Source organism: Peromyscus leucopus, chromosome 6 (genome assembly GCF_004664715.2).
Source record: "Peromyscus leucopus breed LL Stock chromosome 6, UCI_PerLeu_2.1, whole genome shotgun sequence".
Taxonomy (NCBI): Eukaryota; Metazoa; Chordata; class Mammalia; order Rodentia; family Cricetidae; genus Peromyscus; species Peromyscus leucopus.
In genome coordinates, this window is record NC_051068.1 from 103,384,205 (window position 1) to 103,456,129 (window position 71,925).

General features: G+C 43.6%; 2 protein-coding genes across 2 annotated transcripts; both read right to left on the bottom strand.

Moving 5' to 3' along the window:
• Window positions 1-9,044: 9,044 nt before the first annotated feature.
• Ostc (oligosaccharyltransferase complex non-catalytic subunit) lies at window positions 9,045-21,584 on the bottom strand. Its single transcript, XM_028856830.2, has 4 exons — window positions 21,373-21,584; window positions 18,724-18,817; window positions 16,570-16,767; window positions 9,045-9,609 (listed from the first exon to the last, which is right to left on the bottom strand). The coding sequence occupies exons 1-4, from the start codon at window positions 21,509-21,511 to the stop codon at window positions 9,591-9,593; spliced, it is 450 nt and encodes a 149-aa protein (XP_028712663.1). The 5' UTR covers window positions 21,512-21,584; the 3' UTR covers window positions 9,045-9,590.
• A 23,327-nt stretch (window positions 21,585-44,911) lies between these two features.
• Window positions 44,912-48,564, bottom strand: Rpl34 (ribosomal protein L34). Its single transcript, XM_028856842.2, has 5 exons — window positions 48,536-48,564; window positions 47,264-47,337; window positions 47,082-47,181; window positions 46,697-46,800; window positions 44,912-45,039 (listed from the first exon to the last, which is right to left on the bottom strand). The coding sequence occupies exons 2-5, from the start codon at window positions 47,326-47,328 to the stop codon at window positions 44,955-44,957; spliced, it is 354 nt and encodes a 117-aa protein (XP_028712675.1). The 5' UTR covers window positions 47,329-47,337; window positions 48,536-48,564; the 3' UTR covers window positions 44,912-44,954.
• Between the last annotated feature and the right edge of the window lie 23,361 nt (window positions 48,565-71,925).

Below are 71,925 nucleotides of genomic sequence, written 5' to 3' on the forward strand. Positions count from 1 at the left end.
CAAAGATGAGTAAGCCCCAAATGATAAAATACAGTAAGAGGTACTGTGTGTAAATGTGCAGATGTAGCTAAAAGTAAGCTATGAGAAATATTGTAAAAACTTAAATAAAAAACAGAATCAGACACTGAGCTCTCCATCCCAGTCTTTTTAAAAATCAGTACTGAAGCTGGCATGGCAGCACATGCCTTTGATCTCAGCACTGGGGAGGCAGAGCCAAGTGAATCTCTCTGGTCTACACAGCAAGTTCCAGGCCAGCCAGGGCTATATAAACAGGTCCAATCTCAAAAAGAAAAAAAAAAAAAAGCAATACATAAAAATAAGACTCAGTACTGAAAGATCCCTAGTCCTTTGTGCAAAGGGAAGGCCACCACCATTGGTTAAGAGCAGAGACTCCGGATATAGACTATGCCTGCAGTGTGGACCCTACTATCTCGAAGCCTGTCTGAGCCTCCTTTCCTCAACTGTGAAGCAGGCTAAGAGGCTATTGCAGAACAGTTCTGGGAGAGTGCTGTGATTGACACATGAGAAGGGCGGGGAGCAATGTCTAGGGCCCAACTTGCTCTCAGTAAACTCTAGCCGTTCTATTACCAGTCCTGCCTTGCCATTGTGCTGGGTAGTCTCATGTCAACTTGACACAAGTTAAAGTCACCTGAGAGGTGGAAGCCTCAATCAAGAAAATTCCTCCGTAGGACTGGGCTGTAGACAAGCCTATATGGCATTTCCTTAATTAGTGATTGATGTGGGAGGGCCCAGCCCATTATGCAGTGGTTCTCAACTTGTGGGTTGCAACCCCTTTGGGGAGTTGAACAACCTTTTCACAAGGGTCACCTAAGTCCATCAGAAAACACAGATGTTTACATTACGATTCACAGCAGTAGCAAAATTATAGTTATGGAAATAGCAATAAAATAGTTTTATGGTTGGGGGTCACCACGACATGAGGAACTGTGTGTGTTAAAGGGTCACAGCATCAGGAAGGTTGAGAACCATGGTCATTATGAGTGGTGTCATCCCAGGGCTGGTGGCCCTGGGCTCTGTAAGAAAGCAGACTGAGCAGGGTGATGGTGGTGCATGCCCTTAAACCCAGCACTGGGGAGGCAGAAGCATGTGGATCTCTGTGAGTTCAAGGCCAGCCTGGTCTACAAAAGGAGTTCCAGGACAGCCAGGGCTACACAGAGAAATTCTGTTTCAAACCCCCCCCAAAAAAAAAGGGGGGGGGAAGAAAGGAGAAAGGGAGGAAGGGAGGGAGGGAAAGAGGGAGAGAGAGAGAGGAAGAGAGAAGAAGGAGGAGGAGGAGGAGGAGGAGGAGAAGGAGGAGGAGGAGGAGAAGCAGAGTGAGCAAGCCATGAGGAGCAAGCCAGTAAACAGCACTCCTCCATGACCTCTGCATCAGCTCCTGCTTCCAGGTTCCTGCCCTGTTTGAGTTCCTGCCCTGACTTCCTTCGATGACGAACAGTGCTATGGAAATGTGAGCCAAATGAACCCTTTCCTCCCCAAGTTTCTGTGATCCTGGTGTTTCATCTCAGCAATAGAAATCCTAACTAAGACAGAGATCAAAGCTTTCCAGCGATAAAGCCTTTGAAAGAGAAGAACTGGGCATTTAGTGTGTTGAAAGTCTCACCTTGTAAAGGAAGACGGTGACTTTGCTCTCTGTTCACCCTGTGCTGCAGAAGCATGCCCTGCTTTGCATGCATGCTCAGAGGAAGAGGGCCAGCATGAGTCTGAATGAGGGAAACAATCAGCCTTCTTGAGGAAACTGGCTTATTCAAGTTTTACTTTAGTTACAAGGGTATGTGACATTTCCACAGAGGACCCTGGGGGGCCGGGGAGAAAGAAAAGGCAAGCCTCCCTTTAAAGATATTCGGTCTTTGTCTTCTTCTCAAAATACCGACCAGATGCAGTGCTCAACGTGACATGAAGCCTTAGGTCCAGACACGATGGATGTGTGGAAACAAACCGCACGGGTACTTTCTACCTCTGGACACCCAGTGAAGAGACCCAGACACCACGGGAAACATGATGTGTCCAAGTTTAGGAACAAGGACTGGCTGTTAGTCCTGACCTAGCTTTGAGGGGAACCTTCGGGGTTTGACCTGGTTTTCATTTGATTGTTGAAACACCGTGAGATGGTGTCAGAGGCTCCAGTGCAGCTCTCGGGGCACTTATTAGAAATCCTAAACAGAAACATAGCCCACACCTTATAACTGAATGTGGCTATCTATGAACACTAATAACCAATACCGGAGAGCCACAGGGAATACTGGGAAAAGCAGAGAAAATGAAGTTTGATGATCATTAAATCCCTGTTTGGAAGTATTATATAAGATACCTGTGGAATGGGTTATTAGTGTCCATTTAAGATAACATCTGTACATATTATAAATTTACATGTGATTTCAAAATGTTTTGGATTTCCATGGCTCCTGTGTCCTGCTTACGATCATAATAGTAATAAGATGTATGTTCCAGTTCCTAAATTCTACAGATCAGAAGAATGAGCTTCATCTCCTAGGCTATCCTGGAATGCAAGGGCCACTGAATCAGATTGACAGTTATCACTGGGCTATAGTTCTATCACGAGACATTTCTCTTGTGTGGTGAATGTGTCACTGAAATCCTTCCCACACATAAAATCAATCATTGACGTGGGCCTGAGAACATAATTACATAAATATGAACCCACGGAAGGATCATGCCTAGGCCAAAGTCTAATGTGAACAGTAAGCAATCAGTAACCGTCTCTTTGAATTAACAAACCATTGATGCTCCCAGAGGACTCAAGTCCTATTCGGATGTCAAGAGCCCCATCTGCTGGTCAAATGGGACTGAGCTGCAGCATCTGAGAAAACAGATGCATCAGAAGAGTAGGAAAGATGAAGAGGACTATCAAATAGGTAGGGAGATGTAGAGATCACCTGAGCCAAGACACTGATTTTACACGTGAGCAAGCTTACTACAATGCTTACACATTCCCAGCCCAAAGAATGCAGAAGATCAATTTATCAACAGGCAGGAAGCAGAAGATACTAGACCTGGTTAAAAAAAGAAAGGCTAGATTAAAAAAAAAACAAAAACAAAAACTCCAGCACTGGCAGCGCCACTACCATCCGTCATTTTCTACTGAACGGAAGTCATACACCAGCGTCCTGTCACAGTCCTAACAAAGCCTGGAGAATATCGACTGTAATACAGATAACGAATCTGAAATTTTGTAGGATGAGAGAAAGTGTCCACTTACTGAAGATTCCAGTTGAAAATTGCTAATTATTGCACACGCCTTTAATCCCAGTACTCGGGAGAGGGAGACAAAGGCAGGCAGATCTCTGTGAATTCCAGGCCAGCCTGGTCTACAAAGAGAGTTCTAGGACAGCCAGGGCTATTGCATAGAGAAACCCTGGTTCAAACAGCCAATAATAGTAAGTAATAATAATAGATATCTCCTTAAAGCAAAGGCTGATAAGAAGTTTGGACAAGGAGGTACAGGAAGGATCCAACGGTGTTTCCAATATGGCTAATGCTTGTGTCTCTGGTTTAACATGCCCCTTCCTCACAGTGAGTCAGATACTTCACCATGCAGAGGGAGGGAATCTACTGAAAGCACCAAGCCAGGGAACAGCTGGAATCCTGCGGAAACCAGAGGAAAAGGAGGGACGCTGTGCTGTTTTCAGTACTGTGTACCAACAGTGCTTCTCTCACTACGCCGGGATGGGGAGGAGAAAGGAGACGATGTATAGTGAAGGTCTTTGAAAGCTGGAAAGGACTAGTAAACTAGTGCTCGTGAACCAACACGAGCTGGACGCAGAAATGGTGGCTTACCAACAGTTAGCAATGGAACTGAACAACAAAGCCTTTTTTTCAGGAATAAGTAAATTTTCCCAGATAAGCTCATTTGAAGAATAGCATGAATTCACTTGCCCGACAAGATTGTTCTGGGCTGTGTCCTCTCCATTCAGGAACTGAGCAACCCGTTTGTTTGTTTGTTTGTTTGTTTGTTTGTTTGTTTCCAAGATGGTCTCACTATGTAGCTCTGGCTGTCCTAGAACTCCCTGTGTAGCCCAGGCTGGCCTCGAACTCACACAGATCCACCTGCCTCTGCCTCCCGAGTGCTGGGATTAAAGGTGTGCACCACCACTGCCCAGAGGGCAGCCCCTTCTTTAGCTCATCTCTCTTCTCAAATTCCACCGAATCCATCTAGAAGAAAGCTGACCTCCATGCTCTCTGCCAGATCTCCTCTACTGGACAGTGAGTTCATTCTGAGCCGTTCTCGACGTTAGTGAAGGTAGACAGACTTAGCAAAGCATCCACCCTACTTCCAGGGCCCTACTTCCAGCCTCCAGGGTCATGTTCCTCCCTGTCTTCAGAGCTTGAGTTCCCTCAAGGTCTTTCCATGTCCCTAATGGTCTTCTGAAAAACTTTCCCATATTTTCCATCTCTATCTCAAGATCCTGCCACTTTCCAGAAACCTCTTGATCCCAAAGCCAAAGTAATAATTCCATCCGTTATCTCTCACTATACAAAAATCCAACCCTAAACCTAGAAGCGGCTGAAAACAAGTTTATCCCTAGCTCCCAAGTCCTGCAAACCAGCCGGACTCCACTAGGCAGTCCTCCCTTGGGTATTCTCACACAGCTACAGTTGGAAGACAGCTGGGTGTGGGCACCCGGGACCAGCAGCTGATGGAGTGGTCAGTCCCAAGTTCAGCTGGTGTTGACAGGAGCGGCTACTTATGGCTTCTCGTGTGGTTTGGGATTCTTCTGATCTTGAAGCTGGGTTTTCAGAGGGCACATCCCAAGAAGGAGCCTTCTAAGAGGCAGGAAGCAGAAGCTGCCAGGCCTGTTAAACTACCCAGGACTGGCATGGTGAACACTTCTGCCATCTTCTGATCAAAACAGTCACAGGGCGAGGGCATTTCACCGGCTAGGGAAATCGGGATGGTTGCTTTGTATAAAACATGTGGGTAAGAGCTATTGTTACAGTCATGTTTGGAAACAATAATCATCCCGGTTAAAATAAAACGGTGAATTCCAGCTTCTCCAGTGTACTTACGTGGTCATACCCTGAGTGTTGTTTAGATTGACGCTCGCCCTCTGCTATGAGGAGCCAGTGTTCTGAGGTGGACCGGTGGCCGACACAGGCACTCACTGGCATGTGTGAAGGTTCATCCTTGACAGGGAGCTCCAAGGACAGACTCTGTGAAGAAGGGCTGTCATCCATTACTCCAGGCAGCTCCTTGGCCTTCAGTCAAGTGGTGTCACACTGCTTAGAAACTTTCCACCCTGCATAAATCTCAAAACCGTTGTTAAGTGGACGTAAAAATGAGAGCAGACATTCTGTAGTCAATCATATTTATCGCACATGCCTGCGTGTGCACATTTCCACCCCTCCCACCCCCACAGGAGAACATACAAACACAGATTAAATAAAAGGATGGCAATGAGGGGAACCCCAAGGAAACTCAGAACCAGGATTTAAAGAGCATCTAATGCAACCAGGAAGTGGGCACTACTTCCCTTAATTCTTAGAGTGCCCTATGATGCTCTTCAGTTTCCTAAGAGAAAATGAGGCTCACAGAGTCTAAGTATTTTGCTGAAGGTTGCATGCTGGCCATTGGAAGAGCTGAAATACAGGTCCACTGACTAATAACTCAGAATATTGTAATGAAGAGACCGAGTACATAAGAAAAGGAAGTCGCTTTTGGCAAGTGTTTTGATACTCCAAACTTCGAGGAAGATACTATGGAGCTCTAAAGAGCAGGCTTTGCTCCAGTGGTGAGACATCTCAGCCTGTGCAAGTTCTGGACTGAAGTTCTACCAGGGCAGGAGCGACATGTTTCTCGTTCACCCCCTGTAATTCATTATCTGGCACTTGCTTTTTTGACTCCATAAATGTATAAGCATTATTTCTATGTTCAGGCTGATCTGCACCCTAAAGATCACAGCAGATAACAGAAACAGCTACTGTGCCACCTAGAGGAGCTCCATTCCAATTCAAACAAAATTCTTCCAACTTTGCCCTTCTGTCGTGAACAGTTAGACACCTGCGTTACTTCACATTTTATAACACACATAAACATTAACAGTGATCACAGTTCAATCTTCTTTTTCAGGTCCCCTCTCCTCCACCTTCTATTGTTTTCAAGTTTTCTACTGTTTTGAGACAGGATCTTGCTACAGAGCCCAGGCTGACCTTGAACTTCTTCAATACTTCTGTCTCTGTGTCCAGAATGCTGAGATAAGCACATGCCACATCTGGCTCTGCCACATCTGTCTCTCATGTATAATCCTACAGCTAGGACATCTTTATGAATCTGAAATGGCTCATCTCAGTCATTAATTTGATGGGATCACAGATCACCTGGGTGTGTCTAGTTGAGATTATCTTGGTTAGGTAACTGAGGTTGGAAGATCTGCCCCCTGTGGGGTGTGACTCTGTGGGGTGGGGCCTGGACCACAGAAAAAGAAGAGGAAAGCTGGCTGAGCAGCCGCATCAGATCCTCACCTCTCAGCTTTGTACCTGTGAGGTGACCCACTGCTTCCGGCTTCCGTTGGCCTGACCTCCCACCATAGCGTACCCCTGAACTGTGAGCCAGAATAAATTCTTTTCCTTTCAGTACTTTTACCAATCAACAGAAGAGAACTAAGACAAATCACTCATAAACCTCCACGTGTCGCTCACCTCTTCCTTGAAGAAAGGATTCACTGAAGTATGGGGCAAGATGACCGACCCAGCTGTCAGCTTCATCAGGCTTACCCGAACTTCCTAGTCCAGTGCTGCTCCAATGACCAGTGTCTAGCCACCTCCACCTGCCACACTGCCCTGACAGGCAAGCTTCGCTCTGGAGCTATGGCCTGCCAGCCCGTGACGGCTTGGCATCGCCTACCAGCTTTTCCTGCCTAATTCCACCCCCTTCCCTTTCCTTTCAGACAAGTTAATTCCACAGAACCTTTTCATACTTTTCAGCATCCCCTCCCAAGAGAGCCACATGATAAATCAAAGATAAGTTTGTCTCCAGTCCCGTAGGCAAACTCATTCTACACTCACCTACATAGTAAGCAATGCTTAGTAGTTTTCCCACACACTGTGATGTTGACTCATGCCCCCTAAAATACTTTATACCTAGTATAGATCCTTTTTTCTTCACATAAACATCGTACTTTTTACTAACAAAAATTTTATATAATTAATTATATACTCCAAAATATTATTGATTTAAGTGGTAATATTTCACTGATTAAATATTTTACTGTACTGGCTAAAGAAATGATTACCCAGGGCTGGAGAGATGGCTCAGAGGTTAAGAGCACTGGCTGCTCTTCCAGAGGACCCACGTTTGATTCCCAGATTCCATATGGCAGCTCACAACTGTCTGTAACTCTAGTTCCAGAGAATCCAACACCCTCATACAGACATACATGCAGGCAAAACATCATTGCACATAAAATAAATAAATCTAAAAAAAAAAAAAAAATTACCCCAAAATGGTTTTGAAATAGAAATATACCATCAGTGTAGCACCACCTAGTGGTAGACGTTAGGAACTGTTACTACTCCATCCGTAGATGAAAGGGAGACCGGGCTGTATTGCTGTCACTTTTGCCCACCTAATTCAAGGTTTTAAAAGATGGCCCAAGAGTCAAACAGAAAGTGCATCCATGCTGAATCAGACCTTGAACTCTGACCGATATCAAGGGGTCATTTTCCCTTCTCACAGCTTCAAGCACAGGCACCCCTTTGCTCTGTGCCCATCACGGGTACACGTGGTTCATTTTGCTGTTGCACCCGAGTACCCCACAGCTTCTAACATTTCGATCTGTTGATGACTGAATGCCAGCTCTAGAGGGCGCAACCTTTGTTCATCTTATTCATCCTGTGCTCAGCGCTTTCGGAATAAATGGATGCATCTTCACTAATGATCGGTGAATGCTCACCCTTGGAACTAGAAGGCATGAGACTCCATTGAGGGAAGAATCTTACTGTAAACTTAAGAGGTTCTGAGTAGAATGAATTGATCTACGAGAGAAGGGTCAAGGGTCATGGCCTGTTGAAGGACCGAAAGACCTGGTCAGAAAAACTATACAACCATGGTCTAGGAGTGTTCCTGAAAACACGTTCCTGAAAACCAACGGGAGACGGCAACCGTCATCTACCAGCCACAGCTCTGGTGAGAGCATGCAGCTGTGCTTGCAGATCTATAGGAATGTGGAACTGTTTCCTCGGGAAGCACTAATTCTGCCTGTATTTCAAGGAGGCGCAGTAAAGAATTGCACGTGCCCCTTCACGACATGGTTCAAGTTTTCACTGTGACTGTGAGAAAACACCCAAAGGCAACTACAGGAGTCCAGACAGACAGACGGACTGGACATGCAGGGCTGGGGAAGTAGACAGTGGGGGGGGGGGGGGGGAGACAGTGCAGACAACAGACTAGAGCACAGCCAGAGACAGAGAAATGGAGAAAGGGGAGAACAGGGGGGGGGGGGGATGGATATGCAGGAGCAGGAGACTAGGGTAGGGGCTTTGAGATATGTAACAAGTACTTGTGAACAGGGACTAAGGGGGCCTGGAGGCTGGCATGGGCTTCGATAGGCAGCCACAGGTATATGTTAATGGATCCATGTCTTTCTGCCAGAGATAAGAGAACCTACTCCTTTTGGCAGATGAGAACAGGTTTCACAACTTCCTGAGGAATGATGGCTTTTATCTAACTGCCAGAAATCTTCCTATAATCCAGGTTAAACTGGGCCTACTCAATTTTGGACACGTCTGTGGGCCTGCCCATTTGGTAGAGATAAGGATATCCTTTGGAACTGATACTGAACAATATAGTTGGAGATCTTGGGCTTGACTAAGGAACACCACAAGACAGAACTTACTGACTTACAGATAAAACAGTTCAATTAAGCTGGTTCTGGTGGCACACACCTTTGATCTCAGCACTCAGAAAGCAGAGGCAGGCTGATCTACACAGCAAATTCCAGGCCAGACAGAGCTACATAGTGAGATCCTGTATCAAAACCAAAATGACAAAAACCACACGCCATAAAATGTTAATTAGAAAAAATCATTTATTTCTGCTCCTTTCATACATCATATTGTCCAGGAAACAGTCTCCCATATGTGTCTGAAATGGCAGAGTACCACACACACCATTTAAAGGCAAAGCACCGCTGGAGGAACTGACCAGTTGTCCAAGTATTTCGGCTCTCACGATATACTTCTCGATTTGCATTAATTTCTGAAAATCAGAAATATCATGTCCAAAAAATAATAAGGGGGCTGTAAAAAATAATCACTTTATTCAATACCAAAGTTTTAGAAATGGAGTATATTTTCTTTAGCAAATAAAAAACTAAGAAGAAAATGCCACTAGACATAGTTGGTATATCAGAATAGGTCATCAGAAAAAATACTGTAATGAATTTGTCTCTGATGCCATGAATTCCAGTCCTAGCTTTCAGATGCTTGCTAGGGTGTCACTCGACGCTGCTCTTCCTCTGCTCTTCGTTCTCTTCCACACGTACAAGGGAAGTGGCTCAGCCTTTAATGCTGCATCACAGGAGCCAATCCAGGACTCACTGACCTCTCCAAAGGCACTAGCCCATCAGGTAGCCCCTGCAGAAACAATTCATAAACACAGAAAGTGAACAGGAAGCAACAATTCAAAAGTGCCCACTCATTAGGAATCAAATGACAATCCCAAAGTCCCAGTGCTGCTACTCATCATTACCCTTGGTTCATGCCAATAAATAAGTGGACTTCCTGTTACTCTTCCCTCTCAAAGTAAAACATCACAAAGCAATACGCAAACTAACATAAATTTTATTGTAGAATATTAGTTTAAGATGTGTTACACTTGTTTATGCTGTGGAATATTTATTTAATGATGCAAAGATGTACTGTATTCTTTTTTTTTGTTGTTGTTGTTGTTTTGAGACAGGGTTTCTCTGTGTAGCTTTGCGCCTTTCCTGGAACTCACTCTGTAGCCCAGGCTGGTCTCGAACTCAGAGATCCGCCTGGCTCTGCTTCCTGAGTGCTGGGATTAAAGGCCTGTGCCACCACCGCCCGGCTGTACTGTATTCTTTTATGTTGCATTGGTCAAATAAAGTGTTGAACAGCCAATCAGGAGAGAGAAATAGGTGGGGCTAGTATGCAGAGAATAAATAGGAGTAGAAATCTAGGCTCGAGAGAAGAGAAGACAACACCAGGGGCCAGCACCCAGCCATACCACCAGCCATGGAGTAAGAACAGAAAGGTATATAGAATAGAGAAAGGTGCCCAGAGGCAAAAGGTAGACAGGATAATTTAAGTCAAGAAAAGCTGGCTAGAAGTCAGGTGGCGGCGGCGCACGCCTTTAATCCCAGCACTCGGGAGGCAGAGCCAAGGGGATCTCTGTGAGTTCGAGGCCAGCCTGGGCTACCAAGTGAGTCCCAGGAAAGGTGCAAAGCTACACAGAGAAACCCTGTCTCGAAAAAAAAAAAAAAGAAAAGAAAAGCTGGCTAGAAACAAGCCAAGCTAAGGACAGGCATTCATAAGTAAGAATTTGGGAGCTATTTATTTATTTATTTGGGAGCTAGGTGTATTTATTTGGGAGCTGGGTAGAGGCCCCCAAAGAGAAAAACAACAACAACAACAACAAAACACCTACATAATTAGACACTAAAAGGCAGGAAAATGAAAAGACTACATAAAAGCTAAAGTAACAATTAGAATCAATTTTTGAACTCTCAAAATTGTAACAACAACAAAAACAACAACAACAAAAAAACCTTTTTATGGAAACTGGCATGGACTGCAAAGCCCTCATCATTACTAGAGAAGGTACTAGAGAACCAGGAATATCATTCCTGGAGCTGGGCCTCTGAGCCCCCAAACTGCAGAGGCGTCTTGCCCCTGTAGGAAGTGTCCAGAAAGCAGTTACCTATACATGTGCCATGCCACACATGACTTCAGCTGTGCCCATGGATGATAGCAAATATCAAGCTGCTTGGATGACAGTTCCTTTCACTGAAGCTGTAAGCCAGGTTGAAGCCCCTTTAAGAACTGAATGAATGTGGTACTCAGGTTCCAACCCTTCCCTCCGGCAGTAAGTGCCTGAGTCTAATACCAAGAAGGGATTGCAAGATCAGAACAAAACTAATAAATGCTATACTACTACCCACACCACCAAATGACTGGATACACCCTGTCCTCACTGAGGCCTCCAGCCTAGCCCCTCTGCAAGGCACCCCTTACTCAGGAAACTGAGTAAGTCTGGCCAAACCTCACTCAGTTTCCTCAACGAAAAAGTGGAGTTACTGCAGAAGGCCTGAGGATTCTCTCAGAAAGTTTTCATACAGCACAGGGTATTCCTACTAGCATCAAGCATGTTGAGTTTTTCCATCTGTAAAGTAGTAGGAATTAGATCTCAGAACCAACACCTCAGGGTTTGCTTTTCCTCCTTTCCAAATGCTAGACCCATGATGACTCTAGATCAGTGTGCAGCCAATGCAACCTATCCAAACTTCACTCTTTCCTCCACAGTATCTGCCCAGCCAATCTACTGAGAACTCTCATCTTATTCAAGCTGCCCTCCCAAAGTGTGCTCAGACTGAGTACATAAAAAAGAGCCCTGAGTATATAAACATACTGACTTAGAAGACCCCACAGAAATTCACTACCATAAAAACAAAACAAGAAAGTCATTTTCACAGCACAGAAAAGGCTCCGGATGATTTCCAGGAAGTGTTCACATCAGGACCACACAGGAAGGCACTCAGGGCCTGCTCATACTAGGGGCTCTTTCGAGACAGGTTCCGGTCATCTGTTGTGTGATGTGAATATGCATGTCAAAGCCCATCTGATGACAGGTAAATATTATGGTGTTCCTACCTGAAGACAGTGTGTGACCTATGCTTGTGTGCTATAAACCTGAAGAAACACTGGGGAGTGAGGCGTTGTGGAGAAATGGTTTGGCAGTTGAGAGCACTGACTGCTCTTCTAGAGGACCTGGGTTCGATTCTCAGCACCTACATGGTAGCTCACAATCACCATGGAACTCCAGTTTTAGGGAATACAATACCCTCCTCTGGCCTCCATGGGCACCAAGCTCACAGTGGTGCAGACACATATGTAAGTAAAACATCCATACACACAAAATAATAATATATTTTTATTTTTTTAAAACAGAGAACATTAAGAAATATAAAATACTCTAAGGATATCCTGTTAGAAAACCAAATCAGCCACTATCATATACGTTTTGGTAGAGAATCAAAGTCAGTACCTTACAATGCATTTACTGTGGTCACTCCTAGAATCATCTGGCCCTTTCTTACAGACCAGATAATTTGGTACTCCTTAGTCATTATATTAGGCTGATGAGAATTCTACAGATAAATACAACCAAAGTAACCCAAGAACTCAAAACACAATTGGGGCCAGCAAAATGGTCCAGTAAGTAAGATTGCTTGCTACCTAGTCAAATGACCTGGGTTCAATCCCAGGACCAACAAGGTAGAAGGAGGAAACTAATTCCACAAACTGCCCTCTGACCCGTACATGTGCCACGACACACACACAGACACACACAGACACACACACAATCCTCTAATCTATACATGAGCCATGGCACATGCACGCACACGCACTTTATTTTAAAAACTAGTAATCCAACAAACACATAAACTGTTTTCCTCTTCAGCAGTCCCTAAGCCCCTCTCTATATTAAGGCAGGCACTGGGCTGCGTTAGCACTACGATTTCTCAGAGTAGACACTATTCTATTTGATCCTTGCAACTGCCCTGAAAGGGGGTTGGGCTTGGGAAAGCTCAGTGGAGAGCATCTGCCTAGTCATATGACTTGAGGTCAAAATAAATGGTTCTCATTTACATTTTAAAAGTATTTGTTTGTGTTGTGCATACATTTGTGCATGTATGCCATGGCACACACGTGATCAAGAAACTCAAAGGGTGAGCTATTCCTCTACCTAGTGAGTCAAGATGAGCTGAGCATCCCAGCAAGGAGCCTCTACTGCTGAGCCATCGCCAGCCTAGTCTCATTTTATAGCTGAGAGCTAAGACGTACAGTTACCCGCCCAAAGCGCCAGGCCAGAACAGAACAGAAGCAGCACTGAGCAGTGCCCCATGCCTATCCCACCACCTCCCCAGAGTCCAGAAAGGCCCACTTCTCTTTCAAAGCAGTAATGGTTTGTTCATCTCTTCTTGACACTCCAGCCAAACTCCGACTTGAAACAGGTGGCAGGGTTGTTCCCAACCTTATATATACAATTATATATTGTAAGAAAACACTTTTCCTCATCTGAAGTTTGGTACATTATAACTTCTATAGATTATCTGAAAATTATGAATATCAAATCCAGAGCACAGTCAGTGGCAAGGCCACAACTGGATGCTTATTCAGCTCCAATTGTGGAAGCAAATAACAGACTCAGTACTGAGGCTGCCCAGACCACTCTCTTGACAGACCGCCTAGGCATCAATGGTGTGGGCGAGGAAGGGGTGGAGAATGGGGCTAGTAAGTACAGAGGCGCAACTGGATAACTCCTAATACTCCTCAGCATATACGTCTGTATGTGTATGTCACTGTACTCCGTAAATATGTACAATTACTATGTCTCCATTAAAATAAAACTTTTATTAAAAGAGGTTATCTAATTCCTCAAATTACAGAATAACCAGCTAAGCTAAAAGAGGGGGAAAAGGTTGAAATTAAAATAGGAACACACTGATAACAAAGAGAAGTCACACCTTCACTGAAGCCTTAAAGGAAAAACTAAAAAGCAGTACTGTGTATAAATACCAATAGAAAATCACCCTACGGCATAAGGGCAATACTCCATGCTTACACTGTCCTGCTAGTAATAGGTTCAAACTGGACATGGTAGCAGGTGCCAGCACTCTGGGTAACTCAGAAGCCTGAGGCAGGAGGATCACTTAAATTCATGAGCTTAAAAACAACTTGGTTAACACACTGAGATCATACCTCAGAAATGAAAAAAATACATATTTGCTGAGTATAAGTGTTTAAAGTGACAATAAAATTTAACACTTTAGAAAAAATTTGAGATTTTCTGTTGTTGCTGTATTCTGAAACAAGTAGCCCAGGCAGTCCTCAAACCTGCTTTAGCTGAGGCTGGCCTTGAATTCCTGGTGGTCTACCTCTACCTCTCAAGTACTAAAATTACAGGTGTACCCCAACACAGCACGGCTTAGAAAGAAAAATGTCTCAATGCTACAGGAAATGCCAGGCTCTCCCATACTAGCAGACTCTACCAGGCCAGGGCAAATTATTTCTAACAGGGGCAGAGACAGAACAAAAAGAAGCTGGAGTGCCCAGGGCTCACAAGGTGGCAGGGGTCAGAAGTGCTCCCTCTGACAAGAGTACCAGACAGAAGCCTGCAGAGACTGCAGTCACACAAATACTTAGCTGACTAAGACTCTGTGAGACCTTCCATCGTGCCAGAACTAAGTTGGGAATATAGCTCCAGAACAAGCACCCCACTACCATGGGCATGTCCTAGGCAGTACACTCACAGCCATATTAAAGCAAACACTAGAAATAATACACATGCTTAATACAGTTCTCTAAAAAAATAAATTGTTGAATTGATCTTCATGTTTGGCTTCCCAGAGGTAAAATCAGAATATACAAAAAATTCTAACTTCAAATTAAACCCGAACTACTTGTTTAATTAGCGAACTTTTCTAAATTTCAAATTAACAACCTCAATTGGAATTATATATTTCCACAAAACCAATTTACCTTTCTCTAAAAATATTTTAAATTTTCTGAGTTACAATAATCTTTATGGCTTCTAGTTTAGTGTTTTCATGGGACTTCTGAGTGTGTGGACGAGTGGGTCCCTGATTCTTACGCCTTTGCTTGGGCTCTTTTCCTTCTGTTGGCTAGTCCTGTACAACATCTTATTTTAATTTTAGTGTTATCTCTTAGGAGCCCGTTCTTTTCTAATGAGACAGAAAGGGAGGGATCTGGATAGAAAGGGAGCTAAGTAGAGGAAGAAATACTGTTATCAGGATATATTATGCGAGAAAAGAATTTATCTTCTATAAAAGGAAAAAAAATCTTTAAATATTACATTAAAAAATGCAATCCTTTCTCCTATCTTAAGGAACAGTGCTTCTTTCCTGAGTAAGGCTTAATGGGGTTTCTTTATGCAGGCTAAAGTCCATATCCAAATGCCTGGGACCAATGCTTGGTTATTTTTTCTTTTGTTTGGTGTGTGTACAGCATACGTGTATGTACACTTGTGTGTGTGTGCATGTGTATAGAAAGGCTGGCTGGCCAGTGAGCTCCAGATGTCAGCCAGTCTCTGCCTCCCTAGCACCAGAATTACAGACATGTATCCACGTCCCAGCTCTTTACATGGAGGTCCAGGATACAAACTCGGGTCCTCACGCTTAGGTAGCACTATACTTGTTGAGCCATCTCCCCAACTGACGTTTCAGACTGTTTAATATTTGCATAGATAATGAGATATCTTAGGGATGGAATGACGTCTAAACACAACACTCATGTCTAGGAACTGGGGGTGCAGCTCAGGGGTAGAGGACCTGACTGACCTGGCTAGTTTTCTGTCAACTTGACACAGCTGGAGTGAGTTATCTGAAAGGAGGGAGCCTCAGCTGAGACGTCGCCTCCGGATCGGGTGGGGCAAGCCAATTAGTTATTAATGATCCAAGGAGGAGGGCCCGGCTCATTTGGGGTGGTGGTTCCATCCTTGGGCTGGTGGTCTTGGATTCTATAAAAAAGCAGGCTGAACAAGCCATGAGGAGCAGGCCAGTAAGCAGCCCCTCCATGGCCTCTGCATCAGCTCCTGCCTCCAGGTTCCTTCCCGGTTTGAGTTTCTGCCTTAGTTTCCCTCAACGGACTGTAATACTTAAGTGAAATAAACCCTCTCTTCCCAAGCTGCTTGTGGTCACGATGTTTCAGCACAGCACAGTAACTAAGACACTGCCTAACATGCACAACGCCCCTGGCAAAACTTTAAGCCCAAACCCAACCGATCATTTATGCTTTATGTGTCTTGTCCATGTATCCAAAAGGTTAACTTCATACAGTATTTTTTAAAATAATTCTGTACATGAGACAAAGGTTTCACGGTGTGGCATTTTCCACTGTGCTATCATGCTGGCTGTCAAGCATTTAGCTTTTCAGGTTAGGAATGAGCAACTTATACCAATAATGAAGGGCGGCAGCAGCAGCAGCAGCCCGGGGCTTGAAAATCCTCTTTACCGTCACTAATCCTACTGGAATCGGACCCAGTAACCAAAGGCACATTACAGAAAAACTAGCTCCCTACCAACAGTCAGTGCAGCTGAGAAAACAGAACTAGACTTTCCTGACCACGCATGGCAAGGACAGCCAGGAAGACCTACTGATCTCCATCTTGTTCCAACTATAGTTATAACCCGAGGCAAGTCACAAATTTCTTTAGTTTTCGAACATTTTTCACATTTAACTGAGTGTTAAATTAAATCTATGGATTTACGTTTTCCAAGTAAAGTAATTCATAACAAAAGTAAAATTGTTTATTATACCAAGTATTTTACTTACGGCAATTTCATTCTCATGAATACTCTAGCCATGAAGAAACTCAGCAGGACACAGACAAAGCCAATGAAGAGAAGAAGAAATCTATTGAGTTTGGGGATATTTGGTGCATTGGATCGGTCCAGGATTATGAAACCTAAACCTCCCATTGTAAACAGGAAGCTAGACGCAAGTCCTTCCATAATATACTGTCCATTTACTCTGAAAAAGAAAACCACAGCACAGCAAATGAATGTTACTACAAAATTAATGTTTCTCCCTTTAGGTTGAAATTCCTGTTTCTGCTTTATGCTAAAACAGTTTGTGCTAACACTTTATTCTTACCTTTACAGCTATTTACCATGCCCTTGGATATTCATCTGATCATTCATTAAACAGGTATTTACTGAGCAGTATATCATACATCAAATATTATTATTCTAGGTTCTAGGATACAAAATAAACAGAACAGATAGAAACCTGTCTGGGCTGGGAATGTAGCTCTATGGTAGAACTTGCCTAGCACAAGCATACCGAAGGCTTAGCCCAAGCACCACAAAAACCAAACACAAAAATAAAACTTGGCCATCATGTACCTTACTTAAAAGAGTTTTAAAACATCAACTATCAGGGGCTGAAGAAATGGCTCAGGGGTTAAGAGCACTGGCTGTTCTTCTAGAGGTCCTGAGTTCAATTCCCAGCAACCACATGGTGGCTCACAACCATCTATAAACGGATCTGATGCCCTCTTCTGGCATGCAGGTGTATGTGCAGATAGAGCCCATATACATAAAATAAAGACAGGCAGGGCTTTAAAAAAATATCAACAAAACTGTCTAGAAAATCAATATACATTTTAGTTATTTTAAAAGCTAAGGAGTGGAGCTGCAGAGATGGCTCAATGGTTAAGAGCACTAGCTATTCTTCCAGAGGTCCTGAGTTCAATTCCCAGCAACCACATGGTAGCTCATAACCATCTGTAGTGAAATATGGTGCCCTCTTCTGGCTCAAAAACATACATGTAGGCAAATCACTGTATACATAATAAATCTTCTAATAAATAAATAAATAAATAAAATAAAAGCCGAACATTGCTGGGCAGTGGTGGTACACACCTTTAATCCCAGCAATTGGGAGGCAGAGGGAGGTAGATCTCTGTGAGTTTGAGGCCACCCTGGTTCTAGGGTGAGTTCCAGGATAGGCTCCAAAGCTACACAGTGAAACCCTGTCTCAAAAAACAAAACAAACAAACAAAAATAAAAGCTCAACATCTGGGGCTGGAAGGATGGCTCAGAGGTTAACAGAAGTGGCTGTTCTTCCAGAGGTCCTGAGTTCAATTCCCAGCAACCACATGGTGGTCACAACCACCTGTAATGAGATCTGTGGCCCTCTTCTGGCCTGCAGGCATATATACAAACAGAACACTATATACATAATAAATCTAAAATTATGTTTCTTACTTAACAGTAACATTCAGGGGTCTATAAATGTCTTTTCTAAAGTGCCCACATAACTATCATAAAAGGACATTCCTTACCTATACATGAGGACCCAGATTGGATTTCCAGTACCTAAACAAGCAAATACCTTAAGCCTGTAGGTCACATGGTTTATGTCACACTTACTTACTTGGCTTAAGAACAGCTATAGATAATAAATTAGGCACTCCAGTAGTGCAATCAATTAGTGTGTGGTGTTTATATGGTAATATATAAATGTATTTGCTAATTCAAATAAAATATTACCAAAATATGACTGTAGTTTGCTGACCCCAGACAGTCTGTCATTTTGATTTTAAACCAGCCTTTAGGTTGGTGATATGCCAATCAGTAAGACACACCTGATTTTCTAATAGATTAATAATACAGTTCTACTTTTGTTACGTTCTGCCTCATTTTGTCTTAAGAACTCCACATATTAAAAACAGAGGGTTCTAAATGCAGATAAGTCCACGGCATTTTTACTGTACTTCATTTTTATTTACTTTTCTGAGAGCCAGAGTCTCTCTGGCTTAAGCTGACCTTAAGGTTACTATGGAGCCCAGGCTGCCTATAAGCAGAGACCCTCCTGCTGGAGTTATGAGCATGTGCCACCACTCATTTTCCTCCCACTGAATCATTAGACATGCCCCAGCAACCTCCTTTCCCGTCATCGAGTTGTTCAAATGCCATCTTTTACCTGTAAGCCAAGAAAGCTACTGGCCTCTGATGTCCATGTTCATCAGTCATTGAGCCAACACTTGGGGGCTCAACAATAACATCATAGATTATTCCTAAAGAGAGACAACAGTACAGATGAGATCTCTCAGTTTGAAACACAGAACTCCAGTTTTCACTGCCTCTAATTACATTTAAATAGGACTTATTTACACACAAATAGGGATGCTTTGATTGTATTATTATAATCAAACCAGATCCAGCTAACCTTCTAATCTTTGGATAAACCATTTTAGAATGATATCTAAACAAATATTATCTCTCAAAGAGATTCCAATTTCAGGAAGGAAACTAAGTATCACATGCTAATACTCTAGAATGACTCCAAAGTAAGGAACATTTAATACTAAGGATCTACTTCAGCACACAAAATAAAGCCACGTATCCGTGAACTTATTTCTGTAAATTGAGAGAGGCCTACGGAAATTTTCTTGCTTTCTTTTCTGGCTAGTTGAGAGGAATTCTCTATAGCAGAAGCTGCCATGGCATTCAGTCTGTAGCCCAGGCTGCCTCGAATGTGCTGCTCTTCCTCCCGCAGCCTCCTGAGCTCAGTCAGCGATCATCAATGTGAACCCCAGCATCTCACAATGAGACCATTAATGCCCAGCGACATTCTCAACTTCCACTGTGGGGACCCTCTCTCACTGCCCCACCTTCTTACACAGCCTGACTCCAGCTTTTCTTACACAATAGCAGGCCTGCCTCCTTCCTGACAGAAGAATCAAAGAAGTCCCTTACCTTCTCCCTGCCAAATCTACAAAGCCAGGCACTGTACCTGCATTTACTGGCCTCTCACTGGGCTACAGGAGAGGAGTCCCTCCTCCTTGACCCTCTCCCCACTGGCCCTCTCCGGAGCATCATCCTTTGGATATCTCCTCTCGGCCCTGTCTTTTCAAGCTCTCTTTCCCTACATCAACCCTCCCGGCCCCACATCATTCAGTCACTGTCTTCCCAGAAACACCTGGTCTAGTTTATAACCTCCTTTCTAAACGGCAAACAAAATAAAACTGGACAGATAAAAGACTAGTTAAAACCACTGCTATCCAACCTAGCATTATAACCTAGGCCACAGCTTCTTAAACTGCGGATTCGAACATGGGTCTGACACAACCAGCTGTGGGGATTGAAAAAGAAATGCCACTAGTAAAAGGTGTGTGAACACGCAAACTGGAAACTTAACTCTAAATTACGTCCGTGCTCTATCCACAGCCTTGGTTCTGAACACGTCTCAACCACATTCTAAGGAGGGTGGAGTAAGTATATTTTGTTTGCTGCTGCCCCAGTGCCGAGTCAACAGAAACTCAGTTACCGCTGGCCATTCTCGGCAACACTGTTTGTGTATAAAGGTGTAGTCACAGTTTTTAGAAGACTGTCCTTTCCAGGGTCAAACAGTAAACCTACAAGATGTGGCCTTGACCACTACTGGTGTCCTTTCCACTTTGACCCAGTGCTTAGAGCAGAGAATTCCCCCCAACCCCATTTACAAACACCAGAAACGAGGTCCAGTGGAAAGCTGAGGCTTCTAGGAAAAACTCTCCCTCCAAAGAAAACAAGAGTTAGGAAACAGACTGGCAAGAATTAAGACTAATTTTTTTAAAAGCCAAATGCATTTTGTTTCATTTATTCAGTATTCACTGCCTAATGTGCTGAGCAAAACTCAAGGCTAATGACACACCAGATGTCTTTAAAAAAAAAAAAAACTATTAAAGTGGTATTTAGTGTTTCTGTTAATGTAAGCTAGGCAGGGCATAAACTCTACAGTTAAAAGACTGTCTTGTACCTCTTCAAAGCCAATCATACGGTCACCACCACCCCCAAAAAGTTTAACCACTCTTGCTAACTTCAGAGCTTTTTAATTTTCTAAGTACATTACTTCCTAAATTCCAAAAGCACAGTCCTGAGTAAATCCTGAAACTGACGCTCCAAAGGTTCTCTAAAGACAGATAAGGATAGACTGCCAACTCACCAATAGGCGAGGCCACACCCCTTTGCATTTTCCACTTAAGAGGGTGACAGATGACCCAAAAGCGGTGCTTTCCTGGAACCCAAACTTCTGCCTCTAAAACACGCCACCTTTTTGCAAGCCTCAACTCCAACCTCACGTTTTTCTCAAAAACCGTGGTTTCGATGAATTCCTTTCTCATTCGTGTGACTGGAAACAAAGCAACCCCAAGACCTAGCTAGCTTGGGGTTTGAGCTAACAAACTCAAGGGTTGTCAGATCTCTTCCAAGGTTCCAGGGACCGCAAGGAGAAGTTTAAAAGTCCCACACCCTCTTGACCAACCACGGGAATACAGTGAATCGAATATGATGCTCCCGAGACACCCGATCAAGCAATGTATTGTAGCAAGTCATCAAAAGAACAAGCTGGGCTTGACAAACGCATTCAACTCGGCTCTCGGGAATGGGGGCCTCGGGGGGGGGGGGGGGGAGGCAGGCAAAGAGAACGAGACCACTTCTCTGCAGGGCAGGGCGTGAACCGAGCTCCGCTCAGCCTGCAGCAGCCGGACACGGGCTCCGCATCGCCGCCCTCCCGGAGCCCGGCTCGGCGGCCGCGCGCCTCGGAAGCGAGCTGCCCGCGCGCCCACCCGACCCACCACGGCCGAGTTACCTCCGGTAATGAGGAAGTAAGACACCACCACCAGCGCGTACACCGTCATGGCCGACGGCATGTGCACCCAGGGCGGCTTCTTCAGCTTCAGGTTGGGGCATTCGAGCACTAAGAATGGGACTCGGTACAGCGTCTCCATGTCGGCGGCAGCAGGGCCGGCGCTCCGACCTCCAGCCTCCCGCGCCAACACGGCCCGCCCTCCCGAGCTCTCGCGCGTGCGTTAGCCGAGGGGCGCAGGTCCGTAAAGGCGAGAAGTAGACAGTCCACTCACTGAAGGAAGAAAGAAACCATGTTGAGCTGATAAAGCATATATTCAAACGTAATAAAATGAAGAATGTAATTTTATTGTTGAGTGGAGGTCAGATGCTCGTTTCCTTAATGACAGATAGGTTGGTTATTATGCATCTTCCAGGACCTGCAAGGCGTCCTACGTGGCCAAGCTGGAGAAGTGGAGAGATTCTCATCCCACTGCCCCGCCCACTTGCTGACGACACACTTGGGAGCTGATTGGCTGCTGGCAGCTCTAGGTTCGCACAGCTGCCGGCTGGATGGGAAAGTTTAGACACGTGTTTCTTTTTAATATTGGAGGTTCCCCCCAGGGCTTTCTTCATGCTGCATAGCGGTGCTAACAATAGTAACAGTTGTCAATAATTGCCAAAGTAGTCTATTATCCTTTTTTCTTTTTTAAATCCAGTCCATTTCTGCCATAAACTGTGGCAGAACAAAATATTATGCTAAATGATTTGTAGTTCTCTCAGTCACCCGTGTGTGGGTAAATGGTAAAAAATCAATCAGACCAAAAATCTTGATGTTATTCTGGTTTCTCACTTAGCAGGCGCTGGCTTTGGCGGTATGAATCCTAAAACTGGAATGAAAAATACTGTCACCTGGCTGCTTCAGGTGTCCTGCCAGGGAATCAAATGTAAATAAGGGAGTACTTTACTAGCTAGAGGCAGTAATCCTGATCCATCAAGGGAAAACCTGATTGCTATTATAAAATAGCCAGGAGGAAAACTATCTGGAATACAGAAGCTCCCTGAGGGGGTCTCCTGATTCCTACATCCTGTGATAAAAAGCCTAAGGAACATGACAAGTCAATAGAGGCAGAAATGTTAGTGGCTCGGACCATTCAGATTTTAAGATTGGGGCCACAGCAGGAGTCAGGGAACTAAAACTAATTACTATTAGTTTTGCTATGAGCAACAGGAATATGAAATGAGGACTGGCAGATGTAGTTGTAATACTACATCTGTGATCTTTAACCAGTCAGAGAAATGAGACCACAACAGTTACAACTATTCTTCCTTATTTTATTTTTATCAGTTTTTCTCTGGGTACCTCTGGCTGTCCTGAAACTCATTCTGTAGACCAGGCTGCCCTGGAACTCACAAAGATCACTGCCTCTGCCTCCCCAGTGCTGAGGTTAAAGGTGTGTGGCGCTGCCGCCTGGCTTATTGTTCCTTACTTTAATGTGAATATTTTATGCAGTAGTTTTTTCTCTTTCTGCCTCCTATTCGTCTACAACGTGTAAAATAAAATTTACTAATAACATTTAGCCTTTCACTACTTATTAGACAGCAAAGAAAGAAAAGGATGATTATCATCCAAAAATGGACGGAAGGAGTTTTTTCCTCTTGTGGTGTGTGGGGGGGAGCATATTTGAGTTTTTAAAGGAGAGTTGCATTTCTAGGAAAAGCATGATACTGCTGTGAAAATTAAGTATTGTTCAAAAACGTACATGTGGATGCCAAGGCAAGCTGTAGCCTGCTCGTATTTCAGTAACTCACAAAGCTGGAGCCACATTGCCCAGATCCTTTTCACTGCAGAATTATTTTTGCTTTTCTTCAACTTTTTTATTAGGTGCTGGGTTTGAACCTAGTGCTTGCATATGCTAGGCTGAGTTAAAACACCAGCTCACTGCAAAGTTCTTAATTAGTGTGGGCCACAGAAGCATCATTAGTTTTAAGAGACATTATTTTTTTTAACTAGGAAATAAACTTCCACTTGATCTTTATTTCTAAAACTTTAACAATACTTGATTGAAAATAGATGGATTAAAGCCAGGCGGTGGTGGCACACGCCTTTAATCCCAGCACTCAGGGGGTGGGGGCAGGTAAATCTCTGTGAGTTCGAGGCCAGCCTGATCTACAGAGTAATTCCAGGATACCCAGGAATACACACAGAGACACCCTGTCTCAAAGAACCAGAGAGAGAGAGAGAGAGAGAGGCTAAGAGCACAGGTTGTTCTTGCAAAGAACCCAGGTTTGATTCCCAGCACCCACACGGAGGCTTCCTTGGGCACCAGGCATGCATGTGGTTCACAGATATACATGCTGGCAAAGCACTCAAGCACACAAAGTAAAATAAATCTAAAAAAATTTTTAAAGGAAAAAATTATCCAACACAATTAAAAAAAAAGAAAGAAAGAAAATGGATGGACTAAATGTATTGTGAAGCATCAATACAGTGAAATACCATAGAACCTCTACATGTGATGCCAGAGAAGTCTATTTTTCCTGGAATTGATAGATATTCACAATAGGTTTGAAATGAAAATGGGGGAGGGGTATGTAGAGAACTGACTCATTCCTTTTGTGAATTTTTCAGGCACTGTGCATTGGGGGAAAAAAAAATCTAAAGCAATGGTTCTCAACCTGCAGGTCTCAAACCTCTTACAGGTCACATATGATATCCTGCATATCAAACATTTACATTATGATTTGTAATAGTAGCAAAATTACAATTATGAAGTAGCAACAAAAAATAATTTTATGGTTGGGGGTCGCCACAACATGAGGAACTATATTAAAGGGTCACAGCATTAGGAAGGTTGAGAATCACTGGTCTAAAAGAACATAAAAATAAATGCATGTGTGATGAAATTATAGATTATGCTCTTTCCAAAATTGCAAGTATTGCCTAATAATTTATATGCGTTAATTTTATAATTAAAATTTTTAAATAGCTACTTGTTATTAACACAGCAGTTTCTTTTCGGTCTTAACACTGGCGCATCTACCAGAAAGTAAGCACCGTGTTCTGTTAGGAATAGGTGGGTTGTAGTGTAAGTAGAGTAGAGTAGAGGTCTGCTTACACCCAAGTGAGGGTGGATATTCATTATGATCAAAAACTCAGTGCGGTAAGTTCAAGGACAATGTCTGCCTTATCACTGATTTCTCAGGACTTTCACAGGCTGGCACACTGTAGGACTATGTGTTGAATGAATCAGTCAGAGCCTCCTCTGTAGCTTGGGACCTGTCAATGTGTCATCTGATGATTGTGCTCCCTCGATCTGCCTTTGGTTTGTTCCTTGCTCGGTGTTTCTGCCGTCACCAGTCCAGGGACATCATCTCCTGCCTCTGGATCCGCCCACATTTCCGTTTCTAAGAGACGGAACACATTTCATAATGTCCATCCAGATACCATCTTCACACTGGATTGCTTTGTAGTCCTTACTCTCTTTCCTATCTTACATCTTCTTTTCATATGTTGATACTTGCTTTGTGGACATTGTGAGCCTGCTCTGCAGACAGTGGCCTGATCTCATGCACGTCCCTCCCTACCCCTACAGAGCTGGGGTCACGGGGGGGGGGGGGTGTTGGGCAGTGTGCTCTTCACCATTTACTCTTCCATGCATCCCCACAGACGTGTGGGGTAAGTAATGGAGACAAGCTGTCCCCTCTGTGCCGGTGGCTTCAAGGTAGCCAGCACATGACTCTTGCCCTTGACAAACTGCTTGGCAGCCAGGGACAGTTGCATAGGCCTATACTCTTAGCACTCAGGAAGCTGAAGCAGGAGAATCATGAATTTCTGGCCAGCCTAAGTAGCTGTTGCTGTGGGAGCCCATTCTCGGGTTCCTCGTGGCTTTACCCAGCAAGTCCACATAGAGGATGATCAGGACCACAGACCTGAGTGCAGGTGTCTGAGATGGTCTGCACTTGGCTGTGCTGGGGAATGGTCTGTATGTCAAGGTGCTCTGATTGGTCAATAAATGCTGATTGGCCGTGGCTAGGCAGGAAGTATAGACAGGACTAACAGAGAGGAGAAATAAAAGAACAGGAAGGCAAAAGGACTCATTGCCTGCCAGCCAGGAAAAACAGCATGTGAAAATGCCGGTAAGCCACGAGGCAAGGTATAGATTTATAGAAATGGATTAATTTAAGCTATAAGAACAGTTAATAAGAAGCCTGCCATGGCCATACAGTTTACTTGGTTGGGTCTGAGCGGCTGTGGGACTGGCGGGTGACAAAGATTTGTCCTGACTGTGGGCATGGCAGGAAAACTCTAGCTACAAGCTGTTGTACCAGCACAGGAAGAAATTCACATATAGTTGATGTATCTGAGTGTGGTGTGGAGCCAGTGAGGGTGGGACTTGTTTGTGTTTGGTTGGTTGGTTGGTTCATTGGTTTTTAATTATTTTTATGGTGTTTGGTTGGTTGCTTGCTTGCTTGCTTGCTTGCTTGCTTGGCTTTTTTAGACAGAGCCTCTCTATGTAGCTCTGGCTGGCCTGGAAGTCTGTAGACCAGGCTGGCCTTGAACTCGGGGATCTGCCTGTCTCTGCCTCTTGGGTGCTAGGATTAAAGATGTGTGCCACCACATCAGCTTTTTTTAGAAGGGTCATTTGTTTTGCTTGTTTTGGTTTTTTGAAGGGTCATAGACCTCTTTGTGAAGTTGGTTAAGGGGAAAAAAAAATCCTATAAACCCTTTTCCCAGAAAAAAAAAAATGCCAACACCTATCTAGCCAACGTAGAGTATGATTATAGGAAGTTCACAGACTCAAGTTAAAAGAGAAGGAAGAGAGCTGCAGACAGATGCCCAGGGACTCACCCACATGAGGAGGAGGATACTACAAAGGAAATACAGAAGATCAAAGGTGCGGACATAGAAAAGCGGCAGGAGAGAGTTTCCACATGCCAGATAAAGGAAGAGAGAAAGAAGCCACTGCATTTGACAAATGGCCCTTGGTGACCAATAGCCATTGCGCATGTTAAGTACACAGTATTATAATGGTGAGCAAGCAAATCTGAATCCTTAATAGGCATCCCGTGCCCAGAAATATTTGGTAAATGAATCCATTCATTTCAGTAGCACAGTGACAGAAGCCAGATTGAAGAACGGGAAAAGGTGGATAGGAACTTGAAAAATAATGATAGTGAGCCAGGTGAGGTGGTACAAACCTTTAATCCCAGTGCTTGAGAGATGGAGACAGGCAGAGCTTTGAGTTTGAGGCCAGCCTGGTCTACAGAGTTCCAGGACAGCCTGGGCTACACAGAGAAACTCTGTCTCCAAAAGAGAGGAAAAAAATTAAGATAGTGAGATAGATGTGGGTGGCATATATCTGTAATCCCAGTACTTGCAAGGCTAAGACAGGGTCATCAAAAGTTCAAAGTCAGCCTGAACTACAAAATACAACCCTGCTTCAAAAAGAGAACAAAACGTAGTGAATTAATGGATTTGTTCACTTGTCACACTTGGAGATAAATGTATATATATTATATATAACGTATGTATATATATCATGTATATATATATGTGTGTATCATGTATGTATATGTGTATTATGTATGTATATCTGTATTATGTGTGTATGTATGTATTATGCATGTATATATGTATCATGTATGTATATATGTATCATGCATGTATATGTATTATGTGTGTATATATGTATTATGTATGTATAATGTATGTACATATGCATTATGTGTGTATTATGTGCGTATATATGTATTATGTATGTATATATGTATTATCTGTGTATACATGTATTATGTATGTATATATGTATTATGTATGTATATATGCATAAATGTATATAATGTATATATGTATTATGTATGTATATATGCATAAAGAGAGTTGAAGTTGAAGTTAAAGAGAGATGTTTAAGGATGGAAAACTTGGACATGTTTCTATAAAATGAAGGAAGAATATCACAGAAAAAAATTAAAAGACTAAAGATGCCAGAGGGAAGGAAGCACGTTGTGTGATATTTTGTTTGTGTTCTGACAAATAAAGCTTGCTTGGAGTCAGAGGGCGGAATAGCCACTAGTTAACCATAGAGGTCTGGAGGTCTGCACAGAGAGGAGACAGGATCTAGGCCCTCCCTTCTGGTTGGAGGAATGGAAGAGGTAGGAAGCAGCTGTGGCTGCCCCCCTGCCTCTCTGACCTTTCTGGGTTTTGCCCCATATCTGATTCCCAATTTTTTATTGATAATATAAATTAGATTAATGCTCCAGAAGGGGATTAAATAACTGTGAATTGCCAGGGTAATGGCCAAAGTGTGGGCACAGCCCAACAGAGGAAATTTATCTTGGAAAAAGATTTTTTTTTCAGTACTGAGAATTGAACATGGCCAGGGAAGATTATACACATGCTAGAGAATTACATCCACTGAGATTACATCCCCAGTCCTTTAAAAATCCTTATTACTATTTTTAATTTCATATATATGTGTGAGCAAGCATGTGCATATGTGCCATGTGTCTTTACCCACTGGGCCATCTTTAAATTGTTTTTAAATATTGTTTTATATGTATGTGTCTTTTGCCTGTCTTTATGTGTGTCCCTTGGATCCCCTGGAATGGGAGTGAGAGACAGTTGTGAGCTGCCATGCGGGTGCTACGAACTGAGCCCAGGTCCTCTGGAAGAGCAGGGCTCTTATCCACGGAGCCATCTTTCCAGGCTCTCCCACTTTAATTTTTGAGACAAGCTAACGACAGTTGTCAGGACTGACTTTGAACTTTTGAACTATCTGCCTTATCCTCCCAAGTAGCTGAGATTCCAGGCGTGTGTGCTACCACAGACACCCGGCTTAGAAAAAGAAAGAGCAGAAAAATCAGAGTTATTAGGCAACCAATATTTACGTCCACTGTGCATAGGAACTGCTATGTTGTCTTATCTAAGGCATCCAATCACTCTCTGGAGTAGATGTTAACTTTACTCTTCAGATGCACAGTTTCTAACCTATAAGGATGGTCAAAATGCTGATGCTGACATGGCCGAACGCGGCTGAGGCCTTCCTTTGTGCCTCATGGACGTTCGAGTTCTGAAGCGCTGAACAGAGTAAGGGAACAGCCAGAGTACACGGCTGAGCTTGTTTGCAGTGTCACTTGGCTGCTGGGAGGGAGTGTCAAAAGAGGGATGTATTGCTACATAGAATTCAGAGTCTAGATTTAAATAGACACATACATAAACACAAACACATAACCTTTTTTGGTAGAAAAATAACTACATACATTTGAATTAAAATCTTTCCTGCAAAGCTGGTGTAATTCAAATAACTGTTTGAACTTCCCACTTGTAATTCCTTTCTGTGGCCACAGTGGGGCAGGCTTTCTCTTTTCTAGGACTCCGTTATGCATCGTTCAACTCTGGCCAAAATGTATTTTTGGTACCTTGAGATTAGCATAGTAAGAAGGCAAACTTGTTTTTTTAAAAGCTTGCCTCGATGCTATGATCAAATAAGTGCAATTAAATATAACATAAATAGAAAAGGCTGCTTCCTGGGGCATTCAAGCATATCTTTAAAATGCAAATGGTTTACTCCTTTAAAGATGAAAGAAAAATCTCCTGAAAGCATCATTTTCAGATGAATAAAATATCAAACCCAGGATTTTTTTTATATATCTAGTTGCCTTGAAAATCATATATACTTATAAAATTTTATAAAATATAAAATTTTTAAAATGGTTTGGCCAATTTTGGCCAACTGAATATTTTTACAAAGACTAATTCTATGAATCTTTTAATACAATACACCTTTTAATTAATATGCAGGAACCCACATGGTGGAAGGAGAGAGTTGCCTTCCGACATCCATGTGTCTGCTGTGGCATGCATGTGCTCACAGGCATGCACACATACACAGACATGCACAGACACACAATAACACGTGTTTTTCAAAAGTCATTAAAACCCAGGGTAGAAACCTGAACAAGGGACGCCGTCTCCTATCGTTTGTCCCTCTTTCTACTCTTTCTTTTTCAATGTGACCACCAGGAATGGATCCTTTTGACTGAGCACTGTCTTTCCAAGGCATACTTTACCCCAAGGTTAGGAACAGCATCTAAATGAACAGACTTTAATCTTTGCAAAGAATTTGAACTAACACCCAGATTGCAATTTCCATGCACATGTGAACTATGGCAATGGCCTCAGAACTAAAGAGTCCTTGCAAATGGGCAGCCATACCCCTGTGATTCTCATCAACACGTTTCAGAGATGCTGGGACATCAAAGCGCCTTCTCACCTCCACAAATGATCTTCCCAGAGGTAAGAATTTGGAGTACATCTGAGCAACTGCTGATGCTGCGGATGGTCAGAAGCCTCAAGCAAAGACCCTGTCTCCAGGGCTGTCAGCCAGCCCTTCCAAACACACTGAAGTCTCTTTCACAACACAGAGAGAAACAAAACAAAAATATTCTGGCTGGAATGATGAAGGACCCTTTAAGGCATTGATTTGGCTGTACTCTGGCGCATTGAAAAGAAAAAGTATGTTTCATATATATTAAATGAAATATCTAACTTTTTAAGAATGCCGTAAAGTATTTCCAGATGTACATTATATCAAAGTACTTTCCCTCAAGTTCAGTTGAAAGGAAAGACGCAGAACATTAGGTCCATCAGAATAGATGCCTCCAGTTGTGGTTTTCAGATGCCGTAATGTGCTTCTGCCCAGAACTAATCAAATACAGCTTGGCACTTCAACCTCTGTGTGTGTGTGTGTGTGTGTGTGTGTGTGTGTGTGTGTGTGTGTGTGCGCCCACAATTCCTCACGAAGACACAAAACATTTTGGATGGCATCAGTTGACTTTTTGCTTATTTCCAACATGGTCACTTTCCTTTCATCATTCAAACAGAGAGAACTGGCCACACAGATTCAGGCATGGACAGCAGAAGCCATTTCACCGAAATCCGCTTAGCTTCTCCATATGTATAGGTCAGGTAGCCGAGACAGAGAGAAGCTAAGAGATTCATTCAGAATCATCTATGGGTGATGAAAATGTTTTCTATCAGTTATACTTGCTCCCATCTTTGTGAAATGACAGTCCAAGATCTAGGTTGATGAGAATGTGTTTAAATGTAGGTTTGGGGTCCAATTTTTAGAGATTCTGATTGAGGGGGTCTTTACTTGAGCTTAGGAATCTGATTTTTTTTAAATTATTTAACTTTATTTTATGAGCATTGCTCTGAATGTTTCAGACCCCCTGGAACCAGAGTTACAGACAGTTGTGAGCTGCCATGTGGGTTCCGGGAATTGAACCCAGGTCCTCTGGAAGAGCAGCCAGTGCTCTTACCACTGAGCCATCTTTCTTCAGCCCTCTGATTTTTTGTTCTTTTTTTATTTTAGTTTTTTGATTTTTTGAGACAGGGTTTCTCTGTGTAGCCCTGACTCACCTTGAACTCAGAGATCCGCCCATCTCTGCCTCCCGAGCGCTGGGATTAAAAGGGTGTGCCAGCACACCCATCTTGGAGTCTGAATTACTTTGAAGGATGGTGTTTATTAAATGTGTCCTTTGACAATCTCAAGTGTATGTAATAGATTCTGGTTACCCTCACCTTGGAGCTTCTCTGCTCTCTGTCCCAGCAGTCAGCTGCTCTTCCCTCCAAGTCCCCTGTTCACAGTTACGTCATTTGTTTTGTGTTGTGACCACGGAGTTTATTTAACCAGGGTGGACCACGGGTTAGGAACTGTCCAAGAGTGCCTGGTGGGCTCACCTGTGAATACATGGTGGAAGGCAAGGACTCCCTCCTCCAGAGTCCACCATCAGCCGATAGTTCAGCGGGGAGGGGTGGCCCCCATAAGGCCCTCCAGGATTAGTGGCTGCCCAGGCTTGTGCAGGAAGGCCGCTCACCTGCTGTGACATCAGGACTTCAATGGCTGTATTATGCCATACAGATAGCTTTTCACAGCCCCTCTCCATATCTTCTGACTCTTTTTCTCCCTCCCTCCCTCCCTCCCTCCCTCCCTCCCTCCTTCCCTCCCTCCCTCCTCCTTCCTGCTTTCTTTCACCTGTCTTGCTTCCATCCCTCCTCCCTGAGGCTTAGATGGGATGATATAGATGTATCTTGTTTGGGTGGGGCTATTTGTTCAACCATCCCTTAAGGAATAGTCTTCCCAGAAATTTCCTAAAGTCAGTCTCCCAAGGGTAAAACTGGACGACATGGTCAAGCTCAGATTTATGAAATGGCGAAGGGAGTTCAGGTGGTGGTCCTCCAGAACTTGGAACCTTGATTTCTGTTTTTAAAGATTTTATTTATTTCCATTTCTTTTCTTTTTTTCTTTTTTTGGTTTTTAGAGACAGGGTTTTTCTGTGTAGCTTTGGAGCCTGTTCTGGAACGTGCTTTGGAGACCAGGCTGGCCTCGAACTCACAGATATCCGTCTGCCTCTGCCTCCCAAATGCTGGGATTAAAGGCGTGTGCCACCACCACCCAGCTTCATTTCTTTTCATTTGAGTGTTTTGCCTATATGTGTACATGTCCCATGGAGGCTGGAAAAGGGCATCCTATCCCCTGAAACTGGAGTTACAGACACTGTAAATGTCACAATGTGTGGGTCCTTCTAACCGCCAGGCCACCTCACACCCCTGGTGTTTACACTTAAGCAGGCATGTTCCTGCATGCTCGTCCATTCTTTCTGTGGCCCGTGTCCCTATGACCAGGCGGTGCCCAGCTTTGAACAGACTGGTTTCCCGGTCTCACCTACTCTTCTTTCCTCCAGCAGAGTCTCAGCTTCCTTCCCACCACTGGGAATTATAAACTAAAAATAGAAATAGTCCTTAAGGAAACACATTGGCTCGTAACTCACACACGTTTGAAGGCAGGTGTGTTCCAAGTTTAGGTTTTTAAAGAGAGATGAAAAGGGAACCAGAAGTAACATATATTAATTGCCAACTAAGTGGCAGGTATGTCTATTCTTATGACAACCTTGAAAAAATGTTTTTTCATTTAGGATTTTCATAAAACACAAACTTGAAGTGATTTCTCAAGGCCATACAAGCAAGCAAAGGAAGCCATGCTCTATGCAATGCAACATGTCCTGTACCCAAGTGTATGGACGTAGAGCACTATAGGGACCTGGGACCTAGGACCTGGGACCTAGCAGAGACGGGTGTCTTCCCATGCACACACTGCACCATGCCCCATACCCGAGTGCATGGACTCAGAGCACTATAGGAACCTAGGACTTAGGAGAGACGGGCGCCTTCCCATGCACACACTGCACCATGCCCCATACCCGAGTGCATGGACACAGAGCACTATAGGAACCTAGGACTTAGGAGAGACGGGCGCCTTCCCATGCACACACTGCACCATGCCCGGTACCCGAGTGCATGGACGCAGAGCACTATAGGGACCTGGGATCTAGGAGAGATGGGCGCCTTCTGAAGTCCTCCTCAGCAGTAGTGTCAACACAGTGCTGAGCACACACAGTGCGCAGTGTTTGCTGAGTGAATGAATGTGAGTACTTCAAGTCATCAAAGGAGCTTTCTAAGTCTTAATGGGCTTAAAACCCTTTGATGTTTTCCAACCGTAGAGGTTCACAAACTTGTAAAAAAGTGAAGAACTCAGGAGTCACGATGCTCTTGGCAAAACATGATAGACTTTTGTATTCTGCTACAAACGAATTTATCATTAATCAGATTTTGTGCAAACAATATCTAGCACCAAAGAATTTTTTAAAATGTAAATTAGCAAGTTTACCCACACACTTACATTTTTATTTATTTTTTTACATCTGAGAATCTCAGATTACCTGGCAAGAGATCAAAGTTTTATGGAATATTACCTTTTCCCCACATGTTAGATTTCTCCAGATTAATGTTTAGAAGAAAAATATAATCTCCCCTAGTTTTACATAGTGGTTGCATTCTTAGAAATTTAGGTATTTATTAAAACCATTCTGAAAATGCTTTGTGTGCCTTTATTTACATGGAGTCTACCAAGGCCTGGGTAATAAACAACACACATAAAAAGCTAATTGGATGCTGAAAAGTCATGGACTCGGGACAATTTGGTTAGCAGGACTGACCTGTACATTCCATAAATGTCCAGCAAATTTCCCTGATGTGGCGCAGGTGCCCTCCTGGCTGGAACCGTTGGCTAAGCTAATCTACCAAGAGCTAGACCTGAACTCCCAGGGGGCACTGGGGCCATCGAGTCAACACTTGAGCCCCTTACGGTGCTTGGAGCACAGCAGATGCCCAATTCACCACCGGGTCAGTAACGTTTGTCAGTGGAGGCACAAATGGGAGACTGTGGAAGTCATTACTCCAAACTCCCAGGACAAGCGGCTTACCCGAGGAGACAGAAACCGTGGCTGAGTCAGCACTGTATTCCAGGCCTCTGAGCTTCCACTACACACCCTCTCCATCCAGCTGAGCTCTTCAGGTGAGTTACCCACTTTCTTTGCAAGGTGACCCAAAGATAGTCCAAGGGACCTTGGAGGATGATCGGTTTTAAATTCCACCAAGGGTTTCTGAAAACTGATCTCCCCCAAGAAGACAGCATGTTAATTCTTCTTCCCATCCCATCTTTTACAAGTGTTCCACTTTCCTTCCATTTTACAGAAGAAAGGAAGCCACAAAGCCATCTGATGGCCCGCGGTGAATTGACTGGAGACGACGCACAGTTTGAGGGCAGTCCATGAATACTTTTGCATCCAGGATGAGCACAGCTGCTTTCAGGCAAGGCAGCCCCCATGGCTTTCCATCCACTGAGGAGCCAGAAGGCCAGAACTGCCTTGACATCTGCAGGACTCAGAGCAAGGAAATTCAGGACAACGCTTTATGTCACACATTTACGTAAATCATAGAAATCATGCCAATGAGTGGTTCCGAAGGACATGTTCTAGCTTGCCACTTGGAATAGGTGTTGAAGGTGGGTCTGACATTAGATTCCTAGAACTCTTTAGATTTCATTTTTCAAACATGGGCGTTACAGATATAGCTTATTCCCTGTCTAGCCCGGAGTTTCCCAGACCTCTGGCTGTTTCTACCTTGAAGGCCCTCGTTTGCAGATGTGTGAGTAGTTTAGCACACACCCACACTCTTTCCTGCCTCCCTCAGATGCCCACAGGCAGACTTCAGGTGAGTACATCAACAAGATCCTCTCTTGAGTAACCCTCTAGAGAAGAGGGATACACCATGAATGGGTTTGGGGAGCCCAGGGCAGGAGTTTCGGGGGTCATGTCTAGACAGGGAATACACAGCAACCTGGGGGTATCCTGCACTCTGATTATAGGATAAACGATCTGGAGAAAACTAGAGCCATGTCCTCTAAAGCATGGGGACCAGAACTGATGGCCACATAGGTCCTAACAGGGAACCCTAAGGACCAGTACAGTCCAGCACCCTATGAGCTCGTTCTTACGGCTTTCTCTCTCTGCCTCAGCCCTGTGACACCACCCTGCTCCCACGCTCTCTAGAACTGCGGCTCCTCCCTCCCACCCAGCAGGTTGAGCCACTCAGGGCAGCTCTGGATTCGCACCTTTCGTTCCATGTCCTTTAACTGCTTCCGTTTTCGCCATGCACGTCTCCATGTGGTTGTGGTACGCACTTTATTCACCCCACCTTTTCATTGTCAACCCTCAGCGGAATGAAATCTCTGCCAAGGAGGGTTTTGTCTATGTTCTGGTCCTTTACGTCCACAAGCATTTGTAGTTTCTGAATGATTGTGGAGGAAGAAAAAGCTGCTGGCTCCTCTTTCCCTGTCTGACACCCAGGAGAAGCATTAGGCACCCCGGCAGGTTATCCTGGCCCACACTGAGGAGCCTCTAAACTCAGAGGAGATGTAGACTGGGGTAGAGGGATTATGATCATTTTCATTTAATGTCCCCCCATTGTACCATCTCAAATGACAAAGCAATGGGTCATTCTGAGGAGTTCCTTGAGATCGAAACAAAGAGAATCCAGTTCGGAAGCAGTGATCCCTTTCTCTGTCCGTGGCAGCAGGGCGGACAGACTGTGGCTCTTATGCCCACAGCTGTGAAAATTGCTGACGAGGAAGGGACTTCCAACATGGAGTCATGCCAGCTAACATTCTATGGGGGGAATACCACGGTGATGTGTCTGGAAAAGGGAATAACACCCAGCTGTCCATTTCTGTCTTTTAAAAACAGCCACTGTGGCCAGGCAGTAGATCTCTGTGACTTTGAGGCCAGCCTGACAGTGTGAGTTCCAGGACAGCCAGGGCTACACAGAGAAACCCTGTCTGAAAAAAAACAAAACAAAAACTTAGATACTATGTAGCCTTATTCAATCTATTAAAAGGTTGGTGGAATGATTTACTTTAAAATTATTCAAACATTTACTCCGCTGAAAATGACATTCTGTGCAAAGAATTAAAATTCTTTTTTTTTTTTTAAGATTTTTTTTTTTTTTTTTTTTTTGGCGGGTGTGGGGAGAGGGGTTTCGAGACAGGGTTTCTCTGTGTAGTTTTGGTGCTTGTCCTGGATCTCACTCTGTAGCCCAGGCTGGCCTCAAACTCACAGAGATCTGCCTGCCTCTGCCTCCCAAGTGCTGTGATTAAAGGCATGTGCCATCACTGTCCAGTTTTTTTTTTTTTTTTTTTTTTTTTTTTTAGAGATTTTTATGTGTGTCTTAGGGTTTTCACTGCTGTGAAGAGACATCATGACCATGGCAACTCATAAAGAAAACATTTCATTGGGAGGGGCTCGCTTAGTTTCAGAGGTTCAGTCCATTACCATCGTGATGGGGAGCATGCAGGCAGACGAGGTGCTGGAGCGGAGAGTGCTACATCTTGCAGGCAACAGGAAGTCAACTAACAACAGTCAGTGAAGGAAGCTTGAGCAAAAGAGACCTCAGAGCCCACCCTCCCTATGACACACTTTCCCCAACAAGGCTACACCTCCTGATAGTGCCACTCCCTTTGGGGGCCATTTTCTTTCAGACCATTACAATGTGCATTGTCTGCATGTGTGTCTTTGTGAGGACATTGGATCCCCTGGAACTGGAGTCACAGACAGCTGTGAGCTGCCATGTAGGTGCTGGGAATCGAGCCCGAGTCCTCTAAAAGAGCAGCCATTGCTCTTAACCACTGAGCCATCTCTCTAGCCCACGATTTAAAATCCTAATGAGAAGTTTTAGAGGGCAATCTAAACATCTGTCAGGGTCTAAATACTTTTCAAAAACGTTGTGAGGAGTATGCAGACAAAAGGAAGGACTGGTCATTGCACTATACACCTGCATTAGTGATGTGGTACTCTAACAGACTACGGAAAAGCTAAGTAGGATGAGAGTAAGAAGTCCTTTCATTTTCCTACTGTCCACAGGCTGATGAGCTCTAAGAGGGCAACGACATGCTGAAATCAATCATGCCGTCGTAGTCAGATAGTAGCTGTGGCTAGAAGTCGGATCACAGAGAGACGGAGTGCACAAACTGTGACTTCTGGGCCAAATCGGACACGTTTTTGCTAATAAAGATGTATTGGAATATAGCTATGCCCATTCATGTGTGCATTGTCTACAGCTACTTCCACTCTACAGCGCAAGAGTTGGAAAGTATGACCAACACCATATGCCCCAGTCTTTGTACGGCTAACACTCAAATGAAGGAGATATCTGAATTTTCCTTGAGACCATTTGTTCTTTGGGCATGTCAAGCTGTAAGCTTATTTCCAGGCCCAAAGCGAGTTAAGAAGGAGAGCAGAGCCCTCAGGCTGTTTGTGCAGGCCAAGGAATAGAGAAGCGGGATGCGTGTCAGGGGACTTCAGTCAATACATTTGATCCTTGCTCTCCTCAGCAGTACAGGAGGCCACTGTGTAATTACCTAGGGATTTTTGTAATTTAAATATCCCCTATCGCAACAAAAGAGTTTTTGTCCTCGCTGAAATAGGCAGTATAGAAAGCCTTTCTTTCGTTGATCTTCTTTGGGATGGAAAAAACTACATTACAGATGTGGCCCTTTATTAACATCTGTATGGTGACAGGCACGCTCCCTCTTAGTAACTGGCAATCTTCACACATTTCAGGCTCAAGGGTTGTAAACACAGAAAGGATTGCATTGCACTGAATTAACTATCTTTATGCAAGCTGTTTCTTGACCCCTGGTATTTGCCTAGGTCAGTTCCTTTGTCTGGGATGGTCTGCTTACTAGTTAGCTAGGGACCACTTATCCTTGCCTAGAGCCTATGTATCATTCCCTCAGAAAAGCCTGGTTTAACTGTCCATTAAACTCCTTTCTTTCTTTTTTTTTTAAAACAGATTTATTTATTTATTATGTATACAGTGTTCTGCCCGTGTGCCAGATCTCATTACAGATGGTTGTGAGCCACCAAGTGGTTGGTAGGAATTGAACTCAGGACCTCTGGAAGAGCAGCCAGTGCTCTTAATCATCGAGCCACCTCTCCAGCCCAAACTCCTTTTTTTTTTTTTTTTTTGTGCTTGCTTTATATATATATATATATATATTATATATATATATATATTTTACAATACCATTCAGTTCTACATATCAGCCATGGGTTCCCCTATTCTCCCCCTCCCACCCCCTCCCCTTACCCCCAGCTTACCCCCCATTCCCACCTCCTCCAGGACAAGTCCTCCCCCGAGGCCTGCGATCAACCTGGTAGGCAGGTCCAGTCCCTTGCTCCCAGACTGAGCCAAGTGTCCCGGCATAAGCTCCAGGTTTCAAACAGCCAACTCATGCAATGAGCACAGGACTTGGTCCCACTGCATAGTTGCCTCCCAAACTGATCAAGCCAATCAACTGTCTCACCTATTCAGAGGGCCTGATCCAGCTGGGGGCCCCTCAACCTTTGGTTCATAGTTCATGTGTTTCCATTCATTTGGCTATATTTTTCAATAATTGAGTCCTAGGGACCTCCATGCTATATATATAGCCTCTATGGTTCTATGGGTTGTGGTCTGATTGTTCTTTATTTTATATCTAGAATCCACCTATGAGTGAGTACCTACCATGACTGTCTTTCTGGGTTTGGGTTACCTCACTCAGGATGATTTTTTCTAGTTCCATCCATTTGCTTGCAAATTTCATGCTTTCATTGTTTTTTCTCTGCTTAGTAGTACTCCATTGTGTATATGTACCACATTTTTTTCATCCATTCTTCCGTTGATGGGCATCTAGGTTGTTTCCAGGTTCTGGCTATTACAAATAGTGCTGCTATGAACATAGCTGAGCATGTATCTTTATGGTATGAATCAGCATTCCTTGGGTATATGCCCAAGAGTGGGATGGCTGGGTCTTGAGGTAGTTCGATTCCTAATTTTCTGAGAAACCACCATACTGATTTCCACAGTAGTTGTACAAGTTTACATTCCCACCAACAGTGGAGGAGTGTTCCCTTTGCTCCACATCCTCTCCAACATTGACTGTCATTAGTGTTTTTGATTGTAGCCATTCTAGCAGGTGTAAGGTGGTATCTCAGAGTCGTTTTGATTTGCATTTCTCTGATGATTAAGGATGTTGAGCATTTCTTTAAATGTCTTTCAGCCATTTGTAGTTCTTGCTTTGTGAATTATCTGTTTAGCTCTTTAGCCCATTTTTTAATTGGACTGTTCAGTACTCTGATGTCTAGTTTCTTGAGTTCTTTATATATTGTGGAGATCAATCCTCTGTCAGATGTGGGGTTGGTGAAGATCTTTTCCCAATCTGTTGGCTGTCTTTTTGTCTTATTGACTGTGTCTTTTGCCCTGCAAAAGCTTCTCAGTTTCGAGAGGTCCCATTTATTAATTGTTCTCAGGGTCTGTGCTGTTGGTGTTTTATTTAGGAAATGGTCTCCGGTGCCAATGCGTTCAAGAGTGCTTCCTATTTTCTTTTCTATTAAGTTTAGTGTAACTGGATTTATGTTTAGGTCTTTGATCCACTTGGACTTGAGTTTTGTGCATGGTGACAGATATGGATCTATTTGTAATCTTTTACATATTGACATCCAGTTATGCCAGCACCATTTGTTGAAGATACTTTCTTTGTTCCATTGTATAGTTTTGGCTCCTTTGTCAAAAACCAGGTGTTCATATGTGCATGGATTAATGTCAGGGTCTTCAATTCGATTCCATTGGTCCGTATGTCGGTTTTTATACCAGTACCAAGCTGTTTTTATTACTATAGCTCTATAGTAGAGTTTGGTGATGCCTCCAAGGGTTGCTTTATCATACAGGATTCTTTTAGCTATCCTGGGTCTTTTGTTTTTCCATATAAAGTTGAGTATTTTTCTTTCCAAGTCTGTGAAGAATTGTGTTGGGATTTTGATGGGGATTGCATTGAATCTGTAGATTGCTTTTGGTAATATTGCCATTTTTACCATGTTAATCCTACCTATCCATGAGCATGGGAGTTCCTTCCATTTTCTGATATCTTCTTCAATTTCTTTCTTTAGAGATTTAAAGTTCTTATCAAAAAGGTCCTTCACTTGTTTAGTTAGTGTTATCCCAAGGTATTTTATATTATTTGTGGCTATTGTAAAGGGTGATGTTTCTCTGACTTCTTTCTCAGCCCTTTTATCATTTGTGTATAGGAGGGCTACTGATTTTTTTCAGTTGATCTTGTATCCTGGCACTTTACTGAAGGACCAAACTCCTTTCTTAATCAGGGCTTTCCCTTCATTCCTGTGTCTGTGTGTGTGTGTGTGTGTGTGTGTGTGTGTGTGTGACAGACAGACACAGCGAGACAGAGACCCACACTACATTTAACACGGGTTACTAGCTACTGTACTAGTTACCTTACAGCACTTCTTAGCACATCTGAAGCATCAGCTAGATGAATGAGTGAATGAGGTCACACTGAGGTCAGTTACAAAGGAGGGACTATTTGCACAATCCTTCATGTCTACCAGAATAACACAAGAAAGCCTGCTAATGATTGGCAGGTGGGATTTGGGAAGAGCAGAAACACTTTTTGATTCAGGATTTTAAATCTTAACTCGGGAAGCATTCTAGGCTGAAGTATCTGTGTCCTCAACATGTGTATGTTTAATAGACTTCCAAAGGGATGGTCATAGGATCTGGGGCACTGGGGAGAAAATGGGTGATAAAGACTGAGTCTTCATGATGAGATGAGCCTGTGACTTTAGAAATGGATAAGGCAAAAAGAGGTAACCAACCAGGAAGAAGGCGCTGCTAGATGCTGATCTACCACCACCCTGGACTTCTTAGCCTCACTTTGAGAAGTGTTTGTTGTTCAAATTGCCCAGTATATGGTAACTTGTTCCAGTAGCCCAAACCAAATAAAAAGTAAAACTCATGAAGACAACAAGGTGAACTTTTCTATTCCTGACTTACAACACATTCACTACACCGAATAAAACAATTTTCATTGTTTAAAGAGAATGTACACATACAGAACTGTATTCGACAAATGATTTAGGATTTTTCAAAATTAGCCAGGTGTGGTGGTGCACACCTTTAATTCCAGCACTTGGGAGGCAGAGGCAGGAGGACCTCTGTGACTTTGAGGCCAGCCTGGTCTACAGAGTGAGTTCAATGATAGCCAGAGCTACACAGTGAGATCCTGTCTCAACAAAACAACCCCCCCCCCCCCAAAAAAAAACAAAAAAAAATTAAACCTAGAGATTTACAGAATCAAGTTATTAATAACTTCTAAAAGTGCACCTTTATCAAATAAGTACCAAATAAACAGAGCATCCCAGTGCGTCCTGTGTAAACTGTGGTAACAGACCCCGTGACGGTGGGGTGTGCCACGCTCACCACGCAGCTCTCCAGGGCAAAGGGCTGTGCGTGTGCCGTTGTCTAGGTCTACATACTCACACTGCCATTTCAGGGCTCCAGAGATGCACACAACTGCTTTCCCAAGCCGAGAAGAGGTAGCGGTGATGCCGATAATTGTATAATGACTAAGTAATGGACACTAAAGAAAAACCAACATTTGGAACTAAGCACCATCTTAACCCAGAGACCGTGACTTCAGTTGGAAAATGCAGTTGTTTGCAGGTAGTTGTTTTCAAGCTAATCATTAGGCTGAAAAATGGTATGTTATTAATATTTAGCTGCTGAAAACAAACTTGATTTGCTTAAACATATGGAGATTTTTCTGCTTTTAAGGGTAAAAGACCCCCTCAACCTTCTGATGGAATTTATAAGTGATTCAATGGAAGGAGAAATACCAGACTTTAAAAAAGAAAACCACTGACTACATTCACATGTCCTTTTTAGGGGCCTGTCAAGACGACTTTGTCACACACAAAACTGGATTCAATAAAAACTTGATTCCCCACCTCCCACCCCAGGGCAAATTGAAACAGCAGTGACAGAATCCTCTTGGGTGACTTGGGATAGTTGAAACAGCAGTTACAGAATCCTCTTGGGTGATTGGACAGTTGGGACCACATTCACACCACAGTATCGTTTCGGTATTTTAAGTGGGAAAGCCAAATATGTACAAATAATCAGATTTTAAAAGAGAAAACTAGAACTAGCTTGAATTTTCAAATAAGCAGTATTTAAATTATGGCAATACCAAAACACTAACATGCATTTTAAAGTTATCTGAGGGGTTGTGTGTGGAAAAGAACTGAAAATTTACACATGTACTATGATTTTAATTTTTCATTATCGCTTTACTTTACAAACAGAATAGAAAAAGGGAAAATATCCACTATTAATATTCTAAGTAGTCAGAGAATACGTTGTTTTTTCCAGAGTTGGGGGCATGGTGGCACACCTTTAATCCCAGCACTGGGGAGGCAGAGGCAGGTGGATCTCAGTGAGTTTGAGGCCAGCCTGGTCTACAAAGTGAGGTTCAGGACAGCCAAGACTGTTACACAGAGAAACCCTGTCTTGGAAAAAAAAAAAAAAAAGTTTCCATACTTTCCAAATTGTCTACAAAGATTTTGAAGACAAGTATAAATACTTTTAACTTAAAAAAGGTTAAATGAATCGCTTTGTAAAGTATGAGTTTTAATACAGTAAGCAGCATTCTCAAAGCGGTTAACCCATTTATTTGGCTGAAACGTGACAGGATCCACTAGGTTTAGAATTGGTACTGCTCAGCTGATTCCCAGCACCTGTGTAGCGCCGATGCTTCTGGCCTCTGAGGGCACCTAAACATACATGTACATACCCCCAACTTATCATTAAAATAAAATGCATTTTAGAAAAGCCTGTGTTCGGTCAAGTTGCTCAACCTAAGATGGACCAGCGGGGCCTGGACAGCAGGAACTTTTAAGAGCTGGCAAACTGAAGCTTTCCCTTCTAGTGTTTATGAACTCTGGGCCTCAATCTTAAAAAACTAGCCTATAGATCAATTAACAAGCTATCAATTTAAACATTACAAAGTGCTGTTAAGACTCTAATGCCAACACCATAGGACTACAAAACGCTTTGTGCGGTACAACTCACTGACCTGTCAAGAGGAGTTAAGTTGAGGCCACGGCTATCTGATTAGATTCCCATTTAAATTAACTTGTGTGTGCTTTCAACACTGAGTATCATCCTCCAGGGCTGTCTGTCCACCATAGGAGACAGGTTACTTACTAATGTGGAGCCTGTTTTGGCTACACTGGCTGGCCACAAGTCTCTGGCATCTCTACTAGTTATATACACCTTCCCACTTCCACAACTGGGGCCACAGACATCATCTTGTCTGGCTTTTACAGGTGCCAAGGCTTCTCAGATTATTTTCTGAGCCAATTCTCAAACCATGGAAAATTATGACATAAGATAACTGTGCTGTCCTAGCTACGTAACTCTCAGAAGTGGTACTTGGAGCATCTGATGGATCTCAGTTGTCTAGGACATTGGGAGTAATAAACCCTCTGCTATCATTCAAGGCACCCAGATCCAGCCCTCCCCCAAATCTAGTTTGAGACAGGTTTTGCAATGTAACTCAGGCTGTCCTCTAACTCACAATTCTCTCCTGAGTGCTGGGACAAGGGCAATGTGTACCCAGCCCATCACATTTTTGTTTTTCAAGACAGGGTTTCTCTGTAGTTTTGGTGCCTGTCCTGGATCTTGCTCTGTAGCCCAGGCTGGCCTCAAACAGATCCACCTGGCTCTGTCTACTGTGTGCTGGGATTAAAGGCGTGCGCCACTGCCGCCTGGCACACTTAGGTACCACCTTCAAATACTCCAGCAACAGTATGTCAACAAGTGTTTGCACCTTACTTAAACTCTGCTCAAACGCCAGCTTGGCCACTTTCTGGAATCCCATTATCATTTTGCAAACTGCCAATTAACTTTACCTAGCCAAGCACAAGGGTTCACACCTAGAATCTTAGTACTAGAGAGGTTATAAGGGGTCCTGTTCATGCAGGAACCCCAAGTTCAAGTTAGCCTGAGCTATACAGCTAGACCATGTCTCATTAAGATTTTTGTGTAGGAGTGTTTACCTGCATATATGGACACCATGTAGGTAACTGGGTCAGAACCCAGGTCCTCCCCAAGAGCAAGTGCTCTTAATTGCTGAGCCATCTTTCCAGCCCTGCCTTTAACAACGGAAAGTAACTTTTATTTACAGGCTATCAATTTGAGAAGGAGCTGGAGGGAAGTTACATATTTCAACTGAAAAGAAAATCAACAAAAATTTGTATGAGTTTTTTTGGAGGGAGGAGGCTGGTTCAGATAGGGTTTCTCTGCACAGCCCTGGTAGTCCTCAAACCCAGCTCCACCTGCCTCTGCCTCCCGGGTGCTAGGATTAAAGGCATTTGCAAGAGTGTTGTTTCTAATTGCAGCACATGCATGCAATGCCAATGGAAGCCAGAAGAGGGTGACATCACTGGAACCCCAGTTAGGTTGCAGTTAGGGGTTACAGGGTGGGTGCTGGGAACTAAGCAACTCTTCAACAGCAACTGCTCATAAACGATCCTAGATTTCTGCCTCTTACCGTAAGTTATCAGGAAAAACCTCCTCTGTAGACAGGTTTCAGCACTAGCTAATGAGGTAATGGCTAAATCTGGGCAACACAAAAGAAATACATCAGGAAAAATAAACGGAATTTATATGGCTCTTGGACCCATGCTAGCTCTCAGCATTAAAGAGCCTCAGAAAACTTGTTCAAACCAGCATTAACAACCCAAAATAAAGCCCATATTTTAATGTCCCAATCTGAACTATAAAGCCAACAAAAACCCAAAATCTGAGTATCACTCAGGGTTTTCATAGAAGTAGGTGTTCCAAGTCCTTTTAAAAAGGATTAGGGCTGGAGAAATGGCTTAGAGGTTAAGAGCACTGACTGCTCTTCCAGAGGTCCTGAGTTCAATTCCCAGCAACCACATAGTGGCTCACAACCACCTGGAATAAGGTCTGTTGCCCTCTTCTGGTCATACATGCTGTATACATAATAAATAAATAAATCTTAAAAAAAAAAAAAAATGAGGATTAAAGTCAAGCCTGAAGCTCGAGTTTCTGGTTTGGTGGTATAAAGGAGGTATTATGAAATGGCTTAAGTGGCATTAAGACAGGGACCATTCTCAAGCCACTCCCAATCAGAGTAACTACCCAAGATTCTAGTAACCATGATGTCCAGCTATTGCTTCCCTACGAGAAAGCAATCAATTATCTGTTAGTCCTTAACTACTAAACAAATCACAGGTAACAGAACCACAGACCAAGCCGTGACCTTTATTATTTAAAAAGCTGCATATTTATTTCGCTTTCTGACTCTGTGCTTGTGCCTTCAACACCTTCACAACAATTTTCTGCTCCTCAATAAGGAAAGCCCGCTTGATCCTAGGAAGAAAAACAAACTTCAATTATCATTTAACACAGGAAAGTTATTATAAGATGGAGCAAAACAAGAGCCTAGAAAAATGTACCAACATCCACAGCTTGTGAGATTACATGAACAAACATTTACGGATGGCAATTCTCCATCTCCAAGCAGTCTTGCCTGCTTCATGATAACTATAAATAAAATAGGTTGTGCTGGCTAGTTTTTTATCAACTCAAACACAAGCTACTCCTACAGGAAGAGGGAACCTCAATCAAGAAAATGTTTGGGGCAGTGAACCCAGGACTCGCGGTCCTGGGTGCTCTAACGTGGCTGAGAAGTCAGAGACAAGCCAGTAAACAGTACTTTTCCATGGCCTCTGCTTCAGCCCCTGCTCCGATTTCCCTCTGCAATGGGACTGCTACCTGAAGTGGAAGATGAAATAAACCCTCCCCAAGTTGCCTTTGGTCATGGTGTTATCAAGCAATGGAAACTTCACAAAGACAATACCCAAAGATGACAGGACTATCAGTTAAGACAACTTTCTGGAAATATATTCCCTACACCAGGATCCAGGACATGTTTTCCTTAAAAACCAGCTAGCTGCTAGAAACTAGATCTCGGGGGCAAAGGAGCCAAGTACACCGTCTTAATAGATGGGCCCAAACCTAGATTCTGTAGGCCATGAACCAAATATTCCCAACATCCCTCTAGCTCAAAATGCATGACCTCAGCCCTTCACTTCTTATCCTTACCGCCCCAGGTCAAACACCAGAGTCTGGACTATCCTTTGTATCATTCAGGCTCAGCCTCAAATGCCACCCCAGTTTCTTCAGCTACATGAAATTTATTTTCTAAACCTTACATAAAGTTCCATTCGCTTGTTTCACAGAATTTTTGCTGTGTTTGTATTAATGTACTAGGCCTTACTCCCTAATAAACTACTTCCAAAAACAGGGCAGGCAGATTGTCAAAAAAATTTATCTAAACACTTGGCTAGAGCGTTTTATAAAACTATCCAAATAAACCAGAGTCCAAACCCCACCCACCCCTGAATCCCCTGCTCACCAACTCTGTCCTTTCCACGATACTCTAGGTGCTGACCCTTTCTAGTCATCTGAACTTAAACCCCAGTGCTGGTTTCTTCACCAAAAACCAACCCAGAAAACTCATCCAGGTGCACGTGAGTGTTAGCCGATGCTCCGAAATTATAACTCTACACCACCCTTACCCACGATTCTTTGTAACATCCCAAAGATTCAGCCCCCTCCCTGCCAAACCCTCTCCAAGTCGGCCTTAGGGGGCAGGGCAAGCACATTTCCTCTTCCCTCCAAAACCCTCATCTTGTTACACGAACGACTTCACCATTTACTCCGCTGGAGTCCGTTTCTGGTTTACTAAATGATTCTCAGCTTTGCTTCAAATTTACCTGCTCCTATATACTAGGACTGAGGTTCCTATACCTTATAGGCCATCTCCTCCCCAGCAGCCCACCACCAAATACTAATTCACCATTTCTTTCCCGTCTTTTCTCTCAAAACCAAAGCTATGTGAAAGATGCCTCCAAATCCTGACATGATACGAGTATCGGTGTTCTGTACAACATTAGCTGTCAAGGGAAGACTCATTAACGCTGGCACGCAGCACAAGAGAAACAGTGTCTGGCACCTCACTCACCTGTCGCGGACACACTTGGCACACATGGACCCACCGTAGGCCCTGCTGACGTGCTTCTTGGTCTTAGACAACCTCATAAGGACTTTCGGTCTCACAGCACGAACCTGTATAATGAACAGACTGCAATCACCTTGCGGTGCTTAAGTAAAAACAGGCATTTCCTAGTAATAACTGCAAACGGGAATCAGGCTAGAGGGAAAAGGCTTCTGCTTCCCCCCGAAAAGCATTTCAGAGCCATTTCTCACACTGGGTATCGAAGAAAATGATCTATGTTCTTGGCAGACGTGGATCCCGGGTATCTAATAATTCCCAGTCACTTATCTTAGTAGTCAGCTGCCTTCAGTCAATTCCCCACTGGCACATTCAACTCTCAAAGGGTACTCACCCCTCGAAGCCTGCCTGGGCACACACCGCATGCCGATTTAGGTGCTTTCCCAACCTTCTTGGTATAAAGGTAAACAATCCTGTTGCCAGGGGTTCGAGACCTAGGAAGGGAGGGTGTGAGCAGCTCAGTGTCAGGAGGTGACAATATCTTAAAATATTTTAAATTTGAAAGAAAATACTTACAGCCTAGTTTTGTTGGAGGCTGTGTTGTAGGAAAGCCTACGACGGTATGTCAAACGCTGGACCATCCTGAGTGCCTAAAATTTAAAAAAAAAAAAAATCATCTTTTCACTGTAAACATAAATCACATTTCACAGCACCATCACATAATGCATCTTACATACTTACACACATTTATGCATTCTAAAGAATTCCACATTTAAAACGATTTGCATTTAGAGATGACTAACAAGCAACGCTTTCTTACTGGTAGTCAAGTATGGAACTGGTTAAAATCCTGACCATGGGCTCATTCCTCAAGGAGCCTGTTTTGTTTGGCGTCTAGACAAAATACTAACCAGGAAAGCTGGACAAACACCCATTTAAAAGTGAGAATAGGTGAGGCCCTCGAGGAGCTGAATCCTCAGCAATGCCAATAGCTGGCAATACAGAGCCAGCCGCCGGCCTCTTCTAGGACAGTATTTCCCCCTAGTTTATACAGCTGCCAACAGGATGAAGACATTCCCTGTCTCATCCTCCGTGGCGCTGGCACCTGGTAAGGTATCCGTTTAGATGCTCTCCAAGGCGGCATCCCCGAGACGTAAACCTATGAACGGGCCCCGTTTTCGTGCCGTTCACAGAATGTAAACAACCCTCCAAGTCGCAGCGGCAATGCGTTTGGACCCGGGCCCCGAACACGCTGAACAAGCAAGCGATCTACACACACTCGGCCCGGCAACCTGGCTTTCAAGTGAGCTGTCCCAAGCCCCAGAAGCGCAGGCCAGGCAGGCGCAGCCAAGCTAGCCTGCCTTCCGAACCTTACGCACCCCCACTTGATGTAAAGGGACCCCGGCTGGCGGGCACCTGAACCCACACCGACGACCGGCGCCAACAACCTAAGGCGCCACGATCCGGTCTGTGGCTCCATCGCCGGGGCGCACCCCGCCACCACCCCTGCTAATCACGTCTCGCTGCCACCCGCCCTCAGGACCGGCGTCTACGGGGTGGGGGGCAACCGGAGGCTGCGGTCCCTACCCGAGGGCTCCACCGTCGCGGCCGCCGAGCGCTTTACGGCCACGACCGGAGCCGAGGCGCGCGGGGTCCCGGCTACCCTCCGCTTCGGCAGCGCTGCAGAGACCGGGGGGCTCCCCGACCCGGCCGCCACACTCCCCTGCTCGCCCCTCACCCTCACGCCGGCGGCAGCACCGTCCCCCTAAGGCGTCCCGCCCGCCCAGCGCCCCGGATGGCTCCGGATTGTACACAGAGCCAACGCGAAGCGGACAGCAGCCACCATACCTCTCAGCACCGTCCCCGGAAGAGGAAAAGGAAGGGGCTGGGCGAGTTCAAGGGGTCACGTAGGACTGCGCAGGACAGGAAGTATGTCAGAGGCGGAGGTGGGTGGGCGGGCAGAGGCGTGTCCGGTTGTGCGCCGCCATGTTGTACGGAGGCGGACGCCGGGAGCGGTGTAGACGGGAACGCGCGGAGCTTCGGGTCTGCGGTGAGGCTTCGGTAGGCGACCTGTTCGTTCTCTAGCCACGCGCAGGAAGGTCACGCGAAAATCTCGGTGGAGCGCAGCTCTGGACGCAAAAGGCAATGACAGAGGAGCCCTCTCCTCGCCACTAAAAGGAAACACGGACGCTAGGGTGGTTAGACCTGGGTTTAAATTTCTACTGACAGCCCATACCATAAGGTGACCTGGCCCCTCGTGTTTTCAACCCTGAGGTCATTTAGGCCGAGCACACACCTTACAGACTTTGAAACGAGCATTTGCTAATTACTAGCTATCTCGTTTTGGGCGAGTCCCCAAGTCTCTCAAAGGAAAACGTTACTAACCCTTGCAGTGCTATGATCAAAGGCATCCTGAAGTTACAGCACTTAACACAGAAGAAGGCTCACAGAGAGCAAGTGCGCTGTAAGCGGTGGTTAATTTATTACTGTGCGCAAACAGCTACTTGAGGCTTTATTTGGGTGGTAAAGTTTAGTCTTCGAGATGAAGATGCGGACCACAGGGGGCCGGCAACCTCCAATTGTCTATGTGAACATTTACGCTATGCGTCCTTAGTTTTCATCATATTGTCAAAGGCAATGAACGCTTTCCTTGGGCATTAAAGAAGAGCCCCACATCACTGACATCTTTGTCAAGACACTAGTGAACCGTTCTGATTATATCCTTCCCTGGCTCTCAAATAGCTCTCTAGCCTGTGGTCTCTGTTCTTCCAACTCTGGAGTCCCTTCTTTCTCTGTGGTAGGCATCAGATAAAGGGCTGGTGTAGAAAGACAAGCACAGGTTTTGAATGAATGATTGAATGAATACATTTCCTCAGAGCCTATCTCTTTATTTCTGGAGAGACTTTGCTGGGCAGAGTTCCGTGGGAGATGGGCGCTCTTACAACATTATACAGTGCACGTTGTTAATACATTTCTATGCACGCCCCTCCGTCCCAGTAGAAAATGGTCTCGCTGTTGTGATTTCCCCAGGTTATACTTAACCCTACTGTGTGAGTTTTCTTCTCTTTCAATCTGCATTTGCATTTTTATTGATCAGTCTTGCTTGAAAATCCAGGAATCTTAGTAAGATCCTCAAGAGACCCTCATTTGCTTTTATTAATCTCCTTTGCTTAGTTCTCTGTTCGTCTCGGCATTAATTTCTCTGAATATTATTTTTTTAATTTTCGTAAAACTAAAAGGTGAATCTAAAATACTATCCTGAATTGGACTGTGGACATTGGAGGTTTAACATCTTTTTTTTAAATGTAATTTTTAAGGGCTTTTGATAAAAGTTTATTTTAATGGGATCAAATTCAACACTCTTGGAATTTGTGCAGTTTGTATCTTATTTTTTTAAAAAAATTCATAACCTCTTTAAAATAGTCACCTATGCTGGGCAGTGGTGTCACGCACCTTTGATCCCAGTACTCAGGAAGCAAGAGGCAGCCTGGTCTATAGAGCAGAGTTCCAGGAAATCCAGGGCTACACAGAGAAACCATCTGGAAGAAAACAAAACAAACAAACAAACAAACAAAAACCTCACCTACATCTTCATCACCATCTCTTCATTTTTGGTTTGACATCAGTTTAATTTGTGTATGACAAGTTACTTTAAACTAAAAAGTCCATTTCACATGATTTAGAAATACAGATTGACTGTTGTATCTCTGGATAATTTTAAATTAATTTTTGTTAGCATACAAAATAATAGGTCCGTTCTGCTATTTCATATGTATGTCACTGTACTTTGCTAATTTTTGTTCTAACTATGCTCCTTCTTTCTGGCTATCCTGGAACTCACACTGTGAGGCTGGCTTTGAACCCAGAGATCTCCCTGTCTTTGCCTCCCAAGTGCTGGGATAAAATTTGTGTGTCACCACCATCCTGCCTCCTCTCCTACCTCTTGCTGGCCCTCTTCCAACTCACTTAAGCTTTCATGACAGGCACACACACAAACACCCCTACATCTAGATTCTGCATATGAAAGGAAACATGAAATATTTTCTTTTCCCCTTATAACCTTTTCCTGCCCGCTCCCTTTAACACCATATGAGAGAAAACTTATATTTGTCTTTCTGAGTCTGGCTTATGTTGCTTAATCTAATCTCCAGTTCCACCTATGTCCCTGCAAATACTATAACTTTATTCTTCATTACAGTTGAAGTGCGTGCAAATAATGTAATGCCTCATGGAAGCCAAGTATGGAGCCACATGCTTACAATTATAGATTTGGCAGCCTGAGGTAGGAGGAGCATGAATTTGAGGCCATCTTGAGATCTCCTTTTAAAATACAATAAAGCCTATTCATGGATTCATTTAGAGTCCTTTCTTTCTATATAGAGTGACTAGGGATATCATTTTTTCCACCTGAGGTGGTTTGAAGAAAAATGGCCCCCAAAGGGATTAGCACTATTAGGAGGTGTGGTTTTGTTGGAGGAAGTGCGTCACTGTGGAGGCGGGCTTTGGGGGGTCTCATGGATGCTCAAGGCACACCCAATGAGACACACCACTTCCTATTGCCTGCAAGCAAAGATGTAGAACACTTGGCTACTTCTCCAATGCCATGTCTGCCTGCATGCCACCATGTCACACCATGATGATGATGGACTAAACCTCTGAAAATGTAAGCCACCACAATCAAATGTTTTTCCTTTATAAGAGTTTCCATGGTCATGGTGTCTCTTCACAACAATAGAAACCTTAACTAAGATAACATGTATAGCTGTCTTCAGCTTCAATTACTGTATTTTTACTGCAGCCAATATAATATGTAATCTCTGTCTTCAACCAAAGCCACCTACATCTGCTGGTCTGTGATCTGGCTTTTATTCTGTTCCATTGGTCATGATGTCTTTGTTTTATCCATTCCACATTTTATTAACTCTCTATAATTAATAACTTTATTTCAAATGGTACCCTTTAAATTACTAATTCTAGTTTTTTTGTTTATATTTAGAAATGTAATTGGTTGTATATTTACTTTCAGTCATCTTAGTAAATTCCTCTATAACTTCTACTAATTTATACAAAGATTTAAAAACCTTTTTAGGTCCATTTTCTTTTAAGGGTATGGGTGTTTGGTCGGCATGTATGTCTGTGCTGTCTGCAGATTGGGTTCCCACAAAGGCCAGAAGGTGGCATCAAATCCCCTAGAATGGGAGTCAGGGATGTTGTGAGCCACCATGTGGATGCTGGGAATTGAACCCAGTCCTCTGGAAGAGCAGCAAATGCTCGAAACTGCTAAGCCATCTCTCCAGCCTTGTCTTCTAAGATTCTTTAGAAGCAGTAATTTTAAATGTTTATATGAGTAATAAGTATGTGACTTCATAAAAATTCTTAAATTTAACACACATATCAAGACAATATGATCAACACTCCAAATGTATTCTCTCCTCTTCCTCCAAAGACAACACAATACTGACTCTAATTCCTGTGTGGTTTCTCTTATTTCTGTACTTTATATAGATGACACCTAAATTCTTTTGCTCAACCTAATGCTTGTAAGATTCATCATCATCATCATCATCATCATCATCATCATCATCACTTGGTTTTTCCAGACAGAATTTCTCTGTGTAGTCCTGGCTATCCTGGAACTCCCTCCGTAGACCAGGCTGGCCTTGAACTCAGAGATCCGCCTGCCTCTGCCTTCCAAGTGCTGGGATTAAAATCGTGTGTCACCACTACCCAGCTTATTTTTTATTCTCATTGCTACATAGACTTCCTCTGAACAGATGTATATAGACCAAGCTGGCCTCTAACTCACAACAATACCTGTCTCTGGTGGAGTAAAAGGCATAGGATATCCATCTGGCCTACACTAATTTTTAAATGAATGACTGGGTTGCGATGGAGTCAATTAAGGCAAGGTGTGAGGGAACATTTGAAACTGAGCCTTTTATTTGAAACGAGCCTCAGATACAATTTTTTTTTTATGTCATTTCTAAGTAGGACCGTGTTTATCTTCGTTGAGATAGGGAGATTGGAAGGTCTGAGAACCTAGAGAACCTTTTTTCTTTTGCACTGTTACAGGCCTAGCATCTGTAGCATACCACAGAGCTGTGCATTTTATTAACTGTGGTTGTTTGGGGGTAACCGATTCTAATACCGCATTACATTTTATGCATTGGAAATATGAATATATTGGATATAAACATTTAAAACAGGTCATTAGTTTGATGATCTTGCTTTGACATGTCTTCATTTAAAGACTTATATTGAGCATGTCAATGAAAGAAACAGCTCTCACCTCAAAGGATGAAGAGATGGTTTGGTGTGGAGCCGAATATGAGTGCCCATGGCCCAAGAACGTGGACTTAGGTTTCTACAAATGTTCACATTCCATTGAACTAGCAGTTACAAGAGCTTTTGATAGTAACAGAACAAAGAAACCCATAAGACACTCTTTTTAATACATTGGTTGGCACATTGGGCAGGCAGGTTACAGCATGTCGGAAAGACTTGTAGGCCTCCGATGCTACCTGACAGTATTCTTAGCCCTTTGGGTGGTGGATCCTGGGGGTCTATTTGTACTTTCCAGAAGGTTTACCCAGTGGTCACAAAGATGATAGGTCAGTTACAGAGAAGGGCAATAAATGGCCATTAAGGGAGCTGAAGATGCCCTAAAATAATTCGGGTCTGAATTTGCAGCATTCCAACTGCTCCGCATTATTGAGCCTAACCTGTCAATCAGCTCTTGTCACATTTTCTATCTGGTTCTCATTAAAAGAACTTAAATAGCCGGGTGGTGGTGGCATACACCTTTAATCCCAGCAAAGCCAGGCTGATCTCTGTCATTTCCAGGCCAGCCTGGTCTACAGAGCGAGTTCCAGGGCAGCCAGGGCCTTTACACAGAGAATATCTGTCTCAGAAAAACAAAAATTGAATTATCAAGAAGAGGCCCGATCTTTGGACACTCATAGAGACCATTGGTCATTGTACTTCCACTGCGGGCTTCACTCTTGACCCCTCTCAGGCCCTTCTCTGAAAATGTTACTATGTCTTCAACGCAATCAGCTTTGTCAGTATGTACCAGAATTTAGGGATCATTTTCCCTCCAAAGGGTTAAAATACCACAGCATTTAACATCCTAAGTTTTAGAAATAGGAATTTGAGAACAAATTAGATTTTCCTAATAGAAATGTTTCTGAGCCTAAAGCCCTAAAGGGGAGTAAGGAAACCAATTAGCTTTAATTTAAATAATCATGTCTTAAGTAGCAAATGAACCAAGTTCTATTGTCAGAGAACAACTGTATTAAATCCCCCAAAGGTTAGCTTCAAAACAGCGTCGGTGCAGTGGTTTCATCTCTCGCTAATGAAATAAGGTTTCTGTTGGTCGCTGTAACCTCTGTTTGTTGTCTGGCTGGATATGGTCTCGGAGAGTGGGGGTGAGGGTGGGGCTGGGGGTGGCTGGAAGAACAAGGATAGAAGAGTTACGGGAAGCTCACCATCATGTTCCTATTGTTAGTAACTAAAACAAAAAACAAAAACCAAAACAAAACAAACCAAAAAACCAAAAACAAACAATGCGACTGAAATTTTCATTCCTGGAGGAAAACAGTTTGAGAAAACTGTATGTTCATGTTCCAAAGCGTGTATGTGTGTATACACACAGACTACTGTTTATATTTTTTTCCCTCTACTTGTTATGTAAAGGAAATGGAAGTGTGCTAGTTGAAATCACGTGACTATTTCAAAACCATGTCACAATGCCAAATTTTTGCCCAGGTCTCTAAACCATTGGAAATATATTAAGCAAATGTGTATTATTAAAAAGGCGTAAGAGGTATGCACTAAACCCTGGCAGTGAGTTAACGCCAGGGGATTTCTTTCAGCTGGCTTAACCTACTAGAGAGCGGGAACTTAGCCAAGAGTTGGAAGCAGACCATGGAAGGCTCCAACGTATGTGCTCAGTGGCTTTGACTGTGTTTTTCTCATGCTGTTTCTTTTGATTTCGACCTCTTCATGGACTGCCTCTGTGTCCTTGGGAAAGCAATTAACCTCACAGATTGTCTCCGTATCTGTTATGTGGGAACTATTATGTTGTGGACATCCTGTGAGAACGAGAGGTGCGGCACAGACTGAGGCTGGCACATAGTAGGTGCTCTGTGAATTCTGGCCTTAGCCTTGTTTTCTAGAAAGGGATTATTCCTTTCTGGTCTCTCTGACTGCCCAGCTTCACACTTCATGATCATATCTTGTTACAGATATTTCTGTTTTATTTCCTTGTGGCATTTTTGAAGCATCTAAAGGAAGCACCATAGAATGTATCGAGTTGGAAAACAGCAGAGTCACAGAAATGGTAAGCAAGGGAGAAAGGTGTTGGTGGATCAGAGCCTTGGTTTCTGAGGTTACCTTTCTCCTGGAAACATAGACACTGCTTTTGAGAAAAACAAGACCTGTGTCTTTACCTGATTTTTTTTTTTTTTTTTTTTTTTATGGAAAGCAAGGTAGTTGTTTTCATGGGAAAGACTTGTGAGACGATGCTAGAGAAGATGCTAATGCATTTATTTCCACTGTTGCTCGCCCAACAGTCATCCTGTTTTGTTACAAAGGGCAAATAATTTTGCAGGATGCTCCTCCACCCCCACATTAAGAAGTACATAATGTCATGTTTGTGTTGAAACTTTTTCTTCCGAAATGTCATAACCTCATCCAAGAGAGAATTAAAATCCTGTTATTTTAATTTACATCTAGCCACAAGATAAGTAAAGTTATCATTGCAATTCTAATTAAATGGGATGATTGACTAAGGTAGCACATCAAAGGAGAGAAGTGAATATGATAAGTGGAAGACTTATTAATTAGTCTGTGTGGAAGAAATTCCAGGGATGTCAAGCTGAGCCTGCTGCAAGGAGAAAAAAAGCAGCCGAGCAAGCGCTCATTTCTTTGAAGTTAGCAGCCGAGATAGTGATGGAGGTAATTGCGTCTGACTGGATCCAATAATGAAGAGCTGTAAATCAGAGCTCAGAATCGAAGGAAAGATTCAAGTAACGAATGTGGCTGTCCCCCCTGCTGCGAAGAAACAGAATGTGGAGCGCACTAATTGACCCAGCCTATTTCCCAGTAGTTCTCTGTTATTATTTATTAATTTTTAATTTCTGAATTATTTACGTCCTGGGAAATTATTCCTGACAGCCTGTTAGGCGTGCCAAAGTTAATGGAGGATGAAAGGATGGGTACCAGAATTAGCAGGGATAGAGTCACACGCTACTGGATTTAATGATTTTGGAAAGAAAAATTGATTTCACACAGTGTGTCACTTTATACTACTTTAGGGATGCACCAGCTATTTGATTAATTGAGGAATAACCGATTCAAAGTATATTTGAAGTGTAAATGAGTCACAGCACTCAGCTGTTTACTTTCCCCCTTTCTGAGACTTCTGGATTTTCTTGAAGCTGAAGATTAAACGCTGATGAAGAGCCGTTTGCACACGCTGTACACACACACACACACACACACACACACACACACACACACACCATGTGCGATTCCCGTTCACCTCAGAGGGAAGCTCTTGATACCCAAGATCAGGTGCTTTCCTCTTTCTTCCTCCTCCTGTCCCTGCAGTGACTTCTTTATTCCAGCCCATGGAGGCCACCCAGGCTGGGACCCGCCTCCTTCAGAACGTTTCTTACCTGCTGGCGGGGCAGCTGAGACAATCAGTGCTTGCTGATGAAGAGGAGAGACAGGAAGAAACAATGACTTTGATGGACAAGAGAGCGGGATCAGGAAAAGGAGTGTGACAGAAGCCTGAGTCCTGAGTCTTTTATGACCACACTTTCTGGCCTTTCTCACAGTCTCCAGGACTCCACAGTACGATCTCCATGTACCTTTCTTAGTCCTGTCATGCATCTCCTCAGGTCAGGTGTTTCTCCTCCACAGCATCCTACACAAGAGTGTCTTCTGGAGTTCATGCTCACTCCTAGGTCAGGGATGGTGGGTGTGGAGCTGGCCTGAGATTCTGAATCTCCTGTCAGATCCTAAGGGAGCCCAGGCTGCTGCTCCTCGCTGTTTTGTGTGGCAATGTCATACAAAACTGGCAAACTCATTTCTCCCAAACGGTTTTTAACTATGTGACTGTCATTCAGAAACCTTAGGTGACCTCCCAAACTTAGAATTAACCACAGACTCCTATTAGCTGGGTATATTAGTTTCTTTCCTTGTTTTGGGGACAATACTTGACAGGCAATTTAAGGAAGGAAGGATTTGTTCCGACTCACAGTTCAGTTTCCTGCTTGATTTTGTAAGCCTAGACATTTGGAAAGAGTCCATCTTAATTTAGAAAATGCCTCCTAATTTATAAAAGGTCAGTCGGCAAGCCTATGAGGCATCTTTTTCATTAATTGGTGATTGATATGAGAGGTCCCAGCCCATTGTGGGTAGGGACACGCCTGGACAGATGGCCCTAGGGTATGTAAAAAAGCAGGCTGAGCATGCCATGAGGAGCAAGCCAGTAAGCAGCACCCCTCCATGGTTTCTGCATCAGCTCCTGCCTTCAGGTTCCTGTCTTGAGTTCCTGGCCTGACTTCCCTGGATGATGTACTATAAAATGAAAGAAACTATTTGTGTCCCAAGTTGCTTTTGATCATGGTGTTTTATCGCAGTAATAGAAACCCTAAGACAGAGGGTGTGGTCCATCATGGTGTAAAGCCACAGTGGCAGGAGCTTGAGGCAGCGGGTCACTTTGCCTCCTCAACCAGGAAGTGCTGTGGAATAATCCTCTTGTATACTGTAGAGATTTGCCACTTGAATTGGGCTAATAAAACACTTATTGGCCAGTGGCCAGGCAGGAAGTATAAATGGGATGACCAAACTAAGGATGATGGGAAGGAGAAGGGTGGAGTCAAGAGAGTCGCTGGCAAATGCAGAGAAGCATAGTGAGAATGTTGTACTGAGAAAGGGTACTAAGCCACGTGACTAAACATATATAAGAATTATGGATTAATTTAGTGTAAGAGTTAGCTAGTAACAAGCCTGAGCTATTGGCCGAGCATTTACAATTAAAATAAATTTCAGAGTAATTATTTGGAAATAAGCAGATGGAGAGAAATGTCTGACTAGAAGGAAGCAGAGGGAGATGAATGCTGATGCTCAGGTGCCTTTTTCTTTTTCTTTCTTTCTTTCTTTCTTTCTTTCTTCCTTCCTTCTTTTCTTTTCTTTCTTTCTTTCTTTCTTTCTTCCTTTCTTTTTTTCTTTCTTTTCAAATCCCCGTCCATGACATGATACTGCTCACATTTCCAGTGGGTCTCTCCATCTTAATGAACTCAATCTAGATATTTTCTCACAGACACGGCCAGAGGGATCGTCTTTCCAGTGATTCTAGACCTGTTTATATTGACCATCATCTCTGGCATTCAAGGTCTCTTTTCAAAAATATTTTTTTATTACATGTTATTTATTTAGTGTAGAGGTCAGGGTATATATTTTTGGAATCAGTTATTTCCTTGCATGTGGGTCCTGGGGATTGAACTTGGGTCATCAGGCTTGGCAGCAAGTGCCTGGACCCGAGCCATCCCACCAGCACCAGACACTATTAGTAGGATCTCACCGTCTTCCTGAGCATGCCCTGTGCTTCCATCCTTCCCCTTCCTGCTGTGCTTGATGCTGTTTGTTTTCAGTGATGTATCTGAGTCTGGGGAGTCCACCAGCCCCTCAAGGTCTATTTTCAGTGCTCCGTCATCAGAGCTGGTGATTCTTTCACTCAATAAGACTTGGCTTTTCTAAGGTTTCTCTTACACTTGTTTTGCCTACTTTCGTTTTCTTTTCTTTGCTGTTTTTTAAGACAACCTCACTTTGAGACCCAGGCAGACCTGGCACTCACTTTTAGCCTGGACAAGCCTTGAATTCATGGCATTCCTCCTGCCTTACTCTCCCAAGTCCTGCAGGTGTCTGCTGTCAAGTCCAGTTTGTTTTGCCTATTTTTTTGCCATATAATATCTTCGATCTTATGTTACCGTTATTAATGCTCCGATGTCCCCCATTTACGGGTAGAATGGGCGTGCTCTGAAGGAGTAGAGACACTACTATGTATTTTATCTTTCCCAAGGGCAATGCAGAGCAGAGTTTGTGTTTAAGGGAAAACTGAGTTTAACTGAATGTATAGGAGTCTTTCTCATAGGGCTTGCAGATCTGTAGCATTTCTGAAGTCCTTGTGAGCTCAGACTCTAACTTCTTCAAACTTTAATCTATTCAGTTCTTCATTTGGCCACCTATTCATAAGCACTTGAGGTTTTGTTTGTCTGTGTATTTTTAATCAGGGCAGTGCCAGGGGCTGATAATACACAAGACAACGACAACCTTGGCTCTCCGAGCTGGTAATTTCCTGTGCTTTCATCCCCACCCACTACTTTAGTGTCTCCCAACTCCAATGTGGAAGTCCATAACTGACTCAGTTTCCCAGTTTGAATCTGAAGTCTATTCTGAGTCAATAGAGTTCAAGCTTGCTTGCTCCAGGGCTGTGAGAAAGTCCTGATTAGCCCACAGGAAGGAACATACTATCTAGCTAGACGCAGGCTACTGATGCCAACCAGAGGCACATCGAGATAGAAAATGAAACTGCCTGCTCCTTGACGCAAGGACGGCATAGACAGTGGCTGAATGCCTGTGCTGTGCATTGTTCTACCTCTGTCCTTCAAGACTGTGTATAAGCTGGCTGTGAAATAAACTCGGGGCTGTCCAGCATTGACCGGCAGACCTCTCGACTCTTTTCTGTCTTCTTCATTGTCTCTACAATCTGCATGCCTCTACCCAGCTACCCAGCTGACTGTCGGCAGGCTCCGACACTCCAACTGCAAATAAAAATTACCTAAGTAATAATTTATTCATGTTTTTTACTTTTCTCTTTTTAAAACAGGGCTTCACTAGATAGCCCTAACTGGTCTATATAGTAGGAACTCACTATGTAGACCAGGCTGGCCTTGAACTCACAGAGATCCTCAAGCCTCTGCCTCGTGGGTATTGGGATTAAAGACATTCACCACCACACTCAGTTTATTAACTTAAAAAAAAGAAAAAAAGAAAACCGGAGCTGGGTGCACCACGCCTTTGATCCTAGCTCGTGGATCTCTGTGAATTTGAGGCCAGCCTGGTCTACATAGTGAGTTCCAGGACAGCCAGGGATATGTAGAGAAACCCTGTGTAAAGTAAACAACAAACAAACAAACAAACAAAAATAATAAAGCAAACTAGTCTTGTTAATTCTTTGTGTGGCTCCAGACCCAATCTCCACTCCCTCAGCCTGGCTGCAGGCTCTCAAGGGACTTTCCGCTCTGTCTGGCTTTGAGTCCATCATTCTCCTGTCCAAAAAAGTGAGGAATCCCGCCGGGCGTTGGTGGTGCACGCCTTTAATCCCAGCACTCAGGAGGCAGAGCCAGGCGGATCTCTGTGAGTTCGAGGCCAGCCTGGGCTACCAAGTGAGCTCCAGGAAAGGCGCAAAGCTACACAGAGAAACCCTGTCTTGAAAAACAAAAACAAAAACAAAAAACAACAAAAAAAAAAAAGTGAGGAATCCCTAAAGCCTTGACCATTCACTACAATTTTCCTACCCCAAGTTCTTTCCATTCCTCCTAGAGTTGACAGCCAGTGCCAGCTTTTTGTTGTTGTTTTTTCTAGATGTTTTTCCAGTCGTAATTTTCAGCCTTACCTCTTATACCCTACCAAACGTAGGGGGAAACGGCATTTTTAAACACTTCTAATTTTAGATTTACCGTAAGTGCCCAATCAAAGCCAGACCAAAACAAACACAAGAGTGGTTGTGTCATGTGACATGACAGGAGGTATAAGCAGACGGACCCAGAGGAAGAAGAGTGTGTTGTGGTTCCTTAGCAGCAGGCAGGAGAAGCCACCGTTGCATAAGGAACGAAGGGGAACAGTGTGGGGCTGCTTGGCGGACAGGTAACAGAATTCAGTGGAGACTCGGGAAAGAAGCCAAGGACGGTCCCCAGGAGAGAAGACAGGCCCTTCCCTGCAGGTGCTAGTAGACCTGCCGCCTACAGGAGACTGGCTCATGAGTGGAGTAAAACAAAGAGGAAGGAAACTGGAGTTGAGTCCTTCTCCTTGGAGAGCCTAGCCCTGGTTCCCTTAATGCACAGAGCTGTCTTAGTTGTGGTTCTTTTTTTTTTTTTTTTTTTTTTTTTTGGGTGGGGGCTGGTGAGGAGAGAAGGGGAGGATCTCACAGCATAAGCTACGGCTCAGGCTAGCCGGAAACACACTATGGCATCCACAACTGGAGGCAGTTGTAATGCCTCAGTCTCCGAGTGGATGGTTCTTAAACTGTGCCTTTTGTCTTCAGTTGACACTTCCTACCGGAAGGCAGAACACTCTCACGTGGGAGGTAGATGTGACAGCAGGTACCCAGCAGAGGTTTGCTCACTCCCACGGGATGCATCAGATGTGAGCAAAGCAGATGTCACTCTATCACGGTGTAGCTGAAGTTTTCTCCAATCCTGCCTGGCCCATGGTCAGGACAAATCTCTCTCACCCGCCAGTCCCTCAGCCACTCAGACCCAACTGAGTAAACACACAGAGACTTATATTGCTTACAAACTGTATGGCCGCGGCAGGCTTCTTGTTATCTAGTTCTTCTATCTTAAATTAACCCATTTCTATTAATCTATACTTTGCCACACGGCTCATGGCTTACCAGTATCTCACATGTTGGTATTCATGGCAGTGGCTGGCAGTGTCTTCTGACTCAGCCTTCCTGTTCCCAGAATTCTCTTCTCTGCTTGTCCCACTATACTTCCTCCTGGCTACTGGCCAATCAGCATTTTATTTATACAGAGCGATATCCACAGCACTAAGAAGAACACTCTTAGGAAAAGGTGTTATGCTACCTAAAAAGCTAGACCCATGTAGCAGATGAAGAGGAAAGTATAGACCTCTTTGGGTAGGATATTTTAGTGGTTATGTTTATGTTAGCATAAAATAGAGCAATAGTTGGAACTATTAGTTATAAGGGAATATTATGTAGAAACAGGCAATGGAATAAAATGGAAAGTCCAGATCTGTGTAATGGAGCTTGATATATGGTAAATAAACAAAGGAGTAAGAAATGCTTTGTTTGATATATGATATTGAGACAACTAACTCATTACTCAAAGAACAGGCTGTTGGCCATCTCCTACAAGAAGATGGAATCCAAATGAATGAAAAATGTGAATGAGAGAAGGAAAGACTCAGAGCCAGTTGAAGAAAATAATATCTTTGTGAAGTTTAAGCCACACATCACAAATGGTGAGTGAAAAACCTTATAATTTATCTACATTAGTATTGAGGTTCTTGTTCATCAAAGGATACTAGAAACTTAAACAGAGCAGAAGATAGTTGCTAACTAACAAAGGGTAACACTCAAGTCAGGGTTTCGCCCAGCAGAAACAAAATGATTCCCATAATAGCATTTTCTGTCAGTCACATTGAAATATAAAAAACAAGTGAAATTAGTAACACATTTTACCCATATATCGAAAATGTTACAATTTCACATAACTGCAAAATAACATTTTTGTTTAAATATTCTATACTTTTATAATAAACATTCGAAGTCTCACTCTTATAGCTCATCTCATTTCGAACAGATTTTAATTGGAAATACATGATATGTATTTCATTAAAGGTGGGTTTAATGCCCAAGTTCTTCCCCTCTCATTCATTCTGCTATTTACTTATTTGTTTATTTATCTGGACAAGCTGACTTTGACTCCCATGTGGCAGAGGAGGACCTTGTACTTATAATCCTTATGTGTTCTACCAACTAAGCTTTATCCCAAGCCTCCCCCCACACTTTAAAACTTTCCAATTAGCTGTGTGAAATTTAAAAAAGAAAAATCCCATTACCATTTGCATCCATGTTGACAAATGTCATTCATTTTTAGAAGGATGAATAAGTAGCAAAAGCATATTAGTTTAGAAATGACATTAATCCAAGTTAAGTCAGTTTACTAACTAGCAGCCAACGTACTGTTACCAACATGAACTTCAGAGGATGTTTGGCATTATTTCAAAAGCAATTATATCTAACAATATTAACAAAGTGTTCTTCCAGTTTTGTATACATTCTTTTCAGTCAGATTATATAACCGTATTTGATCATAACTCAAGGCTTCTGTAATTCAACTCATGTTAAAATGTGTGATGTTATTATTAGCTTGCATTATGAATAATTTCCGTTTTGATGTAAATTGTTACCTTTCTGGTTAAGTCACAGGTTAGTTGTCCTTCCTTTTGGAGTTTTAGATTTAGGCGATTGAGGCTGTTAATATGTAGTGTGGTATCTGTGAGAAATACCAATTTGGTTACTAGCTATTTAGCATACATCTATTCCATTTCAGGACAGGACTGAGTTGGAGTTAATGGTACTCAACTCCTTCACAACTGTATTGTGAGCACCGAGGAAGAATACAAGAGCACTAAGTGCCATTTCTTTAACAGTTCTCTACCTTTCAAATGCTTTTCACAAAGATTTATTCTTATTTTTTTGTTTGTGTCCATGTGAGTGTGTGTCACATGTCTGTGGGTGCCCATGGAGGCCCAAAGAAGGTAAGTGGAATTACAGGTGGTTGTGGGACTCCTGACCTGGGCGCTTGGGACTAAACTTGGGTCATCTAGAAGAGCAGCAAGTAATTATTACCCCTGAGACATCTCACAATGCTGTTATTGGAGTTCTATAGAGAAGCGTGGGCATGCTCAGTTACAGGCACCTGGATGAGCTGGGCACCTGCAACCCTGGGAAGTCCACCTCAGCATGGACGATGATTTACAAAAGCTACATCAGGAAGGGGGCATGGGAATAGGAACAGAGCGGACAGTTAACAGTAGACCGAAGCTTAGCGGAGATGGGCAGAGGGAACCAATCTTCAGTTGAAGTTTAAATAGGTGTCATTCCAACTCACTGTTTGACCAAAATAGTTGTCCTACTTTGATTTCTATGGCTGTGATGAAGACCGTGACCAAAAGCGGCTTGGGAAGGAAAGCTTGTTTCATCTGATCCTTTGGTGAGGGAATTCAGGGTGGGACCCTGAATGCAGCAACTGGAGCAGAGGCCATGGAGGAGGGCTGCTCACCGGCTTGCTCCCTGTGAACTGCTCAGCTTGATTGCTTTGTACAAGCCAGGACCAGCTGCCCAGGGCTGACTTCACTTACAATAGGCTCCCATAGCCATCATTAACTAAAAATATGCTCCCACAGGCTGGCCTACAGGCCAATCTGACTGAGGCATCTTCTCAAGTGAGGCTCCTTCTCCTCAGATGACATTGTCAAACTGACCAAAAACTAACCAGCACAATAGTCAAATATATATAAAAAAAAATAAAAAAAAAAAAAAAATAAATATAAATATATATATATTATAGTACAGCCTAAGTACATAGAAAAACATCAAACTGAATCAGCCCGTCGACACTGGCTACACTGATCACATGTTTATGAATATCATGAGAAATTAGACTTGCACCATAGCAAAATAGTAGTTCTTACATGATAAAACAGAATGAGTTATATATTTACCCAAATGCTGCTTTAGCTTTAAGTTAAATTAAGATTTTGATGTATTCATCTTGGTAGCCACACTTCAAGTTGTCGATAGCCACAAAGCGAGCCCGTTTGTAGAGCTGCTGTATAGCAAAAGCAACCACAATTGGGGGGGGGTGCAGCATTGAGATACCTGTGCCTTTAATTACGGCACCTGGGAGGGAGAGGCAGGCAGATCTCTGTGTGCTTGAGGCCAGCCTGATCTATGAGTTTCAGGCCAGGGCTGCATAGTGAGACCTTGTCCATAAACAAACAAACAAACAAACAAATAAAAGATCAGAAGCAGCTAATTCAAAGATATGGGCTCACCAGTACTTCCAAAGCTAAATGAAAATTTACATGGCCTCTTTAAGCTTTCACACAGAAGGAATATATGTCAATACAACTTACATTTCCTTGCTCAAATTAGTGTCTCTTCCAGGGTAGAATGTGCAGCCTTATGATGGGCTAAGGAACTGGGGCCAGTCCTGTCTTCTCCAGAGGCCACATAGCAATATTTTGAGTTATGTTTGTGAAGTCTGGAAGTAATCTAATTGCTGTCTCTCCTCAGATAGATGTTGTTTTTATTTATTCTCAGTGTATGTACCAATTATTGAAAGTTCAATCCGTGACTCACTAACCCGAGGCTCTGACATTTGTTATCACAATTAATATATCCATCCTCAAGGTGGATGCAGTGCTCTTTATATTCCTTGTTCTAGAGTGAGGGTACCACTGTGGGTCAAAGCTAGAATTTGAACACGTTGTTTTTAACCCCACAGCCCACATGGTTTCCATACATGGTTTCCATACATGGCGTATTGTCTAGCTTTTTTGACATAATTGTCCTTTTCATGGGGAAGCTTGTTGTTGGAGACTTCTTCGTTGTTCTGTTTCATTTTCAATGCTAGGGATTGGGTCTAGGGTCTCACACATGCTGGGCTAGCATTCTGCCACTAAGGTACATCCCGAGCCCTGGAAACAACAACGTAGACTAATCTATTTCTTCATATGTGCTGCTTGTGTGTGAGAGTCGGGACAACTTGTGAGAGTGTTCGCTCTTTCTACCACATGGGTCTCAGGGATTGAATTCAGGTCATCAGACTTAGCAAGTGCTTTACCTGATGAACAAGCACGCGGGTCTGGAGGCAACTTTAAAAGATGTTCATTGAAAGATAGGAAGAAGAGAGGAGAAGAAAAAAAAAAAAAAAAAAAAAAAAAAAAAAAAAAAAAAAAAAAAAAAGAAGAAGAAGAAGGAGATCTAGTGAGAAACAAGGGAGGGAGGAAGAGGGGCAGATAGGAAAGGAGGGAGGGAGGGAGGGAGAGGGAGGAAGTGACAGGAGAAGGGAGGACGGGAGGGAGGGTGTGGGCGAGCACGCTGTAGGAGAAATGAACACTGGACCTCTTGAGTCTTGTAATCCCACACCACCCAGGCTGTCGTTGACCCACTGGTTTTGAATCTCTTGCTGGTAGCTGAACAGTCGATAGGCATGTGATTCATGTATCCTGTAGAGTCAGCATTCTTCCCACACAGGGTTGAAAGCAGAACAAACTGCTCAATAAACCATGTTTCCTCATCCTTACTTATTTATTTTTCATTTTGGCGGAAGGATAGCTTCATCAGCAACTACTGCTGCTTGTTTGTTTTGCTTTATTATGCTTCTCTCTCTCTCTCTCTCTCTCTCTCTCTCTCTCTCTCTCTCTCTCTCTCTCTCTCTCTCTCTGTGTGTGTGTGTGTGTGTGTGTGTGGGGGGGGTGTGTGTGTGTGTGTGTCTCAACAATGTGGTCTAGGCTTGTCTTAAACTCCCTGTGTAGGCCAAGCTGGCCTCAACTCGCAATCTTTCAGACACACCCTTGTGAGTGCTGGGACCGACCACAATGTCTTTATTTTCTCATCTCATACATTAGATAGTCTGACTGAATCTAGAGTTTTCTTAAGGACTTCTGTCTCCTTTGTCTTTCTGCAGGTGAGAAATCTGAAGGCACTCTGATTCCTAAGTAACTGTTTTATCCCCTTGGAATTTTCATGGATCCTCTGTGGTTTACCACCTCAGTGATGTCTTTGAAGTTGTTTTCTGGGGGCACTTGGTGGCTTCCTCCCATCTGGCAACTCCTCTTTTCCACTTGTAGAGTTTTTTTTTTTTTTAATTCTTTTCATTTGATCTTAATTTTTTGAGGCAGGGTCTCATTTTGTAAGCCTGATTGTCCTATAACTCACTTTGTAGACCATTTTCTGTGAATGAAACTCTCTCTCTCTCTCTTTTTAAATCTCCATGTATTTTTTTTTTTTTTTGGTAAGAGTTATTTATTACGTATACAGTGTTCTGTCTGCATGTATGCCTGCAGGCCAGAAGAGGGCGCCAGATCTCATTACAGATGGCTGTGAGCCACCATGTGGTTGCTGGGAATTGAACTGAGTGCTCTTAACCACAGAGCCATTGCTCCAGCACCCACATGCAGAGCTTTGGTTGACTTGCTCACTGATGATTTTCCCACAGTTTCCTGTGTGTTCCTGCTGGAGTGCCCGCTCAAATGGTGGGCCTGTGTGTCTTCTCCACTTATTTCCCTCAAATTGTCCCTTCCGTTTTCCTTCATCCTTATTTTTTGACTGTACTTTTAGACCTTTTTTGAACTTTACCTTTCAATTCCTCTGTTGAGTTTTTAACTCCAGTTTTTTTTTTCTTTAAACTTTCAAGAATTCTTTTTATTATCTAAATTTTCCTTTTTGTGTAGTATCTGCTTTCTGATTTGTCCAAGGACAACAACAACAGCCTGTTGAAGCTTTATATATATATATAGTTTTTGTTTGTTTGTTTATTTGTTTTTCAAGACAAGGTTTCTTTGTGTAACCCTGGCTGTCCCAGAACTCTGTAGACCAGGCTGGCCTTGAAGTCTTAGAGATCCGCCTGCCTCTGCCTCCCAAGTGCTGAGATTAAAGGCGTGCGCCGCCGCCCCACCCCCCCCTGGCTTTTTATATAGTTTTTATTTCCTCCAAAACGCTTTGTTGTAGTTACTGATTTGGTTTCTGTTGTCCGTGCTGAGTCCTCCTCAAATATCTGCCTGTGTTTTCTGCTGTGTTTATGATTCAAAACAAGGGATTGATCTGCGGAAGAGGGGGAGGAAGGATTGTAGGAGCCAGGGGGGTCAAGGACACCACAAGAAGGAGGTGCGAGGTCTTATCGCAAGTTGATACGCCGTGCTTGGTTAATATCACTGGGAGACCAGCCCTTTTCTGAAGAGAAATGGAGGGGGAGTGGATCTGGGGGAGAGAGGAGAGGGGAAGCGGCAGGGAGGAGAGGAGGGAGAGGAAACTTCAGTCAGGGTGTAATGTATGAGAGAAGAATAAATTATAAAAAACTAATAAATAGATGAAATGGATAGCCAAAAACCAAAGACTAAGGAATTGAAAACCACGTGGACTGCCACTTGCCTTGACTGCTCTGAGCACACACGGGCTCGTTTCACTTCGGCACTCTTCTGAGCTCAGCGTTTAAAGGTCCTTCTTCCTGGGCTGATACATTTCCAACAAACTCTTCCCTTCTCCAAAGTCGGTCAGGCGCTGGCATTCTGGGAGCAAGATGAGGGAAGGATAAGAGCTTTTAGCGCCGAATAGCCTACACTGTTCCTGTGCTGGGGTGATAAACAATGCGCACATCTTCAATAGTGTCTTCTGCCCTGCAGCCCGAGGCCCAGGAGAATAAACTTACTCAGGAGAACAAACCAGTTAGACCAAGGAAGCGGGAGGGCTGATTGTCCGTGCGGTGTGAGCGGAGACAGGGGGATGCAGCCTGCCCAAACAGCTCTCCCCTAATCCGCCGTATTTAGCTTCCTCATTGATCAGGCTCCCCTTTGCACCACTTACTGAGTGTACAGCTCCGTCGGCCGCCAGTCTGCTTTGCAGTTTCCAGAGGTCAGGCACTCTTGTATTCTCTTTCATGTGGCTTCATACCTTCCAAAGAAAATCTCCTTATTCACATTTTAGGGAGATTTCACAGAGAAGCAAAATTAGATTAGCCAACCATTTTCTTCCAGAAAACCATTTACATTTACGTTTGCCTCTTTTAAGATGAAAAATAATGCAGAGGCTCTGGGACACTGAGGTCAAAAGTGGCGGGTTCTTCTGTCTCCTTTAGCCTCTACTCGTGACAATAAAGTGTGATTACAACAAGCGTTCATGGAAGGTCTGTGCTTACGATTGTTAGGGGGTTTTGAAGTTTGGGAGCTCATACTTGGCCCACAGAGTCAACCCATAGTGGGTTTCCACCACTCGCATGTGTCTGGCTGTGGACACAGAGGTTGGCTACCTAGAGAGCAGAAGGTCATTTGTTATTGTTACTCTGAGAACATTTTCATACTGCCTCAGCTGGGGAGCTTCGATGTCTAGGTGTTCTTTAATAAATATGTTAAATAACAGGAGAGCTAACTTTTCCAACAGATTTTCCTAGTGTTGCTTCCCTGTGGTGATATTGTCTCCCCCCAATATATCGTGTACCCTAATAAACTTATCTGGGTCAGAGAACAGAACAGCCACTAGATAGAGGCCAGAAAATGGTGGCACTCACACCTTTAATCCCAGCCTCCTGGAGGCAGAGATCCATCCTGATCTCTGTGAGTTTAAAGCCACACTGGAAACAACCAGGCGTGGTGACTCACTCCTTTAATCCCAGCACTTGAGATCTCGTGTCTTGCTTGGGAAAGACACACGCCTTTAATCCCAGGAAGTGATGGCAGGAAGCAGAAAGGTATATTAAGGAACGAGAAGCTTTTTAAGCTTTTAGGCTTTTGAGCAGCAGTTCAGCTGAGATCCATTCGGATGAGGACTCAGAGGCTTCCAGTCTGAGGAAACAGGATTGGCTGAGAAGTTGGCGAGGTGAGTTAGCTGTGGCCTGTTTCTGTCTCTCTGATCTTCCAATCCGCGCTCCTCACCCCTTGGAAAAGAGGAGTATAGCGCAGGCTAGACTCAAATATGTGATCGATCCATCTCAGCACTCCAAGTGCTGGGATGCAGCTACCTGCCATTGAGGCTGCTATGTGTGTTAATTACAGGGAAGGTGCCTCCATGACATACATCTCTCTCTCTCTCTCTCTCTCTCTCTCTCTCTCTCTCTCTCTCTCTCTCTCTCTCTCTCTCTCTCTCTCTCTCACACACACACACACACACACACACACACACTAATAATAAATAAATAGAAACAGAGTAAGCTATAAAATAGGCCAAGGACCAGTTGGGAAGAAAGGGCTCGCAGGAGTGGGAGGGGGAGAGGATCGTGGGGGAGAAAATGACCACAGCACATTCTGTATACCTGGGAAATAAATGGTCAGAAAGAAAGAAAATTGCTTCTTCATCTTTTATTTGGTTAAGACAAAGGTTTTGCTCTGTAGCCCTAGCTGATCTGAAACTCACCCTGTCCAGGCTGGCCTTGAAATCGTGGAAATCCTCCTGCCTCAGACTCCTGAGTGCTAGAGTTATAAGTGGGAGCCACCATAACATCTGGCTCTAGCAATAGCTTTTGCATGCCAAGTGTGATGGTTAACAATGACTGTCCACTTAGCAGGGTCCAGAGTGTCTTAGTTAGGGTTTCGACTGCTGTGAAGAGACACTATGACCATGGCAACTCTTATAAAGGAAAACATTTCATTGGGGTGGCTTACAGTTTCAGAGGTTTAGTCCATTATCATCATGGTGGGACATGGCAGTGTACAGGCAGACATGGTGCTGGAGAAGGAACTGAGAATTCTACATCTTGAACACAGGCAGCAGGAAAAGACTGTGAGCCACTGAGCCTGGCTTAAGCATCTGAGACCTCAAGTGGCCACTGTGACACACTTCCTCTAACAAGGCCACACCTACTCCAACAAGGCCATACCTCCTAATAGTGCCACTCCCTGTGGGCCAAGTTGTGGTAATATATTTGTAATCTAAGAAATAAAGCTTGCCTGAAGATCAGAGGACAGAGCCAGCCACAGAGTTAGCCACAGAGGTCAGGCAGTGGTGGCACACACCTTTAACCCTAGCACTCATGAAGCAGATCTGTCTGGATTTCTGTGAATTGAAGGCCACACTGGGCTACATGAAGTTAATCCAGTCTAAAAGAGAAACAGCCAGGCAGTGAGGGCCACACCTTTAATTCCAGCACTTGGGATCACACACCTTTAGCACTAGGAAGGTTGAGACAGGAAGTGATATAGCTGGGCAGAGAAAGGAATATAAGGCAGAGGAGACAGGAATTCGCTGTCTTGCAGAGGCTCTGTCGGGCTGAGGAGTTGGTGAGGGAAGAGGTGGTGGCTGTGGCTTGCTTTGCTTCTCTGATCTTTCAGCTTTCACCCTGATATCTGGCTCCAGGTTTTTACTATAAGACCATTCAGTATTCATGCAACACCAAGTATTCAAACACATGAGTCTGTGGGGGTCGTTCCTATTCAAATCACCACACAGAGTCATTAAAATGACAAGCATGCCTGTTTACCTAGATAGCTGGGGTGGGGAGACCCAGCCTAACTCCAGTCACCGTCCTCTGGGCTGGTGTCCCACACAGTACAGAAGAGAAAGCAAGCTAAGTACTCACATTCATGGCTCTCTGCTTCCTGACTGCAGTCACAGTGTGATGAGCCACATCAAGCTCCCCTTGTCCTAACATTCCTGCTGTGATGGACTGTACCCTGAAAATATGAGTTAGAATGGACCCTTCCTTCCTTCAGCTGCTTGGTCATGCACTTGGTCACAGCAATAAGACAAGTAACTAACCTGCCAATCTACCCAGGAACCAGATATATACCGTCTGCTGTCTTGGGGTGTATATGGTCTGGCAGACAGAGCCACCATGAAACATGATTCCCAATGGTAGGAATGTGGAACAGGGATACCTGCCTCCATCTCAGCTCCAGTGAGCCTCTGATCATTCTATGAGCAGGTATAGAAGATGCTAATTAATGAAATATATACCTCAGACCCAAGTTGCCACACATGTGAATATTCAGAGGCATTTTTGGAGGCTAGAGCCTTGTGATAAAGCCTCTGCCAAGCTATATCACTTCCTGTCTCAACCTTCCTAGTGCTGGGATTAAAGGTGTGTGATCCCAAGAAGCAATTCATATCTCAGAAAGAAAAAAAAATGCCTTATAGGAAAAGCACCCGGCTGAAATGGGGGTGGTGGTGGTGTTGATATTTATTGGCCCAGCAGGTCATTCTGCTGTCATATGATAGCACATTTTAATGACAAGTTTTCAAAAAGTACATTTATTCTTAATGGTTTAAATCTCCATTAGAATACAAAATGGGTTTTCTGACGGGCAACTTGGAACAGGATCTATTAAAGAGTAGCCAGAACCATCTATTATAATATTTGCTAATGTGTTTATCCCCCCCCCAATGTTTTTGTTTTTATCTAATTACAATTCAGTGTTTAAAAGATAAAGGTTTTTCTGTTTTGTTTTAACAATCCTTGTTGCTCAATAGCTGAATATATGTGCTGTCCTGGATCATGGGGTTAGCCGTGCTTATTTCAATATTAAACAGAAGGATTCTTCTTCAGAGAAGTGAGCAGGGAATTAAGCTTACAGCTTCAATTACCAATCATTAATTCCCCACGCTGCAGCCACGCAGTTTGCATTTAGGCCCCCAATGCCCACAGGATAACAGAAATCTATTTTGATCACTTTTTATTTTCATCATTTAAGGAGTACATCTT

What these genes read in the sequence shown, in the direction of transcription:
- Ostc (XM_028856830.2), bottom strand. Translation starts at nt 21,511, where the DNA reads ATGGAGACGCTGTACCGAGTCCCATTCTTAGTGCTCGAATGCCCCAAC. An exon ending in TTACTTCCTCATTACCGGAG is followed by an intron (nt 18,818 to 21,372) that starts GTAACTCGGCCG and finishes GTCTCTCTTTAG; the next exon opens with GAATAATCTATGATGTTATT. An exon ending in GTAGCTTTCTTGGCTTACAG is followed by an intron (nt 16,768 to 18,723) that starts GTAAAAGATGGC and finishes TTTCTTTTTCAG; the next exon opens with AGTAAATGGACAGTATATTA.
- Rpl34 (XM_028856842.2), bottom strand. Translation starts at nt 47,328, where the DNA reads ATGGTCCAGCGTTTGACATACCGTCGTAGGCTTTCCTACAACACAGCC. An exon ending in GCCCAGGCAGGCTTCGAGGG is followed by an intron (nt 46,801 to 47,081) that starts GTGAGTACCCTT and finishes TTCATTATACAG; the next exon opens with GTTCGTGCTGTGAGACCGAA. An exon ending in GCCAAGTGTGTCCGCGACAG is followed by an intron (nt 45,040 to 46,696) that starts GTGAGTGAGGTG and finishes TTTTCTTCCTAG; the next exon opens with GATCAAGCGGGCTTTCCTTA.